General features: G+C 44.1%; 1 pseudogene; it reads right to left on the bottom strand.

Annotated features, from left to right (window-relative positions):
• Window positions 1-5745: 5745 nt before the first annotated feature.
• Window positions 5746-27052, bottom strand: LOC121291282 (annotated as a pseudogene).
• Window positions 27053-72089: the final 45037 nt, after the last annotated feature.

Genomic DNA, 72089 nt, shown 5'->3' on the forward strand with positions numbered 1-72089 from the left:
CAATCAACATAAACCCATCCATTCCAGTCTTTAACATTTGGAAATTTGTGATTCCAGCATCTAGTATTTTGAAGGGACAAGTTCCATATTTCCAGTGCCCCTTCTGTGATAGCATAAAATATACAAAAACAAATTCAGAGATAATTGAATAGACAGGAGGATGGTGTGATATGCCCCAGGATCTCAAAGACACATTGGAGTGTAAAGATGGTCATCCTGAGGGCAATGCAAAGTTACACCATTAAACGCGCACAGTCAGATCAGAATATGAAGGTAGGCTTTACTCCATGTAGAGATGAAGAGGGAATGGGAAAGCAGGAAGGGTTATGTTAATGTATCCTTCAAACAACCAAGTGGATACCAAAATGGTTCCAAATCTAGTTTGATAAAGCTAATGCATGGCTGCTTCGTGACCCATTGCATGAGGGAAGTCATGGAAGGCAATGCACATTTTGACCTGATGATGGTAAGTGGTTTATGAGGCCAGGAATGAATGTAGCAGAAGCCCTTGGAGCAGCAGCCATAGGTGCTGCGGTATAAATATCACTGTGAGACTGGACACAATTCCAGGTCTGGTTTATCCTGACAGGAACAGGAAAGTTGTTAGTATTCCTTCTGGATTCTAGATTGGATTGAGTTAGGATTCAGTGAACTGGAGCTAAGGTGAGTAAATGGAGTTCAGGTACATGATTGAAACAAAATCAGGAAAATCACTGAATTATCGACTGATTACAGCTCAGAAAGAGGGCATTCGGCCCGTCGTGTCTGTGCTGGCTCTCTGCAAAATCAATTCACTGAGTGTCACAACCCTGCCTTCACCCCATAGTCCTGAAAATTATTCCTCTTCAGACAATGATCCAATTCCCTTTTAAAAGTCCTAATTGAACCTGTCTCCACCAAATTCTCAGACAGTTCATTCCAGATCAGAAACACTCACTGTTAAGGAAGTTTTTCCTCATGTTCCTTTTCTCTGTCACCTCTGGTTCCGGACAGCTTTTCACTCTCTGTGCTTTCTCATGATTTTGAAGACCTCCAACAAAGCAACGCTCCACTTTCACTTTCTGAAGGAGAATAACTCCACCTTCTCCAAACTATCCTTGTAACTGGAATCCATCATTCCCGGAACCAATATCTTCAAAGCCTTCACATGATTCCTAAAGTGCCGTCCCCAGAATTGGATAAATTACTCTAATATTGGTTAAACCAGTGTTTTCTAAATGTTCACAGCCTTCTGTGATAGAGAATTCACCACCCTCTGAGTGAAGAGGATTCTCCTAATTTCATTACTGGATGGCCTACCCTGTATACAAAGATTGTGACCTCTTGTTCTAGACCCCGCAGCCAGAAGAAACATCATCCCTGTATCCAGTCTGTCCAGCCCTGTCAGAATTTTACATGTTTCAATGAGATCCCCTCTCATTCTTCTAAACTCAAGTGAATACAGGCCTAGTCGACCCAATGTCTTTTCATAACCATAATCCCAGGAATCAGTCTGGTGAACCTTCGCTGCACTGCCTGTATGGCAAGTTTTCTTTCTCCGCTAAGGTGGCCAAAACTGCACACAATACACCAGGTATGGTCTCACCAAGGCCCTGTATAGATGCAGGAAGACAAACTTACCCCTGTACTCAAGTCCTCTTGCAATTGCTTGCTGCACATGTATCCTTGCTTTCAGTGATTGGTATGCAAGGACACCCAGGTCCTTTTGTGTATCAACATTTCCCAATCTGATACTATTTAAATAATATTCTGTCTTTCTGTTTTTCATAGGGAAGAGGATAACTTCACACTTGTCCACATTATACTACATCTGACATGTATTTTTCTACTCACTCAACTTGTCTAAATTGCCTTGAGGCCTCTTAACATCCTACTCACGGCTCACATTCGTGTCTTCAAGAAGCCCCCAGGCATTTGTGCATAAGTCTGCTATGTAAAGTAACTGAAGTTGGGGAGGCCATTTGGAATTCCATTGTCAAGTGGGTACTGTGTTAACTTGCTGGATTTTTTTAAATTCTAAAATCTATTTTGTTCTGTTGCCTTAAAGGAGGATGTACAGCTGGGAATCAGGTTAATGTTAGGAATGTTAGGAGTTGGTATAGGAGTAAGTAATTTGTAGTCTGATTTATGTGTTTGAAATCTTTTATTTTGTTAATAAATACTCTAATTTAATTTTTAAGAACTCTAAAGTCTTAGTGGACACATTATTTCTGAATTTAGTGCACCCATCTTCTCATAATAAATACAAATTGTAAAAGCATTGTGATAGAGCAACCAAATTTCCCGTGTGGATGTGGTCTGCCTGGCACACATCATCTGCCTTGTCATAACACCGACCCCTTGGGAACAACACTGTAAAACTACTCCAGTCTGAAAAATAACCATTCACCATACCTGTTTCTGCTGCTGAGGCAAATTCATATTCATTCTGTCACTGTCCCTTTTATCCGGTGGGCTTCAAATTTTCATGTTAGCCTATTATGTGACTTTTGTCAATTGCCTTTTTGGAAGTCTAGATATACCATATTCGCCATGTTACCCTATCAATCCTACCTGTTACCCCATTAGAAAACTCAGTCAAGTTGGTTGGATATATTTCTTTTGAAAAATCTGGGCTGGCTTTCCTTAAGTACTCCACATAATTGTCTACCTGTTTTTAACTTTGTCCAAGGTTATCACTTCTAAAAGCTTTCCCAGCACAGAGGTTAAACTGTCTTACCTGGAGCTGCTGGATTTATTCTTAGACCGTTTCTGAACAAGGATGAAACATTTACAATTCTCCAGTCCTCTGGCTCCTCCCCTGTACCTAAGGGGATTGGAAGATTATGGCCAGTGCCTCTGCAGGGAAGTTTAATGGAAAACTTAATACAGAAGTTCAAAATCATGAAAGGTTTTGAGTAAATATGGAGAAACTGTTTCCAGTGGCAAAGGGTTCAGCAACCAAAGGATACAGATGTAAGGTATTGTTCAAAAAAATCCAGAGTGAGATGAATACAGATTTTCCCACAGCCAGTTATTATCTGGAATGCAAGGCCTGCCTATGTGGTGGAAACAAAATTCAAAAGTAACTCTCAAAAAGGGATTGGCTGTGGGAGAAAAGGAACTGGACTGGGACCAGTTGATTAGTTCTATCAAGGTGCCTCTCCAGACAGAGAGGGCTGATTGACCACAGTCTGTGCATTGTGATTTTATGATTTTGCATTGCTTCCCACCTGAAGCAGGCTGGCATTCCCACTGCCCATCTCAGGTCCCTATCCACGGTAGCGATGGCTGAAGTAACAGAGTAAACTTCAGGACCATTTGCAGGCCACTGTCACTCAATTTACTCCAGCCAGAAGATCTTCAGATCATCCAAGTGAATTTGGAATAGGGGCTGTCAGGACCCAGACTGTGGAGCAATTTGTAAATAAAACAAACAGCATGTTTTGTTTCTGTTTCTTAGATTTAATGATGAACTGTGTCCTTTTTGAGAAAACTGCTTATATTCCACTCGTTTTCAGATTCTTTTGGTTGAAGAACCAATTTACAAATGTAATCATGGACTCTCAATGTAAATTATAATTCTATATAAAAATGATAATATGAACAGGTCACATGTACAGAGAGCTTTAATAATGTTTTTCATAAAATAGGTAACTAAATATTAGTGATTTAAGGACTATTTCACTGACATGGACAGTCATGAGGCAGAGCAGACAAACCAGAGATAAATTATAACTGTGACTCCACTTTTTTTTTGCAAAATATACTTTATTCCTAAAATATCTAAAAGAACATTTCAAAATGACCATCACAGAAATTGCAATGATATTCAAATGATCATGTTGCACTCGGAGGAGTTCAGTACAAGAGAAAGACCATGACAAACATTCTAGTGCAGCAACTGAACTACTTTTTACGTGGTTAACACTGCCTGTTAATGACATACATACCTGATCAGTTAACACATCATGTTCAATACAGACAGATTATCAAATCAGTATTCACAGCAGTGTCACATCATTTACATGCTCAAACAGACTCAATGCACATTCCCATTTCAATGTAAAACAAACTGGAAACACCCCTCCAATTTTATTACAGAGTACCCACTTGAAATTGACAGTCTGGGGAAATATTTACAGACCTGTACAAACCGAGTCCAGTTCCTCAGTGTTATTGAAACATGGTGAGAGTTTGAAGAAAGTCAAACTGACAATTTTATCGCCATTACAAGAAACAAACCAATAAGAGATTAATACAAACAGAAATTGATGGAAATAATCAGCAGGCCAGACAGTATGATAACGGCACTTGCTCACTGTCTGAGCCCAAATTGAAGACAGATGAGTATCACAGCAGCAGCTGGTCTTCCACCTCCACTCCTACAGAAAGGAAATGTCAGACTCACCGCTGAAAATCATGACAGCCGAAATGTCCATCACCGTGAAGAAGGGAGAGAATTCGGGAGGTTTGGGGGTGGAAATCTTGACAGCTGCTCATGCAGGAATAACACTAACTCCTGGGAATTTATACAAAGCAGGGAGCTTGTTATTACCCCCACTTCACTTCCTCTCCCTCTTGTGCTTTTCTCTCTCTCTCCCACCTTCTGGAGAAATTATTTCTTGGACCCTAGTTTGAGAATCACTAAACTGATTCATCTCAAACAAGCTGATGTCCCACCACCTTCCGCCTGTGGAGCAACATTACAGGCAGGAAGGTCACCGGGTTCCTGCAGTTCACAGCTCATTCTACCCAGTAAATCCCTCTCTACAATTGAGCTTCTATTTATTTCTCCTCTCCCCCTCCTTCTTTCCCCCAGCCCTACAGAGGTCCTCGCTGATCTTCCAGTTCCCAGTTCCCATACAGGGTTTATACCCGGAATGTTAACCTGGCTTCTCTCTCCACCTGTGACTGAGAGCGACACTCATCAGTTAACAAAAATAAAAACAAAAAACTGCGGGTGCTGGAAATCAAAAACAAAAACAGAATTACCTGGACAAACACAGCAGGTCTGGCAGCATCGGCGGAGAAGAAAAGAGTTGACGTTTCGAGTCCTCATGACCCTTCAACAGATCTGATCTTCCTTTACAAGGAGAGGGAAATATAAGCTGGTTTAAGGTGTGTGTGTGTGTGTGTGTGTGTGTGGGGTGGGGGGGGGGTGGGGGGTGCAGGGGGGGTGGGAAGAGAAGTGGAGGGGGGGTGTTAGGATAGGAGCGGATCATCAAAAGATGTCACAGACAAAAGAACAAAAGAACACAGAGGTATTGAAGTTGGTGATATTATCTAAACAAATGTCCTAATTAAGAATGGATGGTAGGGCACTCAAGGTATAGCTCTAGTGGGGGTGGGGGAGCATAAAAGATTTAAAAAATAATGGAAATAGGTGGGAAAAGAAAAATCTACATAAATTATTGGAAAAAAACCTAAAAAAACAATAGGAAAGGGGAAGAAACAGAAAGGGCGTGGGGATGGAGGAGGGAGCTCAAGACCTAAAGTTGTTGAATTCAATATTCAGTCCGGAAGGCTGTAAAGTGCCTAGTCGGAAGATGAGATGCTGTTCCTCCAGTTTGCGTTGGGCTTCACTGGAACAATGCAGCAAGCCAAGGACAGACATGTGGGCAAGAGAGCAGGATGGAGTGTTAAAATGGCAAGCCACAGGGAGGTTTGGGTCATTCTTGCGGCAGACCGCAGGTGTTCTGCAAAGCGGTCGCCCAGTTTACATTTGGTCTCTCCAATGTAGAGGAGACCGCATTGGGAGCAACGAATACAGTAGATGAAGTTGGGGGAAATGCAAGTGAAATGTTGCTTCACTTGAAAGGAGTGTTTGGGCCCTTGGACGGTGAGGAGAGAAGAAGTGAAGGGGCAGGTGTTACATCTTTTGCCTGGGCATGGGTAGGTGCCATAGGTGGCGGTTGAGGAGTAGGGGGTGATGGAGGAGTGGACCAATGTGTCCCGGAGGGAACAATCCCTACAGAATGCCGACAGGGCGGTGAAGGGAAGATGTGATTGGTGGTGGCATCATGCTGGAGTTGGCGGAAATGGCGGAGGATGATCCTTTGAATACGGAGGCTGGTGGGGTGATAAGTGAGGATAAGGGGGACCCTATCATGCTACTGGGAGGTTATTCTCATCAGTTTACAGCTGACAGGAGGAAGGGAGGCGGTGTGAAATTACGGGATGGATCTGTTAGTGACCTTGAATCCCGCAGATTCTCAGCAGTGCCAAGTTTTTCCCGTCGTCATTCAATCCTAGACTGAAGATGGGAAAGATTCTCTCAGTGAAAGTGTGGGTGAAAGTGTGGAGATGGGACATGTTGTCCACATTGTAAAATGACACCTGTCCACCCTCATAGTCCAGGAAAACCCCGATCTTCTGGGGATTCATACTCAGAGTGAGGGGGGTCCGTAAGGGGGAGGTGGCGGCTAAATAACCAAATCCGGGAACCAGCCCCACAACCCACAATCCATACTCGGGGCTCAGGGAGATTCCCCCTTTCCTGTCCACAGACTCTCGGGCCACTCCAAGCAACCACCAAGTCTCCTACCCCACCTCCACCTCCCAGTAATGTCTCCCTGATGTGAATCCCTCTGATCCCAGGACACAAACCCAGGGATCAAACCTCTCCGGGGTGTCAGGGAGCCGCTGCCGTTTGTCTCCAAGTCTAAAGCTGGTCCGGTCCTCAGACAGGATGAGCTGGGGATTCGCTGTGTTCAGATCCAGAGTCAGAGAGGCTGGAGCTGGGGGAAAGTTAAAATAACACAGTCAGTGATTTAGAGACAGGGGCTGGGGATGGGGAGAGAGTGTGAGGAAGGAGCCCAGAGGGGGAGAGGGGGAAGAGGAAGTGGGAGAGAGAGAGAGAGAGAGGGAGAGAGGGAGCTGGAAAGAGATGGAGGGGGGGCGGGGAGGTGAAGTTGAGGAGAGAAAATGGCAGCAGAGGAGGGAGCAGATACTTGGAGAGGGAGAGTGTTAGTGGAGTGATAGAGAGGAAGAGGTGGCAGAGAGTGAGAGCAAGAGGGTTTGAGAACATGGAAGCCGGAGAGAGAGAGACAGAGGACAGGATGGCAGAGATTGGGAGAGTGGGTGAGAAAGAGAGGGTGGAGTAAATAGAGCAGGGGGCTGGCAGGAAATGTGTGGGAATGTGAGAGTGAGATAGAGCAGTAGAGAGTACATCGATGTACCGGAGAATGAGTTGTGGAAGGGGGCCGGAGTAGGACTGGAACAAGGAATGTTCCTCATACCCCATAAACAGACAGGCATAGCTAGGGCCTATGTGTATACCCATTGCCACACCTTTTATGTGGAGGAAGTGAGAGGAGTTAAAGGAGAAATTGTTCAGTGTGAGAACAAGTTCAGCCAGACGGAGGAGAGTAGTGGTGGATGGGAATTATTTGGGCCTCTGTTCAAGGAAGAAGCTAAGGGCCTTCAGATCATCCTGGTGGGGGATGGAGGTGTAGAGGGATTGGATGTCCATGGTGAAGAGAAAGCAGTTGGGGCCAGGGAACTGGAAATTGTTGATGTGACGTAAGGTGTCAGAGGAATCACGGATGTAGGTAGAAAGGGACTGGACAAGGGGAGAGAGAAGGGAGTCAAGATAACGAGAAATGAGTTCCATGGGGCAGGAGCAGGCTGACATGATCGGTCTACTGGGACAGTTCTGTTTGTGGATTTTGGGTGGGAGGTAGAAGCGGTCCATCCAACGTTGGGCGACTATCAGGTTGGAAGCTGTGGAAGGAAGATCTCCAGAGGAGATGAGGTCAGTGACAGTCCTGAAAACAATGGCTTGATGTTCAGTGGTGGGGTCATGGTCCAGGGGGAGGTAGGAGGAAGTGTCAGCAATTTGACACTCCGCCTTCACGAGGTAGAGGTCAGTGCAACAATAGCATCACCCTTGTCAGCGGGTTTGATGACAATGTTGGGGTTGGACCTGAGAGAATGGAGTGCAGTAAGTTCAGAGAGAGACAGATTAGAATGGGTGAGAGGAGCAGAAAAATTGGGACGACTAATGTCGCGCCGACAGTTCTCAATGAAAAGATCAAGAGAAGGTAAGAATCCAGAGGGAGGGGTCCAGGTGGAGGAGAATATTGGAGGTGGGTAAAAGGATCCGTTGAACGGGGAGAGGACTCCTACCCAAAGAAGTGAGCACGGAGACGAAGCCGGCGGAAGAAGAGTTCAGCATCGTATCGAGCCCGAAATTCATTGAGATGAGGGCATAAGGGTATGAAACTAAGTCCTTTGCTGAGCACTGAACGTTCAGCATCGGAGAGGGGAAGGTCAGGGGGTATATTGAATACACGGCCGGGGCTGGGATTGGAAGATGGGGTGGGGACGGAGGGACAGGCAGTGGTGGAGGGTCCTAGATGGGTGTTGGTGTTGATGAGTTGTTGGAGCTTGCGTTCCTTAGCACTTGAGAGAAAGAGAAAAAGTTTCTTGTTGAGGCGTCGGATGAGACGAAGAATAAAATGAAACTGGAGGCACACGCAGCTTTGAAAAAGGATGCGGCGGTGCTGCTGGAGGGAGAGGTCGAATGTGTTCATATGCCAGCAGTTCTGTGGAAGGGTCATGAGGACTCGAAATGTCAACTCTTTTCTTCTCCACCAATGCTGCCAGACCTGCTGGGTTTTTCCAGGTAATTCTGTTTCCCCTGGACCTGATGATCTACATCCCAGAATGTTGAATGAGATGGCTGTAGAGAAAGTCGGTGCATTGGTGGTCATCTTTCAAAATTTGGGACACTCTGGAATTGTTCCTGCAGATTGGAAGGTGGCAAATGAAACCCCACTATTTAAGAAAGGAGGAAGAGAGAAAACATGGAACTACAGACCTGTTAGTCTAACATCAGTCATAGGGGCAATGCTAGAGCCTATAATAAAGGATGTGATAAGAGGACACTTAGAAATAATGGGAACCTTGGGCAGAATCAACATGGACTTGATGAAAGGGAAATCATGTTTAACAAACCCCTGCTGGAGTTTTTGGAAGATGTAACTAGGAGAATAGGGAAGGGGTAACTGGAGGATGTCGTGTATCCAGATTTTCAGAAAGCTTTTGATAAGGTCCCACAACAGAGGTTTGCTAACAAAATCAGAGCAAATGCAATTTGGCGGAATGTACTGGCATGGATTGAGAACTGGTTTATGGGCAGAAAACAAAGAGTAGCAATAAATGGGTCATTTTCAGGAGAACAGGCTGTCACTAGTGGGGTATCGCAAGGATAGGTGCTTGGGCCCCAGATATTCACAATCCATATCAATGATTTGGATGTTGGGATTAAATGTAATATGTCCAAGTTTGCAGATGGAAGTGTCAGTTGTGAGCAGGATGCAGAGATGATTCAAGGAGATTTGGAGAGGTTCAGTGAGTGGGCAAAAATGTGGCAAATGGAATTCAAGGTGGAGAAATGTGAGGATATCAACTTTTGTGGGAAAAGCCGAAATGTAGGGTATTTCTTAAATGGAGAGATGCTGGGAAATGTTGAGCGTAAAAGGGACTTGGGTGTCCTTGTTCATGAGTCACTGAAAGCCGGTACAACAAGGAATTTAGAAGGCAAATGCGATATTGGCCTTTATTGCAAGATGATTTGGGTACAGGAGTAAAGGTGTCTTACTACAATTATATATAGCCTTGGTGAAACTGCACCTGGACTATTATGTGCAGCTTTGGTCTCCTAACATGAGGAAAGGTATATTTGCCATAGACTGAGTGTAATGAAGGTTCACAAATAAATTCCTGGATTGGAGGGATTGTCCTGAAGATGGAGAAAATTTGGATTTATTTTAAAGTGCCAGCTAGGACCAGCATCTAGGGTGCCAAAGCATACACAGACAATCACAGCCTTACATGAAAGCTAAAAACTTGCACAAAGGGCTCAGCTGTAAATTTGCAATTAGGAAATGGGAGACACACAAGAGCAGGGACTCAGGATGACTCGATCAAGACACGGGGAAGGCCATTTAACACCATCTGATAGTCTCGAAACACACCCAGTCAGCCCCTATAAACCTTTTGTCGAGAACAAACACACATTCTTTGTTGTCTCCCAAAAGGACAATGCCCAGTCTCTGCACTGCAATTACTGTACAAGAACACAATGATCAGATTATTGTGCTATGGCCTTTGTCTAACTAGCATCATTAAGTTGTAACTGGTAGTAAAAAATATATTAACTGTGTTCATTTGAACCTCGGTGGAGATTGCTCAGCGTTTGCTCCCCACATGCGTAATAAAGGAACCACTTGAATATTGCATCTGGACTCCCAAGTGTTGAAATTTTGTACCGGAGTATTCCTCGGACCTTTCAGTCCTGTGAGGGCAGATTAAATAGACGGGTCCTTTGCTCTCTGGAGTTTAGAAAAAAGGAAAGGTGATCTCATTCAAACATACAAAATTCTAACAGGTCTTGACAGGGTGAATGCAGGAAGGATGTTTCCCTGGTTGTGGTGCTGGGGGCTCTAGAACCAGGGGACACAGTTTCAGATTAAGGGGCAGGTCATTTAGGACCGAGATGAGGAGGAATTTCTTCACTCAGAGGGTGATGAATCTTTTTAAGTTTCTGTCCCAGACGGCTGTGGCGGCTCAGTCATTGAGTATGTGCAAGACTGAGATGGATAGTTTTCTACATATTAAAAACATCAATGGATATGGGGATAGGGCAGGAAAATGGTGTTGAAGTAGAGAATCAGCCATGATCTCATTGAATGCCAGAGTGGGCTGGATGGGCTGGACGATCTACTCCTGCCAAGAGCAGTTCTACTCCAGCATCTTGAAAGGGTTAAACAATTTTAGTTAGAATTGCCTGTTAGTAACAATAAAATATGAGCAGAAATGCAGAACGGCAGAATAGCAGACGTGTTTTAAACAGAATAAAAAAGATGGGCAAGGCAGGAGAACAAAGAACAAGGCCATGGAGTGAGTGGCTGTTGAAGTCAGGAGGCACAGTCTCCTGCACAATCAACAAGAGATGGTGGTCTTGCGAGGATGAGAACAATATCGAGTGTCTGTACACATGGGAAATAAGTGACAAAAGCCAAAGGCCTCTTTAAGCATCTGATTGTGAATTGACAAGATTAGATTACGAGTCTGTGACAAATTGTGTATAAGAAGATTTCGCTGTAATCTGCACAGCTCGGTCTAGGACTGCCCAAGGCTGTCTCTCCCTGCGTACGCTTGAATCACTAATGAAAGATCGTGGCCTGTACCTGAGTCTCCTGGTGGTTTCTAAGGCAAATTATAACCTGCTGACAGCAGTTCTACTCCAGCATCTCAACACAGGCATGATCCCAGCTCCTCAGCTGAGCCGCTGCACCAACAGCTGCTCCCAACTCTTTAAACTAAATACAAATGAATACAAACGGTTGTTCACTGACCTTTGAATTCACTTGTTAACCTGTGATCTCCCAGCAGGGTTCAGCCCCCTGTCCTGAGACAGGATCTGAATGTATCAACCCTTGGGACATTCTGAACCTTAAATGTTACAATCTCCAGTCAACACAAAGGTTGTGAACTTACAATCACTCCACACTGAAAATACACAGTCAGAACTCCAACAATATAGGTTTAATCATCCTCTCTATTAAAATAATACATTGCCTTGATAGTCTTCCTGCCAAGTGGACAGGTTCATGTATTTGGACATTATAATCCACTCGCTAAGTTAACTATCAATTAACCGATCTAAATCCCTTTGTAGACTCTCCATGTGCTCTTAACAAGTTAAATTCCTAATATGTTTGTGCCATAAACAAATTTAACTACCATACCATTTGGTCCCTTCATCAAAGTCATTGATAGAGATTGTAAATAGTTGAGTTTCCAGTGCTCATCCCTGTGTCACTCCACTAGTTACAGCTCAGCAACCCAAACACAGGAGCAGGATTGGTAGAGAGAGAGAGAGAGAGAAAGAGAATGTGTGAATATAGAGAGGAGAGAGGGAGGGAGAGGGGAGAGAGAAAGTGTGATGAAGGAGTGAGAGATTGGGAGGAGTGGGGGTGTGGTCAGAGAGTGGACAGAGTGGAGCCAGAGTTAGCTGGAGGGGACAGTGACAATCCTGGAAGGGGCGGGCTGAGATGGTGGAAGGGGGAGAGGAGAGAGGTTTGTAGTTGAGAGCGGAGAAAGAGCAAGGGAAAGGGAGGGGAGAAAGAAAGCTGGAGGGAAAGGATGGGGGATTGCGAGGGACAGTGTTCAGGACGGGGTGGACAGGGAGAGTTTGGGACCGAGACGAGGGAGGAAGTGTTGAATGGGGTGGGAAGACAGACTGGAGGGAAGTGAGTGAGAGAGGGGATGGACAGGGAGTGGAGTATGTGTAGGAATGGGCGGAGGGAGAGAACAGAGGGCACGGGAAGGGAGGTGGAGGGGAGCAGGGGACAAGGAAAGTGAGATGAGAGAGAAAGCAGGTGAGGAAGGAGGGTTGTGAGGAAATTCTGCGGCGGATGGAGGCAGAGGGACCATGGGAGCAAGAAAGAGAGGAAGAGAGGACTGGGAGGGAAGAGGGAATGGGTGGCGAGTTAGAGGGTGGAGGAGGGGAGAGAGCAGAGACGCGGGAGGAGCAAGTGCAGATTTGGGTGGGTGATATTGGGGAGACAGTGGGTAGGGGAGCGTGGGCAGGAGTGTGAAGGGGCCAGGCAGCAGTGGGAGGGGTGTGGGCATTGTGTCATCAAGCGTGGACAGGAGCATTGAGGAGACAAGAAAAACCCTGCTGCCTCCCCCATCTCCAAATTGTAAACAGGAAAATAAATGTGCTCAGCTTTTCACTGCCGCCCACATCCATGTCCAGGAAACACAAGGCTCAGGGCTTGAGTCTCAGGACATCCCAATATTTGGACAGAGTCCAAAACAGCACCAACATTAGCAGATGGATGGTGCCTAACACCTGTTTTCGGGACTGCCCTAGTCCCTTAAAAACATCCCAGCCCACTTATGAGTTGGACTAGATAACGGAATCTTACAGCACAAAAGGAGGCTATTCAGCCCATCGTACTTGTGCAAGCTGTCCAATTTAATCTTCTAGTCCAGATTTTTGCCCGGAACCCTGCATATTAATCTATTTAAGAACATGTTCAATTCATTTCTATGATATCCACATTTTCACACAATGAATTGCAAATCATGAACATAGTCTGTGAGATTTCATTTTTGCTCATTACCCCTCTAATTCTTTTGGTGATTATTTTAATTCTTAGCCTTTAGTTACAGACACACTTACCAGAGTAAACAGATTCTCCTGACCTGCTCAATAAAACCCCCAGAATTCAAATTCCTGCATTAAATCTCCCTTTAAACTTCTCTGTTCTAGGGAGAGCATTACCAGCTTATCCAACCTACCCTGTAAACTGAAGTCCCTCATCAGTGTTATTGTGCTGGTAAATCCCCCCTGTACCCTCTCCAATGACTTGAAATACTTCCTAAAGTGTAGTGTCCAGAAATGCAGAAATTACTCCTCCATAGGCCTATTTGAAGTGCTCATTGGTGCAAACACTGCACCTGAAACTGCTCCTTTCTATACCAGTGCACTTGCACATGAGGGACAAGTTCACTATCCTGATTTTCTAATCCAGAAGGCGATCAAGAGTCAACAACAGATGCTCCAAGGTGACATGGAGACACAGGGGTAGGGGGTGAAATTTGTCATGAACGGATGTGTGACACGGACAACACTGAAGTAGCAGCTCGGAACACATTCCTGTCAATATATGTTTCCATTAACTCAAATGGAGATTGGTATTGAGCATGACGTAAACTGAGTTACTGATTTACTGTCTGATTTTCACATTTTGCGTAACCATCCACACAAGGTTTACTCTTTCTGAAACTCTTATTGAACTGTTTAAAAATAAAGACAGTTTTAACTAAACAGGGGCACACACAGACATTTCAGGACATGTCATTGAGGTGGTGGCTCACCAACAGACACTCCGTCTACAGCAACTTTCATAGACAATGGCCTCTCTGGATATGTGTGAATAGCTTTCTTCCTGCCTTATCAAGATACAGATATTACATCCATAGCTGGCATACACCTGGAGATATCCCCTGCTGAGAGCAGGAAATGACCACATGCAGGTGGCAGGACTGATAAGGCATGAAACACAATTGGATGACCCGAATCAAGGTAATAACTTGTATATCAAGGGACCAGGATCAGAAAGGGGACATAAAGCCACAGCCACAAGGACAGTGTTGTTGCAGCCAGGAAAGCACGATGTGGTCAGTCACAGGAAGTCGTGCAGAAGAAGTGATTCAGCGGACTGACCACGTGGGAACGTCTCCGACAAGCGGATCTTACTGAACAAGTGGTGTAAATTTATAATTGCTTGTTGGGTTAATAAAGGTTTTGAGGGGTCGAGTAGGTTGGGCCTGTACTCATCAGATCTCTGAGTCAGGAGGGCACGTGGAGGTGGATCAGTGTAAGGTCCAGGGGAACGAGGGGAGGTTCAAGGGTGACAGATGGGAGAGGAAAGTTGATATTGGGTGAGTCAAGGTGATGGAGGAAGTTGGTGGGTGGCAGGGGGAAGGGTAGAAGTTGGCGGATGAAGTTTGGAAGGTGACGCACACCATTTTTAAAATCCGACGTTGACCATTCAGTTAAACAGTGAGTAAGATGCCTCGAAGTGGGAGGAAGGTCTTTTTGGGGGGTGGTGCTCAAGGTCAGCACAAATAGCCGACTAAAGGGACACTCTAATAATTATGAGGTAACTGGATGTCATCCATGCTCAGTCATGTTCTCCCCTCTATGGTGAAGCCCACACTGCAGCAAGTGGGTCCCATCACATCGAGATCCCAGCAAGGTATGGAGCTTCCTTTCATTCTGTGCTGTTTGCCATCAGCTGCAGTCAGAGGCAGGGATGAATGGAGAGAGAGTGGTGGATGCTTCCAAGGGGCACGGGTGGTGGCCAACTCATGACTCCAAAACTCCATCCCCCCAGCTGAATGGTCATGCCTGACAAGGGCTCATGTGGTTAGTCGTTCTATGTTACCAAGGCAATGGTCTCTCTGTAGGGTCTCGAGGGTAGAGGAGGGTATTAAAGGAACTATCTCAGTGAATGTTGGGCAGCATCCTCAGGGACAAGGGATACCCCCAGCAAAAATGGCTGATGATGCCAGTTCACCAACCGCAGATTACTGCTGAGGAGATACAATGATGGCTATACCCCCACCAGGTCCCTGACTGAGCAGGTGATTGAGTTCCTAAAGATGAGGTTCAGATGTTTGGATGGCTCAGGCAGTGCTTTCTCATCCTGAGAATGTCTCAGATCATCATTGTCTGCTGCACCCTGCACAGCCTCGTGATACAGAAGGGAGATGCGTTGCCTGAGTGAGACATGGGGAAGCAAGATGTCTGCTCCGATGAGAAGGACAACGAAGGGATGGGAGGGCCAGGATGTGGCCGAACCACATGCAGAGGCTATAGCTGGAATATGATGTGGTAGACAGGCCCATACCAATCTGATAGTTACCAGATTCCAGGCAGAGTAAGCTGCCAGGACATTTGTTGAACTTTTTGGTTTTCTATCCTTTGCAAACTGGAAGGCCCCAGCACCTTCTTGTTTACTGACCTTAGGTTTCTCAAATGTACCTTTATTTTTGAGAGCAGAATTAAATTACAGTGGTGACATCTTCCCTGCTGTTGGTTTGAGCCTTGCATGTGCCCAACTATAATAAAATGCAAAACCCTGGTGCCAATTGTGCTTATTAGGATCTATACAGTCTCCTGCAACCTCAGGGGCCTGTAAGTAGAATTGTGATTTCAGCAATGCACTGACAAAGTCCTGAACACGACAGATTGGAAGGAATGTCAAATCTAAACTTTCCAGAGATGCACTATCCTGATTGGGCATTCTGAATACACTTGTGTGTCACTGACTGAAAGCTGATGCATTGGTCCCATGCGAAGCACTAGATGGGTCCATTATTAAAGAAGCTCAAGGTGGGGGTGACCTTCAACGCCACCAGCATTGGATTCCCTCCAAGCCCTTGTGGCCGCAGCTCATTGTTGAGAAGCTGGCAGATAGATCCCTGGATCTACGAAGCCGCCTCCGGCATTGGCTTTCATCCATTTGTAGATAAGAGCACCGCCTGTGATACACCTGTGGTCAGGCCAATGGCCGCCATCTTGACTTCCCTGAGGCCGGCTCTTGCTAACCCTGACACCTGCTCTCAAAGGGGAGCCGACTTAGCAGAAAACTCTTTGAAGCAGAACCTGACAGGGAGGAGCAACATAAGAACAACATTTGGCCCCTATAAATCGCTGCTCCATGCATATTGATGAGAGATTATCTTGTTCCTGTGTCCCCCTAGTCACCACTCACACATCATAATCGCATATCTCTTGACATCTTTATCACGCCAATAAGTTTAGAGGTTATTTTGCAGTCCACGCACTGAGTGCCTCACCTGCACTATGCTTTGCTGAGGTGAAAGGACCCTGACCCTCCAGTCACAGAGACTCCTACAAGTCTCAGTCTCAGATGGGCCTTAGCTTTAGTGGGAGACCATGATTTATCATTGTGGCACCCACAGCCAAGTAAATTTTCTTTCCTGCATGGACCCTGCACAGGACAGTTAGAGCTGCTGACCCTTCTCATGGATCTCCTCACAGTCCTCAGCACAGGTCCAATCTACTCTCCCTCTCCTCGTGCTCTAAACAAGCAATGGTCCTTCAATGATGTCCAATGCACTTTGGTTAGACATAGCAGCATGATATCATCGCTATAACAGAAAATTGGCTTACGGAGGGGCAAAAATTGCAGATTACCATCCCTGGATATAGAGTTTTCAGGCAGGGTAGAGAGGGGGATAAAAAAGGTGGGGGTGCAGCATTATCGGTTCAAGACTCAATGACAGCTGAAAGGCGGGATAACATAAAATGAAGCATCAAATGAGGCCCTATGGGTGGAGTTCAGAAATGAAAAAGGGGCAAGCACACTACTGGGGGTGTATTTTCATGCCCCCAAATAGAGTAAGGGGCAAATATGTAAGCAAATTTCTAAGAGCAAAAACAATAGGACAGCAATATTTGGAAACTTTAGCTACCCTAATGTGAATTGGAATGCGAACAGTGTGAAGGGCACAGAGGGCACAAAATTCTTGAACTGCATTCAAGAAAACTTTCTTAGCCAGCACGTAACAAGCACAACGAGAGGGGGCACAATTCTAGATTTAGTCTTCGGAAAAGAACCTGGGGAAGTGGATGAAGTAGCAGTGGGTGACCATTTTGGAGATACTGACCATAAGACAGTTAGATTTAACACCATTATGGAAAAGGGCAAATAGAAAGCAGGAATAAAAGTTCTAAATTGGGGGAAGACAAATTTTACAGAGCTGAGAGGTTAACTGGCGAAAGTGGACTGGATAGAGTTATTAGAGGGGAAAATGTTGTCAAATCAGTGGGAGTTATTCGAAAACAATATTCTACGGGCACAGTGTAGACATGTCCACATAAAGAAGCAGGGTGATACTGACAAATCTAGAGCCCCCTTTTTATCCAGAAGCAGACAGGTCAAGATAAAGCAAAAAGTGAAGGCTCATGACAGTCACAAAAAGCCTAATATTGTAGCAAGTCTAGAGGAGTATAGAAAGTACAGGGGTGAAGTAAATATGTAAATTAGGAAAGCAAAGTGAGGAATTGCAAAGATATTGGCAGGTCAAATCACATAAAACCCTAAGGTGTTTTGCCAGTACATTAAGAGCAAAAGAGTAACTAAGGGAAGGGTAGGGCCTATCAGAGATGTACATGGTAACCTGTGCATTGAGGCTGAGGATGTGCGCAGGGTTCTCAATGCGTACTTTGTCTCTGTCTTCACTAAAGAGAGGGATGATGCAGACATTCTAGTTCAAGAGGAGGAGTGTGAAATATTAGATAAAATAAGTATCATGAGTGAGGAAGTAATGGAACTGACATCCTTGAAGGTGGATATATAACCGAGACCACATTGATTGTATCCCGGGTTGTTAAAAGAAGCCAGGGAGGAAATAACGAATGCCCTGAGGATCATTATCCAATCATCACTAGAGACAGGTGAGGTACCAGGTGATTGAATATCTGCGAGCATTCTACCATTATTTGAAAAGGTTGTGAGGGATTGGTCAGAAAATGATAGGCCGGTCAGCTTGACTTCAGTTGTGGGCAAATTATTGGAATCAATTCTGAGAGGCAGGATAAAATGTCACTTAGAAAGGCATTGATTGATCAGAGATAGCCAGCATGGTTTTAGAGGGGAAGATCATATCTTACTAACTTAATCGAAATTTTTGGAACCAACAAGGATGATTGATGAGGGTCGTGGAGTGGATGTTGTCTTCATGGATTTTAGTGAGGCATTTGACAAGGTCCCAAAAGGCAGACTGGTCAGGAAGGTGAGATCCCTGGGTCACAGGGAAGATAGTGAGTTGCATTCAAGATTGGCTCAGCAACAGGTAACAAAAGGTCATGGTCGATAGATATTTTTGCAAGTGGAAAATAGTTTCCAGTGGTGCTGACAGGGCTCAGTGTTGGAGCCCTTGCTGCTTGTTGCATATATTAATGGTTTGGACTTAAATGTGGGAGGTATGTTTGGGAAATTTGCCGAAGACATAAACATTTTCCATGTAGTTGGAAGTGAAGAGGGTAGCTGTTATCTCCAGAATGATATCAATAGTTATGTTGAGTGGGCAAATTGAATTCAATCTGCTTAAGTGTGAGGAATGCATTTGGGGATTGGTTGAGGAAGTGAGAGACGTTGGCGTGCATGCCGCATGTCCTGGAAGGTGGCAGTACAGGTGTGTAGAGTGGTCAAGAAAGCATATGGAATGCTTTCATTTATTGGACGAGTTATTGAAGTCCAAGACAAGGACATTGAGATGGAACTGTATATAATGCTGGTTAGTCTACAGCTGGAATTTTATGTACAGTTATGGTCACCACATTACAGGAAGGACATAATTTCTCTGGAGAAAGGACAGAGGAGATTTACAAGAATGCCGCCAGGGCTTCAAAATTGCAGCTATGAGGAACGATTGGATAAGCTAGCATTGTTTTACTTACAGCAGAGGAGGCAGAGAGATTACCGAATTCAGGTGTACAAAATTATGAGGGGCCAAAATATAGTAGAGAGAAAGGACTTGTTTCGCTAGCTGAGGGGTTAATTAACACAGGGCACAGATTTAAGGTGATTGGTAAAAGGATTAGAGGGTACATGAGGAAAATATTTTTTCGCCCAGAGGGTGATGGGCATCTGGAAGTCTTGGCCTGGTTGGTGATTTAGGCTGAATTGCTCAACTCTTTGAAAGGTACCAGGATCTGCACCTGAAGTGTTATAACCTGCGCAGCTATGTACCAAGAGCGGGAAATTGGATTAAAATAAGCAGCTAGTTTCTTTTTTCTTTGGCTGGTGCAGGCACAATGGGCAGAATGGCCTCTTACTGCACCGTAACTTTTCTATCATTCTATGGTTGCAAACCTTTTATGTGAGGCCTACTGCCACCCTTGATAATGGAGATAAAGTAGACAAGCAGGCACCAAAATCTCCATGTGCGGTCTGACAAAGGATTTAGGCAAATGCACAAACATCTCTTTAATCTTACATCCAAATTCCTCTTGCAGTCAAGAATAATGTGCAGCCTCTGGTTTTCTACTGTTAAGAAGACAGCTTCAGTCTCTTAGCCTTGAAACTGCATCCGCGCCACTCACATAGTGGATTGAACTCTGAGTACTCATGGCAACCACCACATCTCACACCAGGGCAACAGCTGCAGGAGAAACAATGACCGAGATGATCCATCTTAGTCTCCTTCCAACATCACTGATGTCACAGATGCCAGTCTTCAGCTGATGCAACTGACTCTACATGATCACAAGTAATGGATGAACTCACTGGATACAGCAAAGGCAATGGGCACTTACAACATCCCAGCTGTAGTACTGAAGATTTTTACTCCAAAATTAGTGATACCCATCGCCAGGATGTTCCAGTCAAGTTACAACACTGGCATCTGCCCGACAATGTGGGAATTTGCCCAAGTATATCCTGTCCACATAAAGCAGGACAAATACAATGCGGACAATCACTGATCCATCAGTCTACTCTCAATCTTCAGGCAAGGGGTGGAATGTGATTTTGACAAGGCCATCAAGTGGCACTTGCACAGCAATAAAATGCTTATAATCCTCTGTTTGCGTTCCACCAGAGCCACTTGAAATCGAATCAGTTCGATAAAAATTAAATAAAGATGGGCAGGTGATGTGTTGCAGTTGCAGCAGGTGGGGACCGGACGCTATCCGTCTGATTCATGGCATCCACGTCTGCAGTAAGTGTCTGCAGCTTGAGGAACCTCAGCTCCGAGCTGATCCACTGGAATCCGTGATTTGGACAGTGCAATGCATTGGAGAGGGGTAAAATTACCAGCACATTTTGTTCCACGAGGCAGTGACACCCTTAGGTATTTCCGATTTGTATACTGGTCAGGGAAAGGGAAGAAAGTCAGCTAAGAATGTACAGCCCTTGCAATTGTCTAACAGATTCAAAGCCCTTGCACCTTATGTGGACAAGAGCATGAATGCAGGGAGGATGAGCAAACTGACTATGGCACAGTGGTGCAGGTAGATATTCAAATGCAGAAAGGAATGTACTTGTAGTAGGCGACAGGTTAGTTAGGGGGATAGAATCTGTTCACTTCAGGCAAGTGCATGCATTCCAAAGGCTGTGGTGCCTGTCCTGTGCCAGGGTCAAAGTAATCCTGTCAGGGCTGTCAAGGATCTTGGAGAGGGAGGAAAAGCATCCAGTTCTTATAGTCCCCATGGGTACCCATATTGATAGGGCTAAGAATGTGGTTCTACTGAGAGAGTGTGTGCAGTTAGGCACTAAATTCAAAGGTAATAATCTCTGCCTGAGGCATAAGTTGATGGGCATGGAGTGAATACGATCAGAGAATTGAATGTGTGGCTCAAAGATTGGTGTTGGAAAGATGTGTCTCAATTCATGTGGCACTGGCACTAACACTGGGGAAAGAGGAAGCGAAACTATTAGAGTGGCCTTCACTTGAACCACGCTGGAACCAGTGTCTTGGCAAATTGTATAAGGGCTGTGGAGAGCACTTTAACCTAAAGAGTGGGGGAGGGGGAGGAAGTATTCATGTGTGGTTAGATTTTGAACATTGAATAAAAAGGACAAGGCAATATTGCAGGATAGCATTTCAGGTGATGATAAACAGAGTGCAACAGGAAGCGATAGAGCTTACAAACATAAGAGTATACCAGCTAATAAGGTCAGGGTAGGGAAAAATTGTCCAAAGACCAAAATAACAGCTCCTTACCAGAATGCGTACAGAATTCGTATCAAGAGGGATGAATTGAGAGCACAAATAGAAATAAATTATTATATGATTGCATTTACAGAGATATGGTTGCAGAGCGTCCACAGCTGGGAACTGAATATTCAAGGGTATGTGATATTTTAGAAGGGCAGGAGGAAAGGAAAAGTAGATCGGGTAGCTCTGTTAATAAGGAACGTGATCAGTATAGTTATGAGAAATTATCGTGCTTCCGAGGATCAAAAGGTAGTAACAATTTGGGTGGAGATAAGAAACATCAAGGGAAAGAAATCATTAATGGGAGTGGTTTACATGCCTCCTGAAAGTAGCTAAGCTGTAGGACAGTATAAATCAAAAAATAATGGGAGCTTGTAAGAAGGATACTGCAATAACTTTAGGCAGTTGTAATCTTCATACAGTTTGGTCGAATCAAATTGGAAAAGGTGGACTGAGGATGAGTTCGTAGATTGTATTTGGGACAGATTCTTTGAACAATATGCTCCTGAACTAACCAGGGAACAGGCTGCTTTACACATGGTATCATCTAACGAGTCAGGATTAATAAATGACCTCATGGCAAAAGATCCTCCAGTTAAGAGAGATCACAATAAGATAGAATTTCACATTCAGTTTGAGGATAGCCAATTTATGTCTGAAACTCATGCCTTAATCTTAAATGCAGGCAATTACAAGGGTTTGAAAACAGTGTTGGCTAAAATGGGCAGGGAAAATAGATTAAAGGCAAGTTGGTAGAGAAGTAGCGGCAGCCAGTTAAGGGGATATTTCATAACTCTCAACAAAAATACATTCCATTGAGAAAGAAATGCGCAATGAACAGATTGTCCCATCTGCGGCTGACTTAGGAAGGTAATGGTGGCATCAAATTGAGATAAAAGATATACAATACTGCAATGATTAGTGGTAGGCCAGAAAATTTGGAAAATTTTAGAAACAAGCAAAGATTGACTAAAATAATGAGGGAGAAATTGGAGTATGGGAGGAAACTTGCAAGACACCTAAAAACAGACAGGAAAAGCTTCTACACATACATAAAAAAGAAGAGTAGTGATAGTGAGTGTGGGCCCCTTAAAGGGTGAGACTGGGGAATCAATAATGGGAAACCAGGAAATGGCAAAGACATGGAACAGGTACTCCTCACAGTAGAAGGCACAAGAAGCATCCCAAGAATAGTAGAGAAACAAAGGCAAAAAGGAGAGAGGAATATGAAACAATCAAGATCACTAGAGAAAAAAGTAGGAGGAAAATAATGGGACTAAAGGCTGACAAGAAACTTGGACCTGATGACTTGCACAGTTGGGTCTGTGAGGCAGTGACTGCAGAGATAATGGATTCACTGTTTGCAATTTTCCAAAATTCTCTAGGCCCTCGGAAGGTCACAGTCATCTGGCAGGCCATGAATTTAATACCACTGTTCAAGAAAGGAGAAAGAGACAGAAATCAATGATCTATAGGCTGGTTAGTCTAATATCTGTCATTGGGAAAATGCATGAAACCATTCTTCAAAGGTAGTAGCAGGACGCAAATTAGGAAGCAAATGGAATGTTGCCTTAATTGAAAGGGAGATGGAATATAATAGTGGGGAACTCTTGATATAGCTGGACAGATCATTGGTGAGAGCAACAGTGCAGTTTGGGCGTCGGTTAGCTCAGCTGGCTGGACGGCTGGTTTGTGAGGCAGAGTGATGCACCAGTACAATTCCTGTACTAGCTGAGGTCACCAATGCATTCCCTGCCTTCTCAACCTCACCCCACACCTGAGGTGTGGTGACCCTCAGGTTAAACTCACCACCAGTCATCTCTCTCTAATGAGAGCACAGTCAATGGTCTTTGGGACTATGGTGACTTTCACTTCACAGTTTTCATTTCCTTACTTAAGGGAGTTATATTTATGTCTTTGAAGCAGTTCAGGTAACGTTCGCTAGGCTGATTCCTGGATGAAGAGGTTGTCTGATGAAGAAAGGTTGAACAGTTTAGGCCTATATTCTTGAAGTTTAGAAAAATTAGAGGTGATCTTACTGAAACATATGTGATTCTGAGGAGCTTGATAGGTTAGATAGTGGGAGGAATATTCCTGTTGTGGGAGCATCTAGAAGCAGTGGACATAGTTTATAGATCAGGGGTCTGTCTCCCTTTTAAGACAGAGATGAGAAGGAATTTCTTCTCTTTTAGGGATATCAGCCTTTTGAATTCTATTCCACAGACAGCAAAGGAGATGAGGCTGTTGTAAATACTCAGGGCTGAATTAGACAGATTTTTGATCGACAGTGGAGGTAAGGGCTATAGGGAACAGCAAAAAAGGGCAGTTAAAGCCACAGTTAGATAAGCCATGATCTTATCGAATGGTGGAACAGGTTTAATGGGCCAAATAGCCTCCTGAGCTGCTATTTCTTGTGATCTTATGATAATCATACAACACAACCCCTCCCTGGATGGACATTGGATTTCCTGTTTCCCACACGCCACTGGAACTTTGGAACCCATTTAGTTCCTTCACAGCTAGAATTATAGTTAGGAAAATTAATATAAAAGTTTTACCAGGGTTAATGGAATTGATCATTTCCCTCCAAGCTGTGTACTGTAAAGGTCCTTTGAACTTTCCAATAGACAGGGCCGCAGCATCTGCCACTGAGAGTTGCTTATTGTCATCACTAATCCTGTAAATATTAAAGAATTGATGGTATAAATTCATCCCACTTGAGCATTTTAGACAAGACTGAACATTCATACCTTTCAACATTTTTTATATTAGAACAAATGTGATAGAAAGTGAAATTTCTTTCTATAACTGAGCAAAAGATAACTTTGAAATGCAAGGGCAGAGGATGGAAACACTCATGTCCTGAAAAACAACCATTGCCCTTGAAAAGTTGGTGGTGAGCTGCCTTCTTGAACTGCTGCAGTCCATGTGGTGTAGGAACACCTACAGTGCTCTTAGCGAGGAAGTTGCATTAACGAGTCATTATTGGTAATGGTCATTGAAGTGCCCCATCCAGTGTATATTCTGCACCCTTGCCACTCTCAGTGCTTCTTGCAAGTGGCATTCAACATGGAAGAGTACTGATTCATCAGCTGAGGAGTGGATTTGAGGGACGGGGGGGGGGGGGGGGGGGGGGGGGGGCGGGGCGGGGGTGCAAATGGGTTGGTACGTGATCATCAGCAGGATGTTTCCTTGCGCATATTTCACCCGATGCCATGAAACTTCATCGGGTCCTGAGTCGATGTTAAGTACTCCCAGGGCAACTCCCTCCAAACTTTACACCACAGTGTCGCCATCTCTGCTGGGTCTGTCTTGTCGGTGCTAAGGATACAGGTCAAGGTTCTATACTGGAATAAAAACAAAACCCGTTCCCACTTTAACATGTGACTGTCTCGGTTTGGTCAGGAGCCTTGCAGGGATATGGATGGTCGACACCATGGAAACATGGACGGTGTGGCTCTCTCAGGGTCAGTCGGAAGGCCACAGCTGCACTAACAGCAGTCTGCAACCTGCAAGTAAGCACTTCAAGACTGTATGGCATCTTGTAATTTAATACAATCATGTGGACCAGTTATATGAAATCTAATTAAATAACTGCAAAAAGCATGTCATCACAATAAAAGACTAGTACTTAAACCATAAGCAGAGTTATTGTCGCCCGATGAACGATCCTTTAATGTTGCGATGGGAACTAGAAAAGAAATTCATAACAAAACCTTTCTGGCTTATTTTACAAAATTGTGCAGATTTTCAGCAGAAAACATGTTCTACCTTCTCTTCCAACAAGCTTCCTCCTGAAAGAAATGAATCACGAACAGTGAGGAGCACAGTAAACAGATTTAGAACCATAGAAATTTTACGGCACAGAAAGAGGCCACTTGGCCCATCCTGTCTGCGCCAGATGAAAAACAAGCCACCCAGCCTAATCACACTTTGCATCATTTGATCTACAGCCCTGCAGGTTACAGCACTTGATGTCAACATCCAGACAGCTTCTAAATGAGTTGAGGTTTTCTGCCTCTACTACACTTACAGGCCGTGAGTTCCAGATCCCACAACCGTTGGATGTAAAAGTTTTTCCTCATCTTTCCTCTCATCTTTCTATGCACATTAAATCTGTGCCCTCTCGTCACTGGCCTCTCTGGTAAGTAAATAGACCCTTCCCCACCAACTCTATCAGGCCTCTCACAATTCTGTATATCTCAAATCTTCTCTCAGCCTCCTCTGTCCCAGGGATAACAGCCAAAGCCTTTTCCAATCTTTCCTCATAGCTACAATTTTCTAGTCTTGGTAACATCCTTGTAAATCTCCTCTGTACCCTCTCTAATTCAATTACACCCTTTCTGTAATGAGGTAACCAGAACTACACACATTTCAGGAGGATATAAACAGGGCGTCTGGTGAAATGAGCAGAATCAGAGCATATTAGATTTAAAACGGATGCATTTTGGAAGGAAGGTTGTGGAGAGTCACATAAACTGGAACTCAGCATCAGTCCCGCTCACAGACACAGTGACTCTCACACACCTTACCAGGCATATCCACACACTCAAAACATGAACTGGAACAGGATTACAATGGGCGTCACAGGAGAAAATTAAACTTGGCAACACGGAGATAATCACAAAGCAAGTGTGAAGATCAAGAAAACTCATTCTCTGGAGGTTACAGGTATTCTCGGGAATCTGCAATGTGGAAGGCGATTATTTCGGGGAGACCGCAGAACTGTCGCGAAACAGCCAGAAATTTGTTTAACTCAGTTTTTATTTCTTCAGTAAATTCTACATTTAATCCACAGTTAACAGTTATTTTGTCACTGTTTGAAGTCGCATTGAACTGACACGCAATATATTCTCTCACCTTCAAGAATATCAACTCGTCCTTTTGCTCCATCTGTTTCTGCAACTTTGAGAGCTTCTCCTCAATAGAATTTAAATTCTCCTCAATCTCGCGAAGGTTTTTCTCCATTCTTTGCAGAATCTTCTCTTCTTCCCTGAGATCTCTGAGTAGTCGCTGCTCTTTCTCAGTGAGAATCTGGTGCATTTTAGTGAACTCGGATGTGATGTGGCTCTACAGACTGCTCGACTGTTCCTAACAAATGAAATGTGAAACATAATTAATGTCCCGCGTTAAAGGGAGCAAAACTGACCGAGATCCCAGAAAATCAGCACAGGGAGACCTTACCCTGATTTCAGAAATATTCCGCTTCTCTTTCTCTTCCGTTTCGAGAACGGCCGATTTCTTCTGTGTGAGAGAATCTAAGGAAGATTTCAGCTGATCCTGGGATTGGGAGAGAAAATCACAGAATTGAAGTGTTAGACAATGAAATGTGATAAAACTATCAGCTTAGAAAATATTTCCCCTTTTACCTTGTAGATTTCAACAGCTTCTTTAATCGGCAGGAAGCGGTGCTCTCTGTGTTCCCGCGAAACTACACAAGTGACACAGATCAATTTCTTGTCAGTTTCACAAAACAGCTTCAGTTCTTCCTGATGTTCCTCACAGTGAAGTTTACTTTCCTTCTCTTTCGGGTCCAGCTTTAATTTTCGAGTTTTCTCGGCCAGATTCGCTAAGGCCCGATTTACCCTGAGGTTTCTTTCCGGAAATTCCTCTCTACATTCCGGGCAGGAGTTTATCTCCTTTTTCCAACACTGGGTGATACAGGAACGGCAGAAGTTGTGTCCACAATCCAGTGTTACCGGATCAGTGAAGAAATCAAGACAAATGGAACAAATTGTCTCCTCCGTCAAACTCTGGACCTGTTCTCTGGAAGCCATGTTCACACTCACCACTTTCTGATTCAAACCACTTTCAGTTTCGATGTTGCTGCCGCGCACCCTCCGTTCAGCTTTTTCCTTATTACGTTCGCTGCGATCCTCAGGGAATTATTATTCCATCGTGGTCTATGTCCTCGCGACATCCACACAGGAGAGTAAAAATAACACACCCAGTCGAACAGGAGAAAAACAGAGTTAAAGCACGGAGGAGAATAACTGAAACCTGTCGAGGGCGGGTTTGGCTCCAGGGGATGTTCACAGTGGAGAGAGAGAGAGAGAAAGAGGGAGGGAGAGAGGAGGGGGAGATCGGCGGGATCGAGATTCCATTGCACTTTTCTCCAGTCTGAACTCGCTGCCGATTACAAACCCTCTGGTGAAACAAGGTGTGAAATCCAGATCCTTCAAATGCGTTACTGATTGCAGTCGCTCACAAGAAGGCAAAAAGTACCATAACTTCAAGAAAGCATTTCGAGTGATAGATACAGATAATTTAGAGGGTTCGACCTGTCAAGTTTCTTTGTATTTTCGAAAAGAAAATCTTGCGTTTTAATAGCGCCTTTCGCATCCGCTGGACGTCCCAGTGCGCTTTGAAGCAGAGGAAGTACTTTAGAAGGGGAGTCACTGGTGTCACGTTGGAAAATACATCAGTCAACATGAGAACAAGTCTGAGTTCTGTACCAAAGTATCTGGAGTGAGACTCGATCCCACCACTTTCTGACTCAGAGGTAAAAAGCTACCAACGAGAGACAGCTGACAGGTGGCACTAAAACGAGACATTTGTTCACCAGTTTCTGGAATGTTTCTTTGCAGGAGTGTGGAGAGATGAAGCAGCGGATTTACTGGCGAGGGAGTCTCCTCCCAGGTAATTTTGTAGCACAGGCCCCTGTGCTTCATGGATCCTTCCCAGGGACACCTCAACTGATGCAGGAAAGCTTTGGGTTGACATATTTCCCTCAATATTTGGAAGAATTTCTCCATCTGGCGATTGGTCACAATGTGGAACTCGCTGCCACTTGATGTGGCTGAGGTCGAGAGCATTAATGCATTGACAAGGAGGCTTGAAATCCAAGATGGTTTTATGCAGAATGTGTTTTGAGTTTCTTTGTAAATGCTTGAGAAAATAAGATTTAGTTTCGGAAATGGAAAAAAAAATCCAGAGATATTCAAACTCCGCCTCGGGGATTTTGAGCTCTGCTCATTCATGTCTCAGGTAGTGCAGCCCTCCCAGTCCCTGATAAAGAGGAAGGACATCACAGGGTGTGGGGGCAGGGCTGTGGGACAGGCCAATGGAAAATGGGAGGGGGCCAAACGGCATCCTATTGGGGTTAAACTTGAAAAGCTTCCCCCGACCCTCGTGTTACGGCCGCAAGGAAAACGCAAAATGTTCCATATATTTGACAGTATTGAACATTGGCTTTTAATGTCACTGTCTGGGTGTTAAACAACTCCTGTGTGGGGCACAGAAAGGACAACCTGGCCTGGGGGACATGAACACCCCTTTCACAGACCAGCGGAATTTACTGACATTCATTTCAACGGAGGGAAAATCTGGGAAGTTCCTGTCATTGGAGACATTCCTCCCCACTAGTCGGAATTCTACTCGATTTGTCCTTTGACATCTTTTGGTAATCTCCACCTATCACTGGCCCCCTATCCAGTTCTCCCTGTTCCACCCCCTCTTTCAACCAGCTTACATTTCACCTCTTATCCATTTTTCCTTTGTTCTGATGAAGAGTCATACGGACTTGAAACGTTAACTGTTTTCCTCTTCGCAGATGCTGTCAGACCTGCTGAGTTTTTCCAGGTATTTTTGTTTTTGAATAAACAATTATTGCAGTTCACCCAGGCGCTCTTTGAACGTTTGCTATTACCTATCCACCCTCATCCTTTTAAGTAAGTTTTCCCAATCCATCATAGCCAACTCGTATCTCATACCATTGCAGTTTCCTTTATTGAGATTCAGGGCCCTAGTCTCAGAATCAAATAGGTCGCTCTCCACCTTGATGAGGAATTCTATCATGTTATGGTCACTCATCCCCAAGGGGTCTCGCACAACTAGGTTGTCAATTATTGCTTTGTCATTACACAATACCCTGTCTTGGCTGGCCTGTTCTCTAGTTGATTCCTCAATGTATTGATCCAGAAAACCATCCTGTATACACTGCAGGAATTCCTCCTCTACGGTATTGTTACTAATTTGGTTTGCCCAATCTATATGCAGATTAAAGTCACCCATAATTACAGACGTTCCTTTATTGCATGAGTCTCTAATTTCCTGTTTAATGCTATTCCCAACATCAACGCTACAGTTTGGGGATCTATATACAACCCCAACTAACATTTTTTGCCCCTTAGTGTTTCTCAGCTCTGCCCATACATATTCCACAACGTTGGAGCTAATATCTTTCCTCACTATTGCGTTAATTTCCTCTTTAACCAGCAATGCAACTCCACCACCTTTTCCTTTTTGTCTGTCCTTCCTAAATACTGAATCCCCCTAGATGTTCAGCTCCTATCCCTGGTCACCCTACAGCCATGTCTCCATAATCCTGACTATATCACATCTGTTTACATCATTTAATTCAATCATCCACTTCTTGCGTTAAGGCACAAAACCTTAAGGCTTGTTTTTTAACATTACTTGTCCCATTCCCACTATTTTTCACTGAGGCCCTGCTTGATTCTTGCCCTTGATTTCTCTGCCTATCGCTTTACTTATTCCCCTTTCTGTCCTTTGATCTTGTCCATGATCCCCACTCCTCTGACTCCTTGCATAGGTTCCCATCCCTGCTTTTTTAGTTTAAACCCTCCCCAACCACTCTAACAAATATTCCCCCCAGGGCATCAGTCCTGGTCCTACCCAGGTGTTACCTGTCCAGTTTGTACTGGTCCCACCTGCTCCAGAACCGGACCCAATGTCCCAGAATCTGAAACACTCCTCCTCACGCCAACTCTTCAGCCACGTGTTCATCCAATACATCCTGCTATTTCTACTCTGACTAGCACGTGGCACTGGTAGTAATCCTGAGATCACAACCCTTGAGGTCAGACTTTTCAACTTACTTCCAAACTACCTACATTCTGCTTTTAGGACCTCATCCCTTTTTTTTAACTATGTCATTGGTACCAATGTGTATCATGGCCACTGGCTGTTCATCCTCCCCTTTCAGAATGGTCTGTAGATGCTCTGAGTCATCCTTGACCCTAGCACCAGGGAGGCAACATATTGTCTGGGAGTCTCGTTTGCGGCCACAGAAGCACCTATCCATTCCCCTTACAATTGAATCACCTAAATTATTGCATTCCTACAATTTTTCCTCCTCCCCTGTGCAGCAGAGACAACTGTGGTGCAAAGAATTTGGCTGTTCCTGCTTTCCCGTGCGAGGCCTTTCTCCCAACAGTATCCAAAGCCGTACATTTGTTTTGCAGAAGAATAGCCACAGGAGATGCCTGCACTGCTTGACTAGTCCTCTTGCTCCGCCTGGTGGTCACCTTCCTGCCTGTGGACTCTTAGCCTGCGGTGTGACTACCTCTCTATACATGCTATCCACGACACTCTCTACCTGGTGGCTGCTCCAAAGTGTCTCCAGCCGCCGCTCCAACTCCGAAACCCGGGATTCCAGGAGCTGCAGCTGGAGACACTTCCCACACACATGCTGGCCCCGTGCGTGGAAATGTTCCCGGCTTCCCACATGGAGCAGGAGGAGCAACCATGTCTTTGAGCACAACTGCCATGATTTACCCCTTTAAATTAAATTGAACCTTATACTTAATACCAATAATATCAATTCCTCTCGGGTCCTTCTTTGCTCCTCGTTGTTACAGCATATCGCCCTTACAATCGATGAACCACAAAATAAGAACTTGAAAACTATGTGTTAAAAGTAGTAAATATTTACCCGAATGTACTCGAGGTATCAAAGGATCACCTGGTTCTCTTGCTCATCGCTCTCCCTCAGTCACCAAACTCCAACTGAAGCACTCTACTGCAGCCCAAAGCAGCACCCAAGTGCAAACTCGAAATGTTAACTCTCCTTCTCTCTCCACAAATGCTGCCAGACCTGCTGAGTTTTTCCAGGAATTTTCTGTTTTTATTTTCTGACAGGAGTTCAGTGCTGAATGAAATAATTGAGCATTAAAACGGCCCAAAAACTGCTGACTACGGTTTTTGAAGGTTCGTAGGTTCGAAAGGCTGAGTGGTCTCCTTCTGTCTTGCATGAGACTGCGATTCTCAAGTATTCTTAGACTTGGATCTGATCAAATCCAGATTCACAAAGTCGATTCAATCAATCCCGTTATTTCGTGATATGTTCCCAGGGCTGTTAGTGGGAAAGATTAGCTGGAGAATGTCACGTCAATATCCACAATTATCCGGGAAATATTTACGAATTAAGATTCTGCATTAATGTGATATATGCTGCAGTATTTCGCTGGTTTTGAAATCCGCTAAATAAACCAACATGATTGTCATCCCGGCATTGCTGTGCTAACAGATGGATTTAAAAACAGTAATGCTGGGAAACAAGTGATTGGAGAGCACAGGAACTGAACAGGATCGGAGTCAGTCTTGATATCAAGACTCTGGTTTGTGCAGATCAATTCCAATCTATTGAACTCCTGGTTTGACCGTTCAACGGGTGAATATCGCAATGGGATTCATTCTGCGGGATGAAACGTTGGACATTAAACTCTCTCTCTATGGAACTTGTTAGACTCCACAGAGGATCATAGGGTCACTTTACCAGTAAAATCGACTATGAACCACGTATTTTCCTTTTAAAGTTTGTTCTTATGTAATTATTACTCTTCTTTTACTGGCTCCACTGTTAACTGTTGCCTGTGTTTCTGAAATGACACCTTCACCTCTCCCTTTCAAACAGCGGCAGGGAATGTAGTTCTAGTTGTTCCTGACAGGAATTAGGAATGTTGCCATCCTGTCCTTTACAGCCTTTCGGCCTCAGCACTGAATTCAGGAACTTCAAATTCTAACCACCGTTCACATTCTGCTGTAACCATTAACACCTGCTCCAGAACCAGCTTATGAGCCTAAGAACACAGGAACAGGAATAGGCCACTCGGCTCTTAGAGTCTGCTCTGCCATTCAATTAGATCATGGCTGATCATCTATTTCAATGTCACTTCCCCGCACTAGTTCCATATTCTTTGATGTCATTGGTCTCAAGACATCATCGATTTCTGTCTTGAACATGCTCAATGATTGAGTTTCCACAGCCCTCAGGAGGAGAGAATTCCAAAGATTCACCACCCTCTGAATGAAGAAATTCCTCCTCATCTCAGCCTTAAATGGTCTACCCCTTATCTTGAGATTATGTCCCCTGGATCTAGACTCACCAGTTAGGGGGAGCATTTGATCTACATCCACCCTATCACACCTTGTAAGAATTTTGTAAATTTCAATGAGGTCACTCCTTACTCTTTGAATCTCTAAAGAATACGGACCCAGTCTCCTCAATCTCTTCTCATAAAACAATCCCTCCAGGATTAATCTGGTGAACCTCCGTTGCACTCCTTCTATAGCAAATATATTCCTCTTTAGATAAGAGGACCAAAACTGTGCAAAACACTGCAGGTGATGTTTCACCAAGGCTCTGCATGACTGCAGCAAGACATCCTTACTCCTGTATTCCTCGTGATGAAGGCCAGCAGGCCTTCCCAATTTCTTGCTGCATATGCATGCTAGATTTTTGTCAAGAGTGTGAAGGAATACTCTCCACTTGCCTGGTAAAGCGCAGCTCAAACAACACTCACGAAACTCGGCATCATCCAGAACAACGCAGCCCGCCTTATCGGCTGCCCATCCACTATCTTAAACATTCACCCCCTTCAGCACCAGTGCTCAGTGGTAGCAGTGTTTGCCATATGCACTTTGCACCTTGCTACGAGCCATCTAAGTGCTGTTGTGACTATATAGTGTCAGATTTTTTTATTTGCAGGTTTAATGAAGATTATAATTGAGTATCGTTATCAGAGAGCATTTTGTGGGGTTTTACTGTGACGGATGAATGTGCTCTTGTGAGTAATTCACTGTGGACCGCACTAGTTTCTGGGATGGGTCGAGACTCTGTCTGAACGCAAGTTTTTCATTGCTGTAAAGTGCACCGCTGCCACCTGCTGACTGAAGCTCGGTACTGCAGGAAAGAGAAAGGACGCGAGAAGTGGGAGCTGTCTTTCAAGGTTCACAGGCACCACGGATCATAGAAACATCGACAATGGGAGCAGGAGTAGGCCATTCGGCCCTTCGAGCCTTCTCCGCCATTCATTATGATCATGGCTGATCATCCAACTATAAAAAACAGGAGTGCATTGTTATTTTGCTTTCTTCTTTGGTTGGAAGTCTGATAATGTGATGTGTGACTTTGCAAAGGACAGCGAGAAGTGGAGTAAAGTAGCAAAAACTTCAATAAAATAAAATATCCAAATTACAAGGTTAAAATACTGAAGTTAGGTCTCAGAAGATGTAACAGCTTTATTACTTTTTGCTTGTAAATGGACTGTTGCTGGCATGTACTTGCTGTACAAAAGGGTTAATCCAGCAACAGTATTTTAAATTATAACAGCTGTAATTAATACAAATTTAAACTCTCTCCAGGCCAAATCGCACATATTTTTGTATTATACATCAAAGTATCAGTAGAAAACTGTACAAAAATTCCCTGGACAAGAAAGATGCTTTATAGAAATTTAGAAATATTTAAGGATGGGGACCTTGTCCAGAGGGCCTCAAGCTTACAAGTTTACAAAGTTGGCAAATGGAAGTGCTCGAAATTTTAATGGCAACATAGCAATAGCATAAAATTATATTAGTACCAATTTATTGGTTTATGTGTGCATGGAAATTATGTGTCACATCGATCGATTGGGCTCCTTCTGTGCTGGATCATACAATGATTCTTATGTATTCTGCTACTCAGATCTAATCGATTCCACCTACTCAAATTGATTTTGTCCAATCCCTTTGTTTGTTTGTATGTTCCATGACCATCATTGGGAAAGATTAACTGGGCAGCACCACACGAAAATCCACAATTATGTGGGATAGATATAATCAGCATGATTTTCCATTAATGTCCAAGCTTTGATATATACTGTAGTATTTAACTGGCTTTAACTTCTGCCTCAAGAACATGACTGACATCAAGGCGGTGTAGTTCTAACAGAACGATTTAAGTTCAGTAATGGATGGGCCAAGTGATTGGAGAACTCAGAAAACAAATACAACCACTGTCAGACTTGGTGTCAAATCTCTGGTTTAGACATCAGTTTCTTTAATTCAATCATGCGATGTGTGTTTCGCTGGCTAGGCCAGCATTTATTGCCCACCCCTAATTACCCTTGAGAAGATGGTGGTGGTGGTGAACTCACAATCTTCTACACTTCTGGTTTGTCTGGTACTAAAGTGAATATAGCAATGGGATTCACTCTACAGAGCAAATTATATGTCGGTCAATTCTCTGTACTGACATCCTTAGGCTCTACAGACAAGCACAGAGACATGTGTACCAATAAAAGTCATGAAGAGCCTCGTATTTTCCACCTAAAGCTTTTCCTTATATGTTTTAATCCTCGACTCAGGTCACTGTTAACTCCTGCCTTTCGCTCTACTCCAAAGGGATTAGAGTGTAAGAGTAAAGGAGTCTTACTGTAATCATACAGGGGCTTCATGAGTTGGCAACTGGTACTGTGTACAGTCTTGGTCTCCTTAACTATCATAGTATATGCTTATTATAGAGGGAGTGGAAAGGACTTTCAGGAAACTAATTCATGGGAGATTTCTGTGTGGAGGGTTTGGGTAAATCTATCATGTAATCATAGAGATGAGGAGAATGAAAGGTTACCTCATTGAAGCATTTAAAATTGTTAAGAGCTTTGTCATGGTAGATGCTGGAAGGATGTTTCATCTGATTTAAGAGTTTAGAACTGGGCACCATGGTGAGTCAGGTGAAAAAAATCTAAAAAATTCAATCTGGACGCGACAAGGAAATTAAACCTTAGGATCATTGGGAAGAACTGAAGCTGTTTTGTGAAACTGACAAGACATGTCCTGCTGGGAGAGACCAACAGAATCACAAGTCGCACCGTCTCCTGCTGATCAATGAAGCTGTTGAGCTCTACAAAGTACAAACAACAAGAGATTCACTCATTTCTTGTTTTGGATTTCCAGCATCCGCAGTTTTTTGTTTTTATCTCTGTGTTTAATTGACTGCCACTTCTCTTCAAGAAATGCCTACCTTGAAGAAGTTTTGTTCTACTCTCCATCAGGATTTTCGAATCTCTCTTTTGCCTTATTCACCTTCACTGCTTTCCATTTCTCTCCTGGTGTTTGACAAGGTGTTTACTAAAACCCGCTTTCACAGCCACATTTCCTTTCTCAGTGACTGTCTCCGTCTCCGACTTACCCCACATGGATTTCAACTGAAATTCCATCCCTCATGTTTTGAACCTACCCAGGATTACAGGTATCTCCAGGACATACAACGCTCCTCGGGCTGCTGTTCCCGTCGCATTCTGAGATCCACACTCAGTGCCATTTGCCGCCATATGATCACACTCGACCTCTCCCTCAAGCTGCACTGCTGCACACTTTTTCAAAGCTGCGAGTGCCCCCAGTTTCATTTTATTCTTCATCTTATCTGACGCCTCAACAAGAAACTTTTTTGCTTTCTCTCAAATGCTAAGGAATGCAATCTCCAACAACTCATCGACACCAACACCCATCCAGGACCCTCCACCCCTGCCTGTCCCTCTGTCCCCACCCCATCTTCCAATCCCAGCCCTTCGATGCTGAACATTCAGTGCTCAGCAAAGGACTTAGTTTCATACCCTTGCGCCCTCATCTCAATGAATTTTGGGCTCAGCACATTGCTGAACTTTTCTTCCGCTACCTTCATCTCCGTGCGCACTTCTTTGGACAGGAGTCCTCTCCCCATTCAATGGATCCTTTTACCCACCTCCAATATTCTCCCTCCACCTGGACCACTCCCTCTGGATTCTTACCTTTTCTCAATCTTTTCATTGAGAACTGTCGGTGTGGCATTAGTCGTCTCAATTTCTCTGCTCCTCTCACTCATTCTAACCTGTCTCTCTCTGAATTTGCTGCATTCCGTTCTCTCAGGTCCAACCCAAACATTGTCATCAAACTTGCTGACAAGTGTGGTGCTGTTGTTGTCTAGTGCATTGACCTCTACCTCGCAGAGGCTGAGCATCAACTTGCAGACACTTCCTGCTACCTCTCCCTGAACCATGACCCCACCACTGAACATCAAGCCATTGTTTCCAGGACTGTCACTGACCTCATCTCCTCTGGAGATCTTCCTTCCACAGCTTCCAACCTGATAGCCACCCAACCTCGGACGGCTGCTTCTACCTCCTACCCAAAATCCACAAACATGACTGTCCCGGTAGACCGATCATGTCAGCCTGTTCCTGCCGCATGGAACTAATTTCTTGCTATCTTGACTCCCTTCTCTCTCCCCTTGTCCAGTCCCTTCCCACCTACATCCATGATCCCTCTGACACCTTATGTCACATCAACAATTTCCAGATCCCTGGCCCCAACCGCATCCTCTTCACCATGGACTTCCAATCACTCCACACCTCCATCCCCCACCAGGATGGTCTGAGGGCCCTTAGCTTCTTCCTCAAACAGAGGCCCGAACAATCCCCATCCACCACTACTCTCCTCCGTCTGGCTGAACTTGTTCTCACACTGAACAATTTCTCCTTCAACTCCTCTCACTTCCTCCAAATAAAAGCTGTGGCTATGGGTACCCGCATGGGCCCCAGCTATGACTATCTCTTTAAGGGGTATGCGGAACATTCCTTGTTCCAGTCCTACTCCGGCCCCCTCTCACAACTCTTTCTCCAGTACATCGATGATTAGTTTGGTGCTGCTTCATGCTCTCATCAGGACCTGAAAAAATGTATTAATTTTGCTTCCAATCTCCAACCCTCCATCATTTTCACATGGTCCATCTCTGACACTTCCCTTCCCTTCCTTGACCTCTGTCTCAATTTCTGGTGCTAGACTGTCCACCAATATCCATTACAAGCCTACCAACTCCCACAGCTACCTCGACTACAGCTCCTCACACCCCGCTTCCTGTAAGGACTCCATCCCATTCTCTCAATGCCTTCGCCTCCGTCACATCTGTTTTGATGATGCTACCTTCAAAAACAGTTCCTCTGACATGTCCTCCTTCTTTCTTAACCGAGGTTTTCCACCCTCAGGGGCCTCAACCATGTCCAGCCCATCTCCCACACATCCGCCCTCACACCTTCTCCTCCCTCCCAGAAACATGATCGGGTCCCCCTTGTCCTCACTTATCACCCCACCAGCCTCCGCATTCAAAGGATCATCCTCCACCATTTCCGCCAACTCCAGCATGATGCCACCACCAAACACATCTTCCCTTCACCCCCCCTGGTGGCATTCTGAAGGGATTTTTCCCTCCGTGACACCCTGATCCACTCCTCCATCATGCCCTACTCCTCAACCCCCTCCTATGGCACCTCGCCATGCGAACACAAGATATGCAACACCTGCCCCTTCACTTCCTCTGTCCTCACCGTCCAAGGGCCCAAACACTCCTTTCAAGTGAAGCAGCATTTCACTTGCACTTCCTTCAACTTAGTTTTCTTTATTCGTTGCTCCCAATGCGGTTTCCTCTATGTTGGAGAGACTAAATGGAGACTGGACGACCACTTTGCAGAACACCTTCAGTCTGTCCACAAGAATGACCCAGAAGTCCCTGTCACTTGGCATTTTAACCCTCCACCCTGCTCTCCTGTCCACATGTCTGTCCTTGGCTTGCTGCATTGTTCCAGCGAAGCTCAACGCAAATTGGAGGAACAGCACCTTATCTTCTGACTAGGCACTTTACAGCCTTCCGGACTGCATATTAAATTCAACAATTTTAGATCTTGAACTCCCTCCTCCATCCCCACCCCCTTTCTGTTTCTTCCCCGTCCTTCTTGTTTTTATAATTTATATAAATTTTTCTTTTCCCACCTATTTCCATTCTTTTTAAATGTATTCCACCCATCATTTATCTATAGCTTTTACGCCCTTTTAGTCTTATTTCACCCCACCCCCCACTAGCGCTATCTGTACCTTGCTTGTCCTGCTATTCACTCTTAATTAGCACATTCTTTTAGATAATACCTCCAACTTCAACACCTCTTTGTTCCTTTGTCTGTGACACCTTTTGGTTATCTCCTCCTATCACTGCTTGCTTGTCCCAAGAACCACCCCCCCCCCCATATTTATATTTCACCCCTCTCCTATTTTTACTCAGTTCAGTTGAATGGTCACGAGGGCTCGAAACGTCAACTGTACTCTTCTCCGCCGATGCTGCCAGACCTGCTCAGTTTTTCCAGGTGTTTCTGTTTCTGTGTTGAAGAGATTCACTCACATGTTTTAAGAAACACTTTCATTCTGTGATTGTCTTTCTCAATCCGAGGACCGGTTGAAGTCTTCATTAGAATCTCACGCAAAAAATACATCGGCCGTTCTGTAAACTGCAACAAAACAGAAAGAGAAGAATTCCGAATTTAAGATAAGGTGTCCTTGTAATAAAAACCGAAAGTGCTGGAAAAACCCAGCAGCTCTCGCAGCATCTGTGGAGAGTTAACGTTTGGACTCCAATATCACTCTTCTTCGGAACTAAGGTGACCCGATTATCTGAAGTGATTAATTAATTAAAGCACAGTGAAAAATGAGAAATAAAGGTTAAGGCTGAGAGATCCGGCAATCCTCTAACACTTGTGAGTATAACGGAAAAGGATTGTTAGTTTCTTGTCTCAGTTATTCAGTCGCCGGTTCCGCTGTTTTCAGTGACCCACGACTAACCAATGAGTAGGGTTTCAGGTAGCTTCGTTCCCAAAAAAGAAAATATTGCAGATGATGGAATACTGAAATTAAAAAAAGAGAAGGAAATGCTGCAAATTCCCCTCGGGCCGGAAAGCGTCTGTGGAGAGAGAAACAGAGTTAACGTTTCAGATTCGGAACCAGAACACCATCCACCACCACCCTCCTCCACCTGGCTGAACTTGTTCTCACTTTGAACAACTTCTCCTGGAACTCAAATCCCTTCTTCCAAACAAAAGGTCTTGCTCTGAACACCCGCATGGGGCCTATTTATGCCTTTTTTTTTTGTTTCTCGCAATTGGTGCAATATTCCTTTGTTCCAGTCCTACCCAATGGCCGTTTCTCACCTCTTTTTCTGCTCCCCCTCGTTCTTGCTGCCTTACCTGAGACTCTGCGACAAGCTCTCTGAGATCTCTGCGCTTTCCAAATTCTGAAATCTTCAAACCCCGGTTTCCTTTTCTTCACCATTGGCGGTGGGATGTCATTTTGGAGTTGCATAGAACCTTGGTGAGGCCACAGCTGGAGTACTGTGTGCGGTTCTGGTCACCACATTATAGGAAGGATGTGATTGCACTGGAGGGGGTGCAGAGGAGATTCACCAGGATGTTGCCTGGGATGAAACATTTAAGTTATGAAGAGGGGTTGGATAGACTTGCGTTGTTTTCCTTGGAGCAAAGAAGACTGAGGGGCGACCTGATCGAGGTGTACCAGATTATGAGGGGCATGGACAGGATGTATATGGAACAGCTGTTATGACGTGCCAAGCTCTCATCCAGGTACTTTTTAAAGGATGTGAGGCAACCCGCCTCCACCACCCTCCCAGGCAGTGCATTCCAGACCATCACCACCCTCTGGGTAAAAAATGTTTCCCCTCACATCCCTCTAAACTTCTTGCCCCTCACCTTGAACTTATGCCCCCTTTGTGATTGGATAAGATCGAATCTCACAGGTTCAATCCGTGGAAATATCTCTGTACCTGTCATCTAAAATATCTCCTTGACATTTGTAGTACTTATGTGTTAGTGTAAGCGGCTGCTAACATTAACATAATTCATTTTACTGGGCCTAGATCTGACGCTGTGTTTCGCCAGAGGGCTTGTAATCGGCAGCGAGTTCAGACTGGAGAAGTGCAATGGAATCTTATCCCCTCCCTCCCTCTCTCTCTCCCCCTGCACTGTCAACATCTCCTGCAGCCCACCCCGCCCAGACTGGGTTCACTTATTCTTCCAGCGCTAACACTGATTCCCCTTCATGCTGTGCTAGGTTTTATGTTCCCGTGTGAGACAACCAAATTGCTTAACGAGATTAGATTATACTAATAATTCCCTGCGTATTGCAATGGACTCCATCAGGAAATCACGGAACTGAAGATGGCGATTAGAGAAGAGTTTAAACCTGCTCTCGGATCCTGATTATATTATCACTGAGGACCGTGACTTGTGTCGAATTCAGGAGTCTTTACATTGGACAAGGGGGAGAGAATGATTTTATTGAAATATTCAAGACATGAAGAGAGAAATGGACCTGGAGTGTTGAGAATGTGCTCGAAGATCCATGATGGCGGAGGTGAGAGAAAGGAAGTGAAGGATTATCCCTGGGTGAAAGTGAGTAGGAGGTATTTAGAGTGTGAATGTAGGGTGGGAATGGGGTTGGTTGGGGAGATGGTGAATGCAGTGTGTCGGGGCTGTGGAAAGATGAGGAGCAGCCAGCAGCTGGCAGGATAATTTATGCAGCCTCCTGGGCCCAAATTGTCAGTAAAGAGAACAAAAAGAAATAACTTTGCATTTCTATAGCGCCTTTCGCGACCACATGACTTCCCAGAGCAGTTTACAGCCAGTGAATTATTTACAAAGTCTGTGAACTGTTGTAAAATAGGAAACGCAACAGGCAATCTATAATCTACAGATGTGATAATGACCAGATAATCTGTTTCTGTGATGTTGTTTGAGAGATAAATATTGATTGACCAGGACACTCAGCGACATTCATTTCAACCTAGACTGTCACCCACTTTCACTGATCTAGTTTCAGTTATTTACAGCTCTTATTTCACCAATTAAATACACCTCTATCTCTGTTCTGATATTTAATACCAATATTCCTATTGGGAAAAAGCGGCAGAATTCGGATCAATCTTTTGATATTTTTATTTTATTCTCATTCCACTATTCTCTTTGCCACACATATTGTCACAAGTTGATATCCAATCAGAATCTGGGCTGCAGAATGGAGCCCCAGTCTCCTCTCCTGCACTGTTTAAGATTCCTGCCCCTAATGGTTGGTACAATTTAGCTCAGGCTACAAAGCCCTAAACTACAAGGTAAATCTAGGTACAGAACACATTGCCCATCCTCTTCTCTGTCTGTTCTGCGTTTGAACTTCTGCTCTTTGCAATGGCTGGAACTCTGCTCCCATTAGATTTTCTGAACTCTGTAATCCCTGAGCCATTAGGACTGTGCTGCCCTGCTGAGAAGTGCTCCAGCCATATAAATGGACATTGGCCGGTGGTCAATACAGACCGTACCCAATTGGTTAGCTGTTCTGCTCTCCCCCCGATATTCACTTTCATTGACTTGAATAGAACACAACATCTGCCCTGTCCGTGGAAGGGGGAGGGGAGGGGAGAAGGCAGTTAGGAGGGGAGTGAAAGGTGGCATCGTGGTACTGTCATTGGACGAGTATTCCAGAGACCCGGGGTTATGCTCCGGGGAGAAAAACAAAAGTACGTGGAAAAACTCAGCAGGTCTGGCAGCATCTGTGGAGAGGAACACAGTTAAAGTTTCGAGTCCGCATGACTCTTCAACAGAAATAAGGAAAAGTAGAAAAGGTGTGAAATATAAGCTGATTTAAGGGAGGGGGGGTGGGGGTGGGACAAGAAGAGCTGGATAGAGGGCCAGTGATAGGTGGAGATAACCAAAAGATGTCACAGACAAAAGATCAAAGATGTGTTGAAGGTGGTGATATTATCTAAATGAATGTGCTAATTAAGGGTAGAAAGCAGGACGAGCAAGATACAGATAGCCCTAGTTCTTTTGTCTGTGACATCTTTTGGTTATCTCCAACTATCACTGGCCCTCTATCCAGCTCTTCTTGTCCCATCACCCCCCCCCCCACCCCACCCCCTTAAACCAGCTTATATATCACCCCTTCTCTATTGTAATTAGTTCTGTTGAAGAGTCATGCGGACTCCAGACGTTAACTGTGCTCCTCTCCACCGATGCTGCCAGACAGATGCTGAGTTTTTCCAGGTATTTTTGTTTTAGTTTTGGATTTCCAGCATCTGCAGTTTTTTTGCTTTTATGCTCTGGGGACCCAGTTTCGAATCCCACCACGACAGATAGTGAAATTTAAATACAGGAAAAATCTTGAATTAAAGTCTGATGACCATGAATCCATTGCCCCATTGCCGATTGTTGTAAAAACTCATCTGATTTACTCATGCCCCTTTAGGGACAGAAATCTGCCGTCCTTACCTCGTCTGGCCTACATGTGACTCCAGAACCACATCCCATGAACAATTGGGGAAAAAAAAGTGATTCCACTGTTTTGCGTCCCCAGCGTTTTCCAATATCACCACCAGTGTTCACTGGCTGCCGTGACTCTGCTCTTCCACTCAGTCGCTTCCAGTTTAATGTCATTTGTTATAAATTCATGGTCAGAACAATATTTCACAGCACAGCTGGTCTCTGAGCTTTACTCTGCTACTTTGCTGAATTCTGTTCAGAAACTGACTTTCGTCTGAGCTGAATCCCAGCTCTACGTGATCTCTGTATTTGCTGCAGCTTTTTACTGAGATTGTATTCTCTTCTGGACCCTCCTCCGAGCTCCATTAACGACATTGCCACTGAACTGCTGCTATCCAACTTCTCGTCCTGTTCCCATGTTAGCTCACATTGTAAATGGGGGTATCTCCTCACTTCCTGTCCAGTTTATGTTCGAATTCCCCTATTTTCATAAGGCTCATTTCAAAAATACCGACCCTCAATCGCTCTGTTCTTGCACTTGATCTCCAACCTTACCTTGACAAAATCCTTGAATTTGTGCTCACTTCTGAAATCCATGTCCTTTTTCCAGCAGTTACATATTTAAACCACAACAGGATTTTCATCCATCATAGCGTCAGTGGATCTAATAATTACCACAAATGACGTGTTCTATGACAGAGAGTATAGCGCATTACCCCTCATCATCCTTTTGGACCATCCTGTAACCATTAACATGGCCATCATCAGCATTCTCCTCCAATGTCTCTCCTCAATTGTCAGTGTAATTGTATTGATTTGGTTCCACATTTGCCAATTTGATCAACCGAAGTGTTTCTACAGTAATAGTTTCTCTTTCCCCTCAGCACTGTACCCGGAATCTCCCCAGGATTTATTCTTTTCTTCTCTCTATTACTGATCCACATGTTGCACAGGTCAACCTCATCCACAGAAACAGGGTCAGTTTTCAGATGTAAACCAATGGCAACCAACTCTACCTCTCCACAACCTGTCTTGGACCTTCCACCACCAATTTGTTTTCAGGCAGCTTATTTGGAATCCAGTTATGTAGGAACCGGAATTTCTTTCAAATGAGTATTGAGAAGATTTCAGTTATCACCTTCCAAAACTGTCACTGATTCTCCATCCCCTCCTCCTCCTGACTCTGACTCTGTCTGTGACTGAACCAGACCTTTGTTGTCCTATTCAATTTGGAATCACACTGCTGGTTGTGATCAAACTAAGAGTGTCTGGGACATTTTGTGGAGTACATGGTGTACATGTATTTTTTTTAATTTAGTTTCCGCGGGTGATTTTTGGATCTCTTCATTTCTGCATTCATTCATCGCTCACTTTTTCCATTTTTTATTCCCTTTGCTCTGATGTTGTGAATTTCTCCCTCTCCCCACCTCAAAAGCATTAATTAGTGACACGCTAGTCAAGCCTCCAGAGATTACAGGTTAAATTTGCCGCAGTGGTAAAGCAACATGTGCGATAACAAATCAGTAGCTCATTTCACATTGCACACTCCCAGGCTCATACTTTCTTTTACTCTTCTCTATCTCATCTGTTCCCTCTCCTCTCCACCGTTGCTCTCTCCCACTCACTATGCACTGCCAAACATCGACCCCCGCACTCAACCATTCCCAACTCTGCAACCCCTGCAAAGTCTCCACCACCACCTTGCACCAGCTGTGCAATCTCTCCAACCTCCTACCAGGGGCACTCCACACTCCCACATTACATATTCTACCCTGCCCCCAGGGACTTTTCCCTACACCATCCTCCTTACCCCTGGCTCACTCTCCCCTTGCCGCAATGTACTTTCCCCTTACCCCACCATCATGCAGTTTGCCTTCCCCACTGAGCACTCTTGCTCTCCAACCACACTTTCCCACACTCCGAGCCGGCCCCTCCACCCAATGTTTCCACTGAATTTCAGGTCTTTATCTCCAGACACCCAGGGTGTAAACTCTTAGGGAACAGCAAATTCCAATAATTTAAACTACAACCTGAGTGAGATCTTTAAAAGGAAAACATTCCAATAAAACATAGCAGGAAATTAAATCACTGGCTGTGTTATTTTAACTTCCCCCCAGATCCAGCCTCTCTGACTCTGGATCTGAACACAACGAATCCCGGCTCTTCCTGTCTGAGAACCGGACCCGTGTGAGACCTGGAGACAAACGGCAGCCCGGAGAGGTTTGACATTTGGGGCTGCATCCTGTGATTAGAGCAATTTACATAAGGGAGACATTACTGGGAGGTGAAGGTGGGAAACAAGACTTGGTGGGGTTTGGGAATGGTCCAAGAGTCTGCCAGCAGTAAAAAGGTGATCAACCAGAGACCTGAAACTGGATACTGGATAGTGTGGTTCGAACCAGGAAGAGGATATTCTGGCGGAACCACCTCCTCATCGAACCCCCTCACCCCTAGTGTGAATCCTCGGAAGATCGGGGTTTTCCTGGGCTATGATGGTGGACAGGTGTCATTTTACAATGGGGCCAACATGACCCATCCCCACACTTTCACCCACACTTTCACTGAGAGAAGCTTTCCCTTCTACAATCCGGGATGGAATAACAACAGTAAAATTCTGCACTGCTGGCATTCCATGTATTTAAGGTCACTAACAAGACCATCCCATAATTTCACACCATCTTCCTGCCTCCTGCCAGCTGTAAACTGTTGGATGTCACTCTCAGTCACAGGTGGAGAGCGAAGCCAGGTTAACATTCCGGATATAAACCCTGTATCCTGTATGGGAACTGGCAACTGAAAGATCAGCGAGGACCTCTGTAGGGTTGGGGGAAAGAGTTGGGGGGGGGCGGGAGCATTGGGGGTGGGCGTGGGGGGTGGCGGAGAGAAGAAACAAATAGAAGCTCAATTGTAGAGAGGAACTTATTGGGTAGAACAAGTTGTGAACTGCAGGAACCCGGTGACCTTCCTGCCTGTAATGTTGCTTCACAGGCGGAAGGTGGTGGGACATCAGCGTGTTTGAGATGAATCAGTGCAATACCTTTGCTGCCAAGCACTGTTATTAAAATGTACAGTAGAAGCAGCACTTGCTCTAAAAAGAGGGCTTGATGTTTAATTACATTCCAGAAGCCTCTCCAAGGCCTCACGGTGATAAAGGACAGGCGTTGGGAAACTCCACCGTTGAGCACTTGACCATAATCCTTCCTTTTGGTGAAAATGTATCAGTCAACCTCTTACATCACATGTAAAATTATAGCTTAATATCTCTGATCTCTCTCTCCTATAGGTTTTAAAAACACGTTCCACACACGAACCATTACTTTCTGATTTTCCTCATTTCGTTTTCAAATGTTTTCAACTTTCCTCAATTCCACACCCTTCATATCCGTTTCTTACTCTTTAGTAATTCAAGTGCAAATATTTAATGCTGTAAGTTTTTTCCCATTATCACTCAAATATCATTTGACAAATCAGTTGTGAACATCCGTCTCTATTAAATTTCCAGTTTTAAGCCATTTAAGAACCCACTGTGACAAGCTTAATGATTGAGATCAGTGTTTCTTATTAATCAATTGTTTTGATTAGACCAGAAGAACACACGAACCATGAGCAGGGGTAGACGATAGGGCCCAGACACTGCTCCACCATTCAATATGATCATCGCTGATATTCTGCGTTATCTCCACTTTCCTGCCCACTCCCCATATGCCGTGATTCCTGGAGAGATCAAAAATCTGTCTTTAGTATGAAATACATTCGCTGATTCCACAACCTTCTGGTGTAGAGAATTGCAAATCACCACAATTGTATGAGCAAAGAAATTTCTCATGGTGTCGTGTGTAACATATTAGCATATGTAGAAGATTAAATAGCGAACAGGAAGCGGAGAGCAGACATAGTGCGTCATTTTTGAGTTGGCAAGATGTGGCGAGTGGAGTGCCATAGGGATCAGTGCTGAGGCATTAACTGTTTACAATTTATATCAATGACTTGGATGAAAGGACTGAATGTGTGATTGCTACATTTGCTGATAACACAAAGATGGGAAAGTGAGTTGTGAAGATGACATAAGAAGCCAGCAAAGACATATTGAAGGGGTAAATATGTAAGCTGTTTTCTTGAACCGCTGCTGTCCATGTGGTGCAAGTACAGGCACATTGCTTTTAGGGAGGGTGCTCTAGGATTTTAACCCACCAAGAGTTAAGGAATGGCAATATATTTCCAAGACATGATGGTGAGTGAATTGGAGGGGAACTTCCAGGTGGTGGTGTTCCAAACTATCTGCTGCCCTTGCCCTTATAGATGGTAGTGTTCATGGGTTTGGATAGTGCAGTCTAAGGAGCCTTGGTGAATTCCTGCAATGCATCTTGTAGTTGGTACTCACTGCTGCTGATGTGCGTTGGTGGTGGAAGGAGTAAATGTTTATGGATGTGAGGCCAATCAAGCGGGCCACTTTGTCCTGGATGGTGTCAAGCTTCTTGAGTGTTGTGGGAGCTGCACTCATCCAGGCAAGTGGGTGGCATTCCATCAAAAACCTGACTTGTGCTGTGAAGATGGTGGAAAGGCTTTGGGAAGTCAGGAGGTGAGTTACTCATCACAGGATTCCTAGTCTCTTAACTGCTCTTCTAGCCACAGTATTTATATTGCTGGTCCAATTAAGTTTCTGGTTAATGGTAAACCCCAGGGGGTTGATATTGGGGAAGTCAGTGAACGTCAAGGGGTGATGGTTAGATTCTCTCTTGTTGGAGATGCACATTTACCAAATACCAGGCATTGCCTGACATTTGTGTGGTGCAAATGTTACTTGCCAGTTGTCAGCTCAAGCCTGGATATTGTCCAGGCCTTGCTGCATTTGGACATGGGCTTCTCCAGTGGCTGAACATTGTGCAATCATCAGCAAACATCCCCACTTCTGATCTTATGATGGAAGGAAGTAGATTGATGAAGCTGAAGATGGTTTGGCCTCGGACACTACCCTAAGGAACTCCTGCAATGATGCCCTGGAGCTGAGATGTTAATGAGGTGAGTCACCCTCACCTCAACTATATCTGGTATTTGATAGACGTGCACACTTGAGGAGTTTGTGGGTTAAATATGTAAACAGCAAAATATCTCCACACCAGTTTTGAGAAGGTGTATTATGTCACTCCATTCTCCATCCTGGGTGCATCCAATAAATGCTCCCAGAGACAGACAGCCTTCTGCTTTGATTGGCTGATAAACATTTTATCTAATTATGTAAGTTTAACATATTTAATCGCAGAAACTGAAACAAACAATTCATAATGTTACTCAGTAATTTTTCGAGAACATGTCATCAGATGTACTGTCCTGGAATATACAAAATTCAAATGTTAACATACTGTAGACTGATGAAAGTCCAAAAATAGACTCAAAAAGCTTTGATTTTCCAGCATGAAAGAGCACAAGAGTCAACCATAAAATGATGAGCAAATTGCTGATCTCAGCTGCAAAGAACCTTAAGGGAGAGCTTTGGGTCTTGGACAGGAGTGGGCGTGAACGAATGGAAGGAAGCGATTGAAAAGCTAATTAGAAAAGGAGAGTGAATAATACAGGACTAATTGGGTAAAGGTTAGGTGGATGGGCTTCAAAATTGAAGGGGGGTGGGGGAATCACTGGAGAACAGTGTCAGGGTTTTTTACCAACAGAGTTAGCAGGAAACAGAAATAAGTGCAGCAGGGAACCAAACATATAAAATAATAGAGGATGCAGTGACGACAGGGAGACCACTTGAAAAGACACTGATAAAGCCACAACAATGGAAAGCTACAGGAACAGGAGTAGGCCTTTAAGCCTCTTGAACCTCCCCACCATTTCACTCAATCAAACACTAATGCCTAATACAGAAGATCCAGTAGATCAGAAGCCAGAGAACATGGTTAGGCCAAACATGCTGTTGGGAAGGTACAGGGAGATTCTGGCTGTGAGTAGCGATGAGTGTGGGAATTTGAGTATCTAGAGATAAATATGTATACATTGAGGATGGATAAGAAAAGGTATTAGAGGAGCGGGAAGGACTAAATAACAAAGTAAGAAATGATGGAAGTTATTCTGGAAAATAGAACCAGACCTTACAGGAGTGAAACAAGGAAATACTTCAAGATAAAAAGAATGGTAGAAGTCTGCAACTCTCTTCCCCAAACAGCAATCGATGCTAGATCAATTTTGAATTTCAAGTCAGAGATCGATAGATATTTGTCAGCAAAGGGATAAGAGAAAAGGCAAGTATATGGAGTTAGATCGAAGCTCAGCTATGAACTCACTGAATGACAGAACAGCTCCAAGGGTCTAAATATCCCCTCTGCTGTTCCTATGTTCCTTTAGGAAAATGATGGCCTGGACAAATGTGTATTTTGATTCTCTTTAAGTTGTATGTAGCAGTATTTAGTGAAAGTTTCAGAAAGAAAACTGCAATCTCGGAAGTTTCTCTTCGATTGTCTATTATTTAAGGTATAAGAATAACATTGCATTTAAGTGGCAAATAATCTACACATTAAACACTGAATTACTAAATAATAATACCGATTTAAAAAAAAAACCTTGTTCACCAAGATATTTTGAATCACATAATTTTTGATAGACAGGGTCACAAGTGAAGATAGTCTGCCCTCACCCATATTCGATCACTAATGTGATTTTCTAAGCTACAACTGTTGACTGCTCACCACTGATGTGAGTTAACAGGGTCTTGAGTGTTACCCATGTGTTCAGAAACCTGAAATTTGTTCCGTGTAACTGGCACTAGTGTTAGTTGGAAGCAGATTTTGGAGTTAGCCAAATTCTTTGCAGAAGTTGATTTCAGTATTATCAGGCTCTCCCCAGGCAGTCAACCAACATTAAGACCGGCCCTGTCTAAATAAGTCAATTTAGGTTATGATGTCTCTCCATCTTTCCACGATGGAAGTGCATCACTTCACACTTATCCACATTAAATCTCATTTGCCTTGAGCCTGTCCATTTCACCAGTCCATATGCTCCTGAAGTCAGCTACTCTTCTCTTCACTATTCAGCTTGCTGCCAAGCTTTGTATCAACTGCAAATTTTAAAAGTGTAATTTTTGTAACCAAGTCCAACTTATTATATACGAAATAATTTATTGTCAATTGCCTTGTACTTCTCGCTGCTTTTCCTGAATTTGTCTCCTCAACACCCCAACTCACCTCCTCCTCAGCCCCATACCCCTCCTCCTAAGCCACCATTTGCCCCTCCTACTTTCCCCATCCCTCTCCTCATGCCATCCTCCCTCCACCTCAACCCATCCCCCTTTTCGCCATCCCCCTCCTCCCTCTTCATCACCACATCCCCCTTTTCCCCATCTCCCCCTCCTCAGCCTCCAGATTCCCCCTCCCCCTCAGCTCCCCATCGCACCCTCCTCCTTACCCTCACCATGCCCCTTCCTTTTCATCTCCCATTCCCTTCCTTCTTACTCCAAATGCCTCCTCACCCAGCCACCCATTCCCCCTCCTCCTCAGCCACCCATTCCCCTACCCCTCATTCACCCTCCTTCTTAACCCCATCTCCCACCTTCTCAAACCCATCCCACTCTTCCTCACCACCACTCCCCCTTCTCCCCACCCTCATACCTCCTCCTCCTCACCCCATCCCCCTCCTAACACAGATGCCCTTTGAAAAATCCAGGTAAATTGCATCGACTGCATTACCATTGTCTACTGTCTCTGTTACCTCCTCCAAAAAATTCGTAACTTTGGTCAAGAAAGATTTTCCCTTTTGAAATCCATGCTAATGATTCATTTTTTTTGTTAGAAGTTCTTCCTCTCTCGACCAACGATTGCATTATTTCTTCCAGCATCAACATTAAGCTGTCTGGTCTACTATTCTCTGGGCACATTCTGCGCTGCCTTTTTAAGCATAGGAATTACATTCGCTATCCACCAGTCCTCTAGCACTACACCTTTTCCTAAACAAAATATTTTAAATCTGCAGTAATACCTCTGCTATCTATTCCCCAGATTTATTTTAAATGTGTGGGTGTGAAACTTCTGGGAAATGGTTTTATCCTCTCTGCATTTGATTCGATCCCTTTTCTCTTATTTTAGTTGCACTTACCTGAAGACTTAGATCATCATTCAATATCATGTCTACCTGTTCTAGCTCCCTGTTGAACATTGAAATTAAGTAATCATTTAATTTTTTTCAGAAAAATATACTTTATTCATAAAATATCTGAAAGGACATTATAAAACATTTCTAAATTGCCATCACAAAAAGTGCAATTAGATTTAACTTTTACACATGGATCACGAGGTGTTTCAATACAATCAATGAATATTGCAGTCATTTCAATATAGTCATTACAGACAGTCAGACAACTCCAATTCCATTGCACTATCGATATACATCATGTTGCACTCTGAGGTGCTTCAATACAATAATGATACATTTAGTATTCACTACATGCATTCATTGTGAGCCATAAAGCCCGGAGGGTGGTGGTGGTGGCGGGGGGTGGGTGGGATTGGGGGGGTGGTTGGGGGGGGGGGGGGTATGAGTAATCATTTAATACTTCTGCTCTGTCTCTATTCTTATCTGTGGCATTATCCTATCTATCCCTTAATGGTCCTATTTCCATCCCAGCCTTCCTATTTTTATTTATGTGCCTGTAAAATATTTTATTTTTTCCCTTCCTTGATAATTTACTTTTATAGGGCTCCTCTTTACTTTTCTAATTTTTTTTTGATTTCTTTTCTAATCACTTTTTATTTCCTTCTGTCATGCACCCTCTGCTGCCCATGTACTTAACATATGCCTCTTTCCTAACGCACATTTGCTCCCTTTTGTCTTCATGGATTAATGGAGTCTCTCTCATGCTGATTTTGTATTTTCGTGTCTAGCAGAATGTATTTTTCCTGTATTCTGTTGAACACTGTTGGAAATGTTTTCCATTGTTGTTTGCCAATTCTGTTGCCCATTTTATTATCTCCAAGTTCAATTCTCAACCCCTCAAAATCAGCTTTTTTTCAAATTGATTAACCTGGCTTTCGTCATAATTGTGATACAAAATTGGCTGAAAAATAGGAAGCAGAGAGTAATGGTCCATGGATGTAGCAGATAAAGTTCAGTGTCGAGAAGTATGAGGTGATGCACTTTGTTAGGAAGGACATGGACAGACAATATAAAATAAGGGGTGAAGCTTTGAAGGGCGTGCAGGAGCAGAAAGACATGGGTGTATATGTGCAGTGATCATTGAAGGAGGCAGGACAGTTGGAGAGAGTTTATAAAGTATATAGTATGCTGGGCTTTATTAATAGGGGCATAGAGTAAACAAGAAAGGTGTTTGTGCTGAATTTATATGAGACACTCATTAAACCTCAGCTGGAATATTGTGTACAGTTCTGGGTGCCACACTGTAGGAAGGATGTGATCGCATTGGAGAGAGTGCAGAGGAGGTTCACAGGAATGTTTCCAGGGATGAGAAACTTCAGCTATGAGGATAGATTGGAGAGGTTGGCACTATTCTCCTTGGAGAAAAGAAGGCTGAGAGGAGATTTGATGGAGATTTTCAAAATCATGAGGGGGCTGGACAGAGTAGATAGGGATAAACTGTTCTCACTCATAAAAGAATCAAGAATGAAGGGGCACAGATTAAAAGTGATTTACAAAAGAAGCAAATGTGACATGAGAAAAACTTTTCCACACAGCAAGTGGTTCAGGTTTGGAATGCACTGCCTGGAAGTGTGGTGGAGGCAGGTTCAGTTGAAGCATTGGAGAGGGCGTCCAATGATTGTTTCTATTCAAATAATGTGCAAGGGTACGGGGAAAAGGCAGGGCAATGGAACTAGATCATAATGCTCATTTGGAGAGCCAGTGCAAACATGATGGACCGAATGGCCTCCTTCTGTGCCATTAAAATTCTGAGTCTGTGATTATGTCCTTCTCTATCATCATCTTATGGTCACTATTACCTTGGTATGTTCCCTTTTTTTCCTTCTCTTATCTGCGCTGGTTCATTCCCGTTACTCGGTCCAATAGTGAATCTTCCCTGTCCCTGATGTGGTGCCAATATGCCATGAAAAGGAACCCCTCTTTCTCTTTCTAACCCTTTAATTGTGGAGGGTGATGGAATATGGTGGAGTCACTACATAAATATTCGGCACCTTTTTCATACAAGTGGTTTGGAAATAAAAACTTAGACATGGTCGAGAAGAATATGGAAAAAGAAATAATGGTGACAACTGTTGACAAATACAGATTTCATAAGAAAATCATAGCAGAGCTCAAGGTGACTAAGGCACCAGATCCGACGTCATGTAACCTGGACTATGAAAGGAAGTCAGAGAGGAGCTAACAGAGGCTCTGCCTCCAATTTTCCAAATGTCCTTATATATGAAAATTGTTCCAGGGCTCTTTGGGAATGAGAGAAGAATTAAATGGGTGATTATGGACCACCCGGACTAATATGGTGTGAGCAAATTCATAATTTTAGATAATACTTGTAAATGTTTGGAATTGCACAAGTTGATGAAGAAACAGCCAGCACAGATTGAATGGGTGTTATTAAATCAACTACCTGTTCTACGTCAGTCTGATATTCCATTTCATTCTCTTCACTGGGGGTTGAATTTTGTGTTTGTCGAGCGGGCGTGCCCGACCCAGCTGGCAGCGGGCACGGAGACGATCAGGGCTGACATTTTGCATGGGCGTGCCAATTAAGGCCCACCCAACATGTTTCAATCTCCTGCGTTCAGCGGGAAATTCTGATCTGCAGTAGGCGTGTTCAGACTGCTGTTTCTAATGGGGAATCGACAGTCTGTATAAAGAAAGGCCAGGCAGCCTCCTTTAGGCTGTTCACCATGGCCAGCGACCGGGCACCAGAAGAGGTGAGGGCAGAGGAACAAGGGGGTAGGCTGCAGGGTAGGCCAGCAGGGGGGGTGGGGGGGTGGGGGGGCAATGTGCCACTCGGTTCTTCGATGCCTGCCTTGCTGCCCCCCTGGAAGAGGTGTCAACCCATCGGGAGGTGTTGTTTCCAGAGGATGGGAGGAGGAGAGCCCCCCACATGACCAGGCAGTCATGGCAGGTGGTGGCAGAGACTGTTAGCTCTCAAGATGCTGTGTGGCACACAGGAACACAGTGCCGCAAGCCCTTCAATGATTTGTTGTGCTCTGGAAGGGTGGGTACCATGTCAGCCTTGGCCATTTTACCCAGCAGGTAGCCTCAGCCCTTTGAGGCCCTCCCATCCACGTCTTAGTGTCGTTACATCATTGGGCATTTGGCGCACACTGGCTGGGCAAACAGATACTGACCATGCTTACACCAGCCTTAGTGGCTGAGGAGAAGATGGGTTCTCCCCGCAGCATACGTTGGTGTTTGTCTCATTTGCGTAGTCTGGGGGCAACCTGCAGGGGAGGCAGCTAGACACATCCTGAGAACTCCAACACATGTCTTATTGATGGTGGTGAGATGGTGGAAGGGGAGCTTCAAGGTGTCATGGCCAAGAGCCATCTGTTGACCTCGGCGCCACACCTAGTTGCACTTCCTTGCCATGGGCGCTAAGACCCGTGTGTTACTCAAAGTGATGGTCACCGAATGTGTCCAAGTTGGCCGTTGGGGGAGGGGTTTGGGAGCAGCCGTACTATCTTCTGGTGACTGATCCCCAGTAATCTGGACAGGAGCCGCTGGAGGCCACAGATGGGCCACTGTGGTTGGGGTGCAGCAAGCACGTGCAGAGTACCTGAGCGATCAGCCCCAATAAATGCTATTCTCTGTCCTGCAGGCAAAAACTGAGAACAATAGCCGGGAGCATCAGCAGACTGGTGGTGGGCACGCCGTGCTGCAGCACATCACCACTTATGAGGAGCAGGCCATGGGGCTGGGGAGGAGGCAGGTGGCCAGGTTGACAGGTGTTGGCGAGGCTGGGGTGTAGCTGCCAGGCATTTGAGGGCCACAGTCCCATCCACTCTGTCTCCCCACCATCCAAAGCACTGATGATTGCTGCAATCGTTAATACAGCAACACTGCTCACTCACAGACTGATACAGTCAGACGTGTGGGTCATACACAAAGGTCCCTCAGCCCCTTGAGGATGCATGTCTCTAGCACCTTCCAATATCGCCTTATCCCACTTGTGACCATTTTCGCATCGCTGCTGCACATCCAAAGACTTATTGCATCTTAGGAGGGTTTGTACCTCCAGCACCCTTTCAGCCAGTGTGTCCCACATTACTCTGTCCAAAAGGTCCTCAGCACCTCACCAGTCAACCTCGTGGCACTCAACTTAAATAAATACCACCATTTTAGTCATCCCTGCGCCAAAGGGAAATGTTGCCTTCTGTCTACCCGGTCTATGCCCCTCATAACAGTATAAAGATCAATAATGTGACCTGTCAATCTCCTGTGCTCCACAGCAAATGTCGCAAGTGTATGCAATGTTTCCTCATAACTCCAACTCTCCAGGCCAGCATGCATCCAGGTCAGGAACCTCTGCACTCACCCCACTCTAATACCATCCCTCCCATGAAGCACAGGTCACAAGTGAATGCAGAAGTGTGGATGTGGCCTTGTTGGCATTTCTGCACTTGCAACATGACTTCCCCTTTCCTACATTCTATTCTTGGGCTAATAAAGGCAAGTTTGGCTTTGACCTTGTTAAACGCCTTATGTTCCTCTTCTGCTACCTTAACAGGTCTGCCCAACAAGGTCCCGGTAATCGACGTGACTTCCCACGGCCCTACCATTACTCATGTATTCCTGTACCTTGTTTGTCTTGCCCAAGTGCTTAATTGCACACTTATCCACATAACATTCCACATGGCATTCCTTGGGCCATCTGAGTAGCCTGTCTCTATGTGCATGTAATGTTTGGGCCTCCTCTTGACTATTTACCAGCCCACTACTGTTCATCTCCATAGGTTCTTGAAGGCTGAGTGCATTATGAGGCTGGGGGGGGGGAAAGGAATGAAAGGTGTTACTAACTGAACGCTAACTGATGCACTGTCCTTGTTGTTAATTTCAGCATGGCTGCCACCAACACGTCCAGAGCGCCCCCTCCACACCTGAGGGCCAAGACTTGCAACTTGCGTCACATCATTTCAGCGAGCTAGGCACCAGCACAGCGAGAAACACATCAGTGGGGATTATGATGTCGGCTAGTGTCCCGGGGCACAGTGGAGAGGACACTTCGCAATCGCTGGAGGAGATGGCATGGACAGATGGCACCAGCAGGCGGAGGACTGCAGGGGACCAGGCACATGCTGAGTCGGGCAGTGATGATGTGCCTCTGGGGATGTCAGCCATGCAGCAGCTGCAGGACAAGCTGCAGGGTGCGTGGGAGCATCTGGCAGGGTTGCATGAGGGTATGCTTCACTTGGTCTCTGTGGTGGAGGAATCCAGGCAGAGTGTCAGCGATGGCATGAACCTCAGGACAGAGCTTCATTGAGAGATTGGTGACTCTCATGGAGAGGGGCTTCCAGCCGATTGAGAATCTTCTGATTGGGTTACGCTCTGACTTGCAAGCCCTCACAGCACTAATGGCCACAGGTGGTCATTGGCAGTGTGGGAGATGTTCTGGGCGCCAAGTGTCACAGCTCGGTGCCCATCCATCTGCGGTGAGTAGAGAGGTCCAATGTGACCTCACGTACATGCAGCAGCTGTCTGTCGTCGCTGTGAGCTCCTCTCAGGGTGCTCCAGATGAGGGCAGCAGCTCCCCCACCCCTCTGCAGTGACCATTGCATCCTTTGAGGCTGTGACAACTGGGGAGCTGCCAGTTCTGGAACTGGCCACTCCCTCCCGGGCGGGGCCAGCACAGGCTCCACGGGCCAGAGGATGCCCACCAAGGTCATCGAGGCCAACAGGACATCAGAGTCAGCAGGCTGTCTCACAAGCCACTCCGAGCGATGGGGCGGCACCAAGACGGAGCAAATGTAAGCATTAGGCACGTTAGGCACTCCATGGGTTTGTCACTGGTGATTTTGTGTTGGCCCTAGATTAAGGAATATATCATTATCTGTGTCAGAGTGACAGTTGTTGTTTATTTTGGTGGCAATAAAGTCCACTTTTCTGACCATGGCTGAGGGTGTTTCCTTTGTGCTGCATTTGTAAGTTTCACAGACATATTATCAGTGTCTGATACTTCTGTACTAAGCCCTTAGTTTTAGCTGATGAGGTGGAAGATCTAGCAACTAAATGTTACGTGTGGAAGCGCCAGGCAATGCTGGTCCTGCAGAACCACATGTATGGAGCTAGCTGAAGGTTCGTTGGATTAAAGTGTCCCAGGTGTCCCTGCCTCCTTGGTGTAGTAGCGCGTCGATGTGCTGCCCCTCATCATTGCCCTGTGCTTCCTCATCCTCTGAGCCACTGCTGGATTCAGCATGTGCAGCCTCATCCACTGCGTCAAGGTCCTCATCGTCAACTGCATCCCCCCTTTCCAGAGCAAGATTGTGCAGAGTGCAGCAGACTACCACTGTCACAGAGACGCGATCTGGGGGGCACTGGAGTGCGCCCCCTGAGCAGTCCAGGCAACGGAAGCGCATTTTGAGAAGACCGATGGCATTCTCCACCAACCAGAGATAAGCATCAGCTTGTTATTCTTCATGAGGTAAGTGCTGAAGAAATATTGTAACCATATTTAAGGGCAAGTTATCAGGTACAACATGCATCACAAATTAACTCTTACACTTTGAAATATATTTTGTGATGATTAAAACTGCAATTCCACTACATTTTTACATTAAAACAGAACAAACAAAAACCGTATTTCTTGCAGAGCAGGTGTAATTTTAACTTTGGCTAAGTGTAAACGGGCGATATTGAATTAGCTGCCGCTTGATCGCCGCACCCGATTTTCCTCTGTCTCAAAGTCAAGAGTTCGAATTTCCCACCGCCCAACCTGCCCCGTATAAATCTCCATCTCTGTCACCCAGAGTCACGGTGATGAAATACCGAAAAAAAAGTTGAAGGACACTTTGGACAGGGATACAGAGCTTTACGGTAAGAGGGGGAGGGGGGGATGCGGACCCGAAAGAGGAGAGGGGCGGGTGCGGACCCAAAAGAAGAGAGAGGGAATGCGGACCTGAAAGAGGAGAGCGGGTTCGGACCCGAAAGAGTGGGGAGGGAGGTGTTATCGCTTCCAGTTCATCAATTCAGCCGGAATGCGTTCCAGGATCAAAGCTACTTACATGCAGGGCAGACACACGGAAACGAAGGAAGTTCATGCCGGGAACAGCAAAAGAAGAAACGGGGGCAAAAACAAGTGCAGACAAGGCAGCACTGAGGAAGGCCTCTTTTTATGCTCCCTGATTACTGATTCAAGCTTCTGAAAATCAGTTTAGGCCAGCTACCTAATTAACTAGCTGCAACTGCTCTCAGAGAGCTTCTATATCGCTGTTTTAATGCTGGAATAAAGCTTAAATTCTCTTAACTTAAAGAGTAATTTTTAGTTCATTGCTAAATTAAAGAAAGAAGATAGAAATTAACTTTTAAAGCTCTCTCACCCAACAACTCTCAGTGCAGACAACTCTTTCAGGACAGAGATAAAAACCCACTGTCGGCATTCCGTAGGGATCATTCCCTCCGGGACACCCTGGTCCACTCCTCCATCACCCCCTACTCCCCAACCCCCACCTATGGCACCACCCCATGCCCACGCAAAAGATGTAACACTTGTCCCTTCACTTCCTCTCTCCTCACCGTCCAAGGGCCCAAACACTCCTTTCAAGTGAAGCAACATTTCCCTTGCATTTCCCCCAACTTAGTCTACTGCATTCGTTGCTCCCAATGCGGTCTCCTCTACATTGGAGAGACCAAACATAAACTGGGCGACCGCTTTGCAGAACACCTGCGGTCTGTCCACAAGAATGACCCAAACCTCCCTGTCGCTTGCCATTTCAACACTCCATCCTGCTCTCTTGCCCACATGTCTATCCTTGGCTTGCTGCATTGTTCCAGTGAAGCCCAACGCAAACTGGAGGAACAACACCTCATTTTCCGACTAGGCACTTTACAGCCTTCCGGACTGAATATTGAATTCAACAACTTTAGGTCTTGACCTCCCTCCTCCATCCCCACCCCCCTTCTGTTTCTTCCCCCTTCCTTTTGTTTTTTCCAATAAATTATATAGATTTTTCTTTTTCCCTCCTATTTCCATTATTTTTAAATATTTTTAAATCTTTTATACTCCCCCCACCCCCACTAGAGCTATACCTTGAGTGCCCTACCATCCATTCTTAATTAGCACATTCGTTTAGATAATATCACCAACTTCGACACCTATGTGTTCTTTTGTCTGTGACATCTTTTGATGATCTGCTTCTATCACTGCTTTTGCCTACAACCACACCAGCCCCCTCCACTTCTCTTCCCACACCCAACACCACCCACCCCCCACCTTAAACCAGCTTATATTTCAACCCTTCCTGAGATTCACCTAGTTCTGTCGAAGGGTCATGAGGACTCGAAATGTCAACTCTTTTCTTCTCCGCCGATGCTGCCAGACCTGCTGAGTTTTTCCAGGTAATTCTGTTTTTCTTTCAGGACAGTCCTGGAAAAGGTGGCATGGTTGGTCACCTGGCCAAGAGTTTACCAGGATTAATCATCCAAAAAATCTGAAACTAGATCATTTAAAAAATCCTTCAAAGCAAAAGTATAAAAGTGACCATACCTGAAAAAACTGGCGGCGGAAACTGGGGTTGCTTGCAAATGTGGAGATCATGGGCAGAAATACACTCAAGGGCCACAGATTCCACCAGCACAGGTTGGAGAACCAATGGGAGCCTCACACCACATCAAAAGTTTACCATACAAGAAGTCATGCTGTACAGGGTAATGCATTAGCATGGATAGAGGACTGGTTAGTTTACAGGATGCAGAGAGCAGGCATAAGTTGGTCATCTTTGGGTTAGCAAGATGTAACTAGTGGAATGTCACAGGGATCAGTGCTAGGTACTCAACCATTTGCAATCTACATCAATGACTTTAATGGAGGTACCAAATGTACGGTTACCAACTTTGCTGATGACACAAAGACAGACCGGAAAGTAACTTGCGAAGAGAACATAATGATTCTGAAAAGGGATATAAATAAGTTAAGTGAGTGGGCAAAGAAAATGGCAGAGTATAGTGTGGGAAAATGTGAACTTGACAACTTTGGCAGGAAGAATACAAAAGCAGAAAATTAATGAAAGAGAGAGATTACAGAGCTGTGATGTACAAAGGGAACAGGGCGGCTGGTACGTGAATCATTAAAGGTTGTTGTGCAGATACAGCAAATGAATAGGAAGGCAAATGGAATGTTGGTGTTTATTGCAAGGGAAATAGAGGAACGTTTTGCTACAGCTGTACAGAGTGTCAGTGAGACCACACCTAGAGTACTGTGTAGTTTTGGTCTCCTTATTTAAGCAAGGGCATAATTGCTTCAGCAGTTCAGAGAAGGTTCACTCGACTGATTTATGGGATCAAGGGGTTATCTTATGAGGAAAGGTTGGAAAGGCTGACTCTATATTTAATGGAATTTCGAAGAATGAGATGTGATCTTGTTGATCACCTGATATAAGATCCTGAGGGACCTTCACAGAGTCAATGCTGAGAGGATTATTCCCCTTTCAAGAGAGACTAGGGCTCAAGGTTTAATACTAAAGGGGTTTCCCATTTAAGATGGAGATGTGAAGTATTTTTTCTCTCAAGAATGTCCTGAGTCTGTGGAGTTCCCTTCCCCAGAAAGCAGTAGGGACAGGGGCATTGAATATTTTTAAGGCAGAAGTAGATCGATTCTTGAGTAACAAGGGAGTCAAAGGTTACCAGGAGTAGATGGAATGTGAAGTTGAGGTCACAATCAGATTAGCCATGATCTTATTGAATGAAAGAGCAGGCTCAAGAGGTCGAATGGCCTTCTTCTAATCTGTATATTTATACACAGAAGCAGTTCAAGTACACTTAGGCAATTATAAGCGTAGGGCCTCCCATGGGTTCAAGGATCTCGGAGGGTGAAAATCCTGCCCATCAATTGGACTGATGCTGGATCCCTGGACACAGGCGAGTAGGGCGGGATGTCAGTTGTGGTGAAGGGTTTGTCGAGGAGGGGGAGCAGGGAGTTTGAAGGCAAGGCCAGGTGAGTAGCTTTCAGTGTCCCTTCACCTGCTGATGTTGGGTCCCTCGATCGGGCACCATGTGCCTGTCACCGAGGGCCCCCTCATGTTAGGCCACTGACAAATATGACAGGATTTGCCAGGCAGCCTTTGGGAGCCAGTCTTCAGCCAATTTGATTCACTCCACATGATATCAAGAAATGGCAGGAGGCACTGGATACTGCAAAGGCTATGGGTCCTGTCAATATTCTGGAAATATACAGAAGAATTGCGTTCCAGAACTTGCCGCACCCCTAGCCAAGCTGTTCCAGTACAGCTACAACACTGGCATCTAGCTGACAATGTGGAAAAATTGCACAGGTACATCCTTGGTGTAGGGTGGCCGAGTTGTACTATTAATGTTAGAATTGATCTGCAGACACTTCTTGGGTGGAAACATTAAGTTTATTTGCAACATACTCAGCAGCAATTACACGTGTGCTTTCAACTCCAACTCCATCCATGTCTGCTGAGCAAGTCCATGCGACTCTCCTATTGGTTACTACAAATCATATGATCTTTCCTAACAAGCATTATTATTAAAAGGTACATTACACACTAAATTAAACTATAATTACGACAATCCTGCACACAAAGCAGGATAAATCCAACCTGATCGATTAATGCCACATCAGTCTACTATCCATCATCAGTAAAGTAATGGAAGGGGTTATCAACAGTGCTATCAAGTAGCACTTACTCTGCAATAGCCTGCTCACTGATGCCCAGTTTCATGTCAGGTGAAATGTTCAAGTTAATCTTTCATGTCAAATATAATCGCTTCCCTAGTGTGGCTGGTGATGGTTAAACTAAATTCGTAGGGGATAGGCACCACATAAGAAATAAAAAGAGGAATGAGGTGCCTAAAGTTAGAACACTAGGCAAGTTCTGGTGAAGGGAATAGCTCTATATTGGTTGTGAGTGGAGTAAGGGGAAATAGTTGGAGATTAGGTGGGTTCAGAGTATGGGAGAAAGTAATAAAGTCCAAATTAGGGTTACTGTGCATATATGTAAATGCACAGCCTGTGGTAAATGCGATTGGTGAGCTATAGTCACAGATTGCCATGTGGAAATATGATGTTGTGTCTATAACAGAGACCTGGCTCAAAGAAAGGCAGGCCTGGGGATTAAATATTCCTGGATACGAGGTATTCAGAAAAGGTAGAAAAGGAAGAGGGGTGGCAATATTAAAGATAACCTAATGAGATCTTATATCCAAAAAAATGAGCTTGTATTTTGCTGACAAATGGCAGGACATCGCCACATTAACCATTTCTTTAATGATTAAATTTTTAAAAAGCCAAAATACAGCAGATTCTGGAGGTCTGAAGTGAAAAAGAAAAAAATGCTGGAAATACTCAGCAGGTCAGGCTGAGTTAAGCTTTGAGGTAGAGATGAGTTTTCGTCAGAACTTTAGAAAGAAATGTAAGAATTTTTAAGGCATTGAAAATTGAGAGGGGGCAGGAAGAACAAAAAGGAAGGTCTGTGATTGGGTGGAGGGCAGGAGAGATTAAATACTAGAAAATTTCATGATGCAACAGCCAAAGAGAGTGTTACCATAAAGAAACAAATATAATATATATAGTATACTATAGTAATGAAACGAATAAAGCATGAATGGCTACACAGCAATCATCTGAGTGCAACATGAAAGGATAGAAAGAGGCAAGACCAACCCAATGAAACAAAACAGAACATGATTGTCTAAAGGTGTTGAAGTCAATGTTGAGTCAAGATGCTGGAAAGCACCAAGTTGAAAAATGAGATGCTGTTCCTCAGGTTACCACATAAACCATGCTGTAAATGATGCATACAAAATCCTAGGATTTATAAGGAGAAAGCTAACCAAATGTAACATAAGTCAGGGCTTTGGTACCGTATCAAACTGGAGTATGCAGCAACAGTCTGGGACCCCTGCCAAACCCACCTTGGAAATAAACTGGAAATAGTTTGACAGAACGGTTTTGTCTACAGTGGCTGTGCTAGGATATCCAGTGTTATGTCTATGATTAACACTCTGGAGAGGCCTACATGACAATGAAGACAGCTGAGTAGGCTTACACTGGCCTACAAAGCAGTTCACCATGAAGTTGCTATTGATATTCTATCAGGTGCTAAAACAAATAGTCCACTGCAAGAGTAAAAACACCAACACCAACACTCCAATGTTAAACACAATCATATCTGAACAGCTTCATTTCAAATACCATAAAGACTGGAATAACCTCCCCAGGAAAATAACAAACCAAACCGCTTCACAGGTATGTAAATCATACCTTGACATGGAAAAGGGGAAACAATAACAGATGGTATGGTGGAAGCATGAGGCACAGAAGTTGCACCGCCTCTGGACAATGTGCTGCACAGCAATCCTCAAATATTATTCTGAGATCTGATGTGAACAGAATGTGGAGTCAGAATTAGAAGTTGAAAAAATGGAAGATTAAAGATAGAGAAATTTATTGGTTTATAAACCACTCACACTCGTGTCCCTTCTAGCTGTTTCCTGGCTCTAACTCTCTTTAGTCTTCTCTCTGCTCTCTTTTACAAATTTTTACAAAGCGCAATTATAGTCTCCACTTAAAGCTCTCACAATTTACATTTTCAAATAAATTTTACTTCTATTCTCACCAAGTTACATCTGTGTTCTGACCAATGGTCATTGGCCTGAACTGCTTGTTTCCACACAGATGCTAACCTGATGAAAGTGTCCAAGATTTTCCTGCTTTTAAATTCAGACTCCCAGCATTTTGCTACATTTGACATGTTACACACTGTAGGTTAGTTATACAACATCATTTGTGGACCAGTGTGCACTACTATGATGAGTGGTCACAGTGGCTTGGCAACAAGTCACAACGCCAAAAATAATAACCCACAATGACCACTTCATGTGGAACGCTTGTGGCAGAATCTGCCTCTCACGGAGTGGTCTGTTCAGCCAGCAGCAAAAGTGTCCCACTATCCCATCTCCAATTGATCTACTGCATGCCCATTATCTTACACTGATAGAAGGATGCCAATGATGACAAATGCTTTAGAGAAGATACAGAAAAGATTCATGAGAATGGTTCCAGGACGGAGGAACTTCAGTAACATGGATATATTAAAGAAGCTGGGGCTGTTAAACTAAGTGAGATGAGTCCTACAGTTGTGCAATGGGTTCATCACCTGACTGAAAATCACATTTCATGCCATTCTCTGCATACATCTGGGTTTATATTGGTTCCAGACCCCCAGTACACTATGGTAGAAGGCCTTAGATAGTGCCTTTCCGCCACTGAAGCTTTGTGGCAGCTGCCTCAAGCTTTAGTGCATCCCTCAAGATGTAGTCCAGGACCATGCAATGTATCAGTCGCAACACTCGGTGACAGGTAGCTCTTTGTAGTGGAAGCGCAGCCAGTTTTGGGAAGACCAAAGTATGTTTTTCCTCGAATTGATGGTCCTCCATGCAGCAGCTGATGTTTATCTCAATCTGAGCCCATAGGAACTGCTTTTAGAGCCCTGGGTCCTACATTACAGAGCTGCTTGAGATGAACCTAAAACCACTGCATCGCTTCACAGACATGCTTGGTAAAGAAACATTAAGGAGGAAGTGGGCAATGGTCCCTGATCTACTGCAGCTGCATGGAAGGCAGAATGCTGAGGCAATCAGACTCCTGGCTGCACCTCAATTCTATTTAACCCACCTTTGCTCCATATCCTTTGATAATCAGAAAAATCTGTAAGACTCGGTCTTGGAAATATTAATCCATTTGGTGGATTCAGTTCATTTATTTTTCACTTGTTGCATCTCCTACAATTGAATGGGAAGGTGCCTTAAAAACTATTTGCCTCATGTTGAGTCTTCCTGCATCACTGACTATCTAACATTCCATTTTCACTGTCTATAGATAAGTTGCTCTATTCATAGTTTATTGCATGGGATGGTAGAGCAAGAGAAAACTCATGATGCTGATCTTCATTTAGGAGTTGTTACGATCCTTGGTCAGAGCCCCTACACCGCCCCCCCCCCCCCCCCCCCCCCCCCCCCCCCCTCAGTTGTTGGTAGGATCCGGTTAGGGACCAGATTCTCCGAACTCCTGACTCGTGGCAGTACCAGCTGTATATGGTTCCCAGGGATGCTTCTGCTGTTGAACCTTTTCAGAAGAGAGCCAATGAACTTCTGCTACCTCCTCAGCTTGCCCAAACTTCTGAGCCCTAACTGCTCGAAGTCTGCAACAGCAGCCTTTCTCTTGCTCGGAGCCTTTCATTCTCATCCCACACACCCAGTCACATGGGCTTTCTTGCGCCCCAACTTGTGGCTGCCCCAAGCTACCACAATCTAGAGAGTCGCCTTCCAAACCCGAATTCTGCCTCAGCCACAAACACACACCACCATTCAGCAATGTTAGGGCTAATTCTTAGCCAACTGCACAGGCTACCAAATGGCTCCCAGGGCTTCATTAGTCCCTGACTCAGCTCCTCAGAGTTAATAGTAGCACTTTGGCTGCCTGCTGCTTCTTGGATCTTTTGTGCTTCTCTCAAAGTCTGCTAACTGGCAGCACTTTTCATGCTTTTTAATTAACTGGGACCTGCTCCTGTCCTGTCTCTCTGACCCTTGTAGGCTGACTCCCTGAAACTAACTGCCTCTGAAACCTGGCCACTCACCGGGTGATCTATCACAACACTCCCAAGAGGATCCCACCCAATGCAGTAAGTGTATTCATTATATGGTGGGCTTAAGTTAAGTAGGAGTGGATTTGCTATGAACCCTGTCAAATGCTACTTTTCCAAACAGCTTCCCAAAGAGGGAAGGAACACAGACAGGCAATTGACAACAACAATTTACCTATAGACAGTGAAAATGGAATGTCAGACAGACACAGTCAGCCTTTGCCTCCACCTATCACTGGCCCTCTATCCAGCTCTACCTGTCCCACCCCCCTCAACCAGCTTATATTCCACCTCATTTCTATATTTTTTTGTTCTAATGAAGAGTCATATGGACTCGAAACGTTAACTGTATTCCTCGCCGCAGATGCTGTCAGACTTGCTGAGTTTTTCCAGCTATTTTTGTGTGTCATGCAGGAGGGCCCAACATGAGGCAGGGAGTTGAGTCCAAATACCCCATTCTATGTCTTCAAATATCTGGAGTAACACACAGGGAGCCTGGGATATTTTTAAAGACACTATCTTCTCACTCTGCCAGGTTTATGTTTGCATCGGCTGGGACAAATTTCTTACCCGTGTAGTACTTTGGAATTGAAGACTGAATTCCAGAATGAATTCAAAGTTGTTTTTTGTTAAATTTAAGCATAGAAGCCAGATAATAGCTTCATTTGATCTGTCAGGCTGGGGAAATGTATTAAAGATGTTTCGGACATCCAGCATATATACCTGTCTGTTTCTACATTTTTGTTTAGACTTTCAATGCCCATTGTAAAAAAAGCACAGCATTGCGGGGTACGGTTAGAGAGTTAGGGCCTCTATGAAGTGGTAAATGTCTTTAATGTAACTAGGGCGTTTCTGTGCCAAGGGGCTCCAATCTATGTTTATTAAACCACAGGTGAATATAAAAGATGGTGCAATAGCCTGGGGGAAAATAAATCAAAAATGTGAATCAAACAATTCATTATCCAATGGTTAGTTTGCAGCTGCAGAATTAATGTGTGTGTATTTCCATTTCTGCACAGTTGGACTTTTTGGAAGGCGGTATACTAATGTATTGTCGGCACTCACGATAAACTGGAGTGTTGAGGGGAAAGAAAATTGAAATTAGCAGAAAACCAAAGAATGCTGGAGCTCCTATTGTTTGCGATTAATTTTTAAAAGCAGCTGCAGATGAAAGACGTTTCCAATAAGTTACCTGTGGCCAAGTAGTTTTTGCATTTTGCAAATGGAATATGGGAGGTTTATTTAAAATAAATTAACACATCCTATTTATAGATAAAAGTTTTAATTTACCAATGTCATATACAAAAATATACAATATAAATGTAATCTCTCTGCTCTTATCTAGCTAAAGAAGGAAGCTATAAAAAACTACACAAATACAGAAGACAACATTAAGTGACACAATCACATAGTAAACAGGTTAGTGAGGTGGAAAACGTAGCCCCTGAAAATCAAAAAAATAGCATTAAAAAAAGATTTTGATCCATGTTCTGCACTCATTGAGAATGAGGGAAAATTGTATTGGAAGCTCATAGTTCACCCGTATTCAAAGTCAAATGCAAAATGGCTCCTCAATGGCAGTCATACTCCCAGGTTTAAGGCATTCAATGGAACAGTGCTCCTGGATTTAAAGGATGGGACATTCAGTTCCTATAGAAAAAAATAGAAAAGGGAATCAAAAAGTTTGCAAACAGCTGAAGAAAAGTTTGATTATTTTTCTGACAAAAATTGAAAACAATTTAACACTTGGATGATGTATATTTGATTTTTCTCTTCACATTATGATTCACAAGTTTTTCCTTTCAAACATGAAAAAGCTTATGGCCATGTTTTCCATTTTCTGAACCATGTTATCACCCTGTCGAATATGTATTTTATTAGAAACACCAAATATATGGTATTTAGTACACATTAAATTATCTCTATACATGCAGCACTCAGTATTTCCCCGATTTCCTAAAGCTTAGGCTCTTTTCAAAAGATCATTTATTGCAATTTGATGAAGACAAATTGGTTATAAATTTTCAACTTTCTGGTGTTAAACCATAGAAAAGTTACAGCACAGAAGGAGGCCATTCGGCCCATCTTGTCCATGCCAGCCCGAGGACACCCAGGTGCCCTTTCTAATCCCACCTTCCTGCACCCGGCCCATAGCCCTGCAGCTTACAGCACTTTTAGGTGTAGATCCAGGTACTTCTTAAAAGATTTTAAAGTTTCTGCCTCTACCACCAACTCGGGCAGCCAATTCCAAACATCCACTACCCTCTGAGTTAAAAAGTTCTTCATGTCCCCCCTACACAATCTGCAACTTATCTTGAATCCGTGTCCCTGGTTCGAGAATTCTCCATCAAGGGAAACAATTGTATCCTGTCCACTCTATCTATTCCCCTCATAATTTTGTACACCTCAATCAAGTCACCTCTCGGCCTTCTTTATTCTAAGGAAAATAACCCCAAACTATCCAATCTCTCCTCGTAGCTACACTTTTTTAACCCTGGCAACATTTTTGTAAACCTCCTCTGCACTCTCTCCAGAGCTATTATATCCTTCTTGTAACACGGTGACCACAACTGCACACAATACTCCAGTTGTGGCCTCACCAGTGTTTTATACAATTCCAACATTATACCCTTACTTTTATATTCCATACCTCTGCCAATGAAGGAGAGCATTCCATATGCCTTCTTTACAACCTTATCTAATTGAACTGCTGCCTTCAGGGACCTGTGTATTTGTACGCCAAGATCTCTCACTTCATCTACCCCTCTTAGTATATTCCCTTTATTGTGTAATCCCTGTAACTGTTTGACCTCGCTAAATGTATGACCTCACACTTCTCTATGTTAAAATCCATCTGCCACTTTACTGCCCACTGCACCAACCGATCTATATCATTTTGGAGATTATGGCTATCCTCTACACTATCCACTACTCGGCCAATCTTTGTGTCATCTGCAAATTTCCCAATTGTGCCCCCCACATTCACGTCCAAATTATTATAACACAAACAGCATAAGTCCCAACACTGAGCCCTGTGGAACACCACTTGAGACAACTTTCCATTCACAAGGGCATCCATCGACCACTACCCTATGTTTCCTGTTACAAAGCCAACATTTTATCCAGTTTGCCACATTATCCTGAGCTTACCATTAGCTTTTACTTTCCTGACCAATCTGCCATTTGGGATCTTGTCAAATGCCTTGCTAAAATCCACATACACAACATCCACTGCACTACCTTCATCAACCTTTCTTGTCACTTCCTCAAAGAATTCAATCAAATTTGTGAGGCAAGACGTTCCTTTAACAAATCCATGCTGACCATCCCTGACTAGTCCATGCCTTTCCACATGACAGTTAATCCTAAATCCTATCTCTCAGGATTGATTCTACTAATTTGCTCACCACCGATGTAAGACTAACTGCCCTCTAATTGTTTATTATTTCCTTTGATCCCTTTTTAAACAATGGCACTAAGTTTGCATTTCTCCAGTCCTCTGGTACCTCCCCTGTAACTAATGAAGATTGGAAAATAATCCTCAGAGCATCTGCTATCTCCTCCCTGACTTCCTTCAGCAGCCTCGGAAACAATCCATCTGGCCCTGGTGACTTATCAACTTTCAAGGATTTCAACCCTTCGAGTACTTCCTCTCTCTTTATGACTATCCCATCCAATATCTTGCAGCATTCCTCTTGGACTACTATATCTACAATCTCCCTTCCCTCTGTAAACACAGAGACAAAATATTCATTCAAAACCCTTCCCATAGCCTCTGCATCCACGCACAAGTTTCCATATTCATCTCTGATAGGTCCCACTTTTTCCTTTACTAACCTTTTAGCATTATATTGGTAAAACATCTTTGGGTTATCTTTAACTTTACTTGCTAATGTTTTTCATGCCTCTCTTTGATTTCCTTATTTTTTTTTTTGCATCATCCCTGCACTTCCTATATTCGTCTAGGCTATCTGCAGTGCTTAGTTCTTTGTGCCTATCGTATGCTTTCTTTTTATGTTTGATCTGTCCTCGTATTCCTCTAGGTAACCAGGGGGGCTATATTTGGCAGTACCACTCTGCCTACTTTATACAATTAGGATGGCGCTTTTTAGTGCTTCCCACTGGTTTTCCACTGTTTTATCCTCCTGCAGTGCTGTCCAGTCCACCTCAGCCATGTCCCTTCTCATTTCTGAAAGATTTGCCTTTCCCCAGTTCAAGACTTTTACTCCTGCCTTACCTCTGTCCTTATCCATGGTAATGCTAAATTTAACTGAATTGTGATCACTGTCCCCGATACGGTCGCCAACTGCCACATCACCCCCTTGCCCTTCCTGCCTTTGAATATTTAATCTTTTCCGTTCAAAAGCAATGGTTTTATTTCACTTCCATTTTAGACATTGAACAGAACTTTTGAGAAGTAATCCTTTTCATTTGTCTATCTGTAGGAACAAACACGGTGACATGCATGCATTTTGCACAGTACAGCAGATACTGGAGCAGTTCGCATTCTTACACTAATTACTCTCGAACAGCAAAATGAAACAGAATTCCAATTTCTTACTACAATATGCAAAAATCAAAGGGACATTTATTAACAGAGAGGTTCAGAGCAAAACCGCTGCATATCTAACTTGCCCCTTATATTTGATCACAATACTTACAGCACATTAAAGTTCATGACAATGTGCACCGGAATGTACTGCCTGGGATCCAGTTGTCCAATTATGTTTGCATTTTCTACCTGTTGATGTGAACATGCAATGAATTATATTGATGCAAAAAAAAATGAACTGACAAAAGTTTTCGTTCAATAGATGATCAGGATATCAGTCTGCAATTCTTCCCCCCTCCCAAAACATTTTCTCCATCAAATTTTACCATGCAGCATGCCAAAGTTGAACAGCTTCTGTGAAACTCCCTTGTCCATATTACTATTCTGCTTATTTTACTGCCACCACAAAATAAAGGAATGTTACATTTGAGTGCCCCTTCCAAACATTAGACAATGTCTTGTAGTCTCAGGTCCATTTTATAAAACAGCAAACAGGGTTGAGCCAGTCAAAAGAAGGTGAGTGTAGGAAGGAGAAAAAGCAAAGCAGATCAACCAGTCGCACAAAAAAAAAACTGACTTTACAATCTAAAGTCAATGCTGCAATCAGCAAGACAAAGGCAGGTCCCAGGAACAGCTAAACCCAAGCAGCAAAGTCAGAGAACTTTCCAGTTAACTAGCTTCAGATAAATTACTGGGAAGAAAAGTGTATTTAGCCTGATAACAGGGAGAGTGCAGATGCTTTATTTTCTATGTTATAAGGAGCATTTGAAAATAGTTTAGAATTCTCTGGCCTACACTTCCTTTGGAAGAAAAGCCAGCCTTTGCTTTATAATTGGCTTCATCGCTCGTGAGTGTTCATCATTTGGTCTTTCAGAAGTTTAAAGAGATGTGGGTGGCATTTGTAAAATTAAATACATAGTTCATTCAATAAATGGATTTCATTGTTATCACTCCCAGGTCACACTATAATGTGACTATATATTGTCCAGTAGAGGTAGACTCCTGATCATAAGGAGTGTGGAGTCTACTTACACATGAGCCAGGTGGCACTGAATCAAAATGAGAATATACACTGCGGACCTTAAACGCTCATCCAGCCAACCCATACCCAAGCATATTATATCAGAGTTCCAATGTGTCAAACTGCCACGTTACTAAATGGAGTCCTTTCATTCATTTAACAAAACTCCAAAGACAAATGTTAGAAGGAAGAACTTTGCCAGGATTTCCCATTTCAGCAGCCCTGACACAAACCAGGCAATAATATCAGTATATTCCACACTCTCAGCTCATAATGTTTCTCTAATCAGTAAAAATTAGTGGATAATTAGTTATGTGCTAGCTGCTAGAGGTACAGAATTCCCAATGTGGACTCAAGGAGTGAGTGAAGTGAAAAATCCCAGTCACAATTCCTTCCCACACCACCTGGTACCCATTACAACAATTTTGAAGCAACCTGTAACTACAACAAATGTAAGTATTGATGCAATGTGCACAGACTATCAAGAAAAATATCACCACTGCCAGTAGCAGCAGCAGCACCACCACAACAGGAATTACAATCATTTGTACACTGGCTGCTGGCTCTGATGGCTCACACTCTTGACCTGCAATGGATATCAGAGAAGTACATGAGCTGCAGTCCTAATGGGCACATTAGTTGAAAGGCTCACTTTTATATATTCAAGACAGTTACAATAAATATTGATGTAATATATATTCTTTGACTCAAGTTACAACACACAAACCATTAGAAAAATTAACTTGACCCTCATTAGGGGCAGCTCTATTACGTCACAACCACTAGAAATCCTTGGTTCCCAAGTTGTACTATCTGCTCCATCCCCAGTATATTTGTTATGAAGATCCTGTAGTTTAAAACTTAATCTCACCAGCAGACTACACGTTGTCCTTGTAAAACAGCACATCATCTGATGCACTGTGAGCAACATTGTGACAGATCCGCTTTAAAGAATACATTTTGACTCCTGGTGACCGTAATGTAATTTCTGAAACTACAGCTGCTTATACGAAACAGAATCAGTCAGAATTGCAGCCAACTAAGAGAGCATGTGTTATACATCTGGGCACCATTTTCTGTCTGTGAATTAGAATCGAGTCACAGGCAACAGGCACTTCAATTTGCCCTTGGTTCTTTGTGAGACAAGCACAGATAGTCTGGCGCTGAAAAGGAAAATCTGCACCATGGTTGTAGGGCATTCCATTGTCCACTGACTTAATACAGTGAGGGTTGGCAGGGGGTGGTGGGGGGGATGAAATGAAAAACACTGCTTTTCCACAAAGGAGACTGTGGAATGAATAATATAATTGATACAATCCAGGCACTACTGATCAGATTGTCTAAGGTGCTCAATTTACATTCATGTGGGATTATTAGATAAT

This window comes from Carcharodon carcharias, chromosome 19 (assembly GCF_017639515.1).
Source record: "Carcharodon carcharias isolate sCarCar2 chromosome 19, sCarCar2.pri, whole genome shotgun sequence".
Classification (NCBI taxonomy): Eukaryota; Metazoa; Chordata; class Chondrichthyes; order Lamniformes; family Lamnidae; genus Carcharodon; species Carcharodon carcharias.